Here is a 71700-nt window from a genome sequence, read left to right as displayed (position 1 = left end):
AAATAAATGGACTATTACTACTAGTTATTTTCTATTTACATCCTTTCACTGTGTTCCAGCTTAAAGATATGGCTGAGAGGCTGCCACCTGGTGTTTATGACCCTGAGAGCATGAGGCCTGCTTACCTGCCAAATGGTCTAGAGACAAATGGCATTCACGATCCAGACACACATGGAGAGCGCCATTCAAGATCTGATTCAAGCAGCAGCTCTTACTTTGCTTCTACCACAGGAATTGTTTCTGTTTCAATAAACGGAAGTCACGGCCAAATTCCTTCGCCAAGGGTGTCTGGAACCAATGAAACCGACATATACCAACAAAACCGGGGGCTTACGAGCTCCAATGGGATGGATGAAAATCCAGATATTAGGCTGCCAAATGGTGGAGGGGTTAGTGTGTCGGAGGCAGTTGATGGCAGGGAATCTGGGCCTTTCCAAGATGGTGAGAATGGTATGAAATCTAGGAATTCTGCACTGGCTGGTAACAACAATCAAGTTGAGGCAGAATGGATAGAGCAGTACGAGCCTGGTGTATATATAACCCTTGTGGCCCTGCGAGACGGAACAAGAGATCTCAAACGAGTTCGCTTCAGGTACTAACAACTTATTAGGATCAATGTGGTAAAAAGTGGGGAAAAATAAGTCTTGTATATGTTATCCACTTTTTATCAAGAAAACCTTTTTGCATTAAAATCTCCTGAATTTGGTGCTGGTCCTGCATTCATGCATTCATGCATCTCTATCCACCTTTTATCATTAAAACCTTTTTGTTATCCACATATAATGCTTGTACCTGGTTGTTTGGATCTGGTCCTGCATTCATGCATCTCTATCACGTGCTCTACCTTGACCTCTTATGTTTCAATAATTTATATTTTTGTTACCATTCATTCTGATGTGGTAAATGCATCTGCAGCCGGAGACGATTTGGAGAGCACCAAGCTGAAACTTGGTGGTCGGAGAATCGTGAAAAGGTGTACGTGAGGTACAATGTTCGTGGGTCAGACAAATCATCGATTTCTGGCCAGGCTGCACGCAGATCAGAGGGAGCTGTTTCACCAGTTTCCCAACGTTAGTGATACACATTTTGCACCGGTAGTGATGATGATTTTGAAGCGAAAACCACCCTTTTTTTTCTTTTCTTTTTTCTATTCTATTCTTTTTCTATTTTTAGGTTCTTTCTTTTTCCATTCCCCACCACCCGCCTCCTCGCCTAAAACCCATCTTTTATTCTTTTTTATATTTTTAAGAATTATTTTGTTCTGTCCAATTAAATTTCTGGGTATCTGCCTTCACATATCTGTTGTAATGTAGTGTATATAGCATCATCAATTGTGAGATAATCTTGGTTAAAGAAAGTTTTTGTCCTCTGCATTGCATCTTTTTTTTTCTCTCCCTTTATATTTTCACTCGTCTCATCTGTTTTATTTTGGTGGTGGTTATATTTGTAGATTTTTTTTTTTTTTTTTTTTTCCATTCCAGCCATTTTGATTCTTCACTTAAAATTGACGGGGGACAAACTTCGGATGGTTATGGAGGGATCATAATTTTAATGGTAGCAACAATCTGTTCCCCGTGTGCTAATGTTCATATTATTCTGCTACGAGCGTCCTGCATTTTACATAGATTAAAAAAAAAAAAAAAAAAAAAAAAAAATAGGGCTCTTCGTGGCTCGAGTTAACTACATCCCCTGAGCTCATTTCGTTTGGCAAATTTCCGGGTATACGCCAATACATCCTCAAAAAGCAAACACGTGACTCCAAAGCAAAACGAACTATTGACTTGGTAAAATTTAGACAATTTAATTTTAAAATAATGATTTTAAGATTGTCAATATTTCATTCAAACAAAACTCTTTAGAAACTCCAGAAGATCTTCGATCCAATGTTTTTAACTCTAGTGATAATTCCCAAAATCATGGCCTAGAGGGTAGAGGCTAGAAGCTTGGGAAAAAAATAATGTATTTGCCTCATGTTCCTTGGCATAGATTTGTTTGGTTTCTTTAAGCCATTTCAATACTTGCTTTTGTTGGTTGGTCCGCATCCCAAAAAAAGAATTTCGCACGCAACGAATGCTTATTGGTAATAATTTCCTGTCCCACATTTTCTAGTTGGAGGAAATTAATAAGGTGGGGGCACTTGAGTTCAAAGCTGATGTGGGTAGATAATTGCCGTGGTAAAAAAATAAAAATTTCATTACTATTAGGCTTTGTCACATTAGTTTTGTAAGACATTTGCTGGATGTTGGGTCATATACCCCCCAAGTCAAGGAGGATGGTTCCCAAAATAAGAATACCTTTATAAATTAACTTTTGCCCTCCAAAATTTATTTATTTTTTAAATTTTACCTTCAAAACTAAACATTCTAATTCTGTTATGGTCATATGTAACATTCATCATTTTGCAGACCAGACACAAAAACACCCGTAAAATACTTTCTCATAATTTCAAATATATAAGGTTGTATGCCGTATAAACCCGGAAGATGAAGGTATTACATATAGAAATGGTAATTACTTGCAATACTAAACCAGACAAATCAAGAATGAGAAGGATATTTTTTGTAGCCCTTTCTTCATTCAATTATTTTTTATTTTTTTTTAAGGACGAAAAGGCTATATAAACTCGGTCAACAACTGCCAGCAATAAATTTCAATGAAGGGGGCTAATCGAATTTCAAACATAAATGACGTAAGGATTATTTTTCACATAGTGCCCTCAGATATTCTAATATATATAGTATATTTTTAAACTATCATGTTCATTTATTTTATTCCTTATAGAAAGTAGGCAAAAGCTTCTCTCTACTGACAAACAAACAGTATTGTCACATGGAAGGTTCTCATATCTAATATTATTATACGAGACTTTTCACGACCGACTTTCTTTATCTTCAACAAGCTTGAATTTCCCCCTCCACGAAATCCAAACTTCTTATATTAACAACCATTGACCTTTTCCGAGAACGTCCCATTTTCGGTAGGTCTCACATGGCTCCCTTTCTCTAAGGAGGCCTTGAATTGGACGCATGATTTGAATTATAGCTTAACTACCCAAGAACGAAAATATACAGTGAATTAAACTAGTTAATCTTCACGCATACAAATTAAACGTGGTAAACAAAATTTATTAGCATTGTAATATACGTATTTGGAATTGGTCCTAAAGCTTGTTTAACAGAGAAAAATGGAGTTAAGCTAGACAGTAAGGTTAAAACAATAAAGGTGAAGGACTTGGAGGGTAAAAAATCTTGGTAGCTCTAGAGTCTATGATAGGGTACCATGGCCGTCGTACAGAACTACATCAATGGCAGAATCAAATCAAAAGACAGAAAATAAAGGTCACACACTCACACGTTACCTCCACAAAATTATGGGAATCAGAGAATGTATGAGCTTTGCACGCATTCAAAATACAGAGCAGTACCGATTTGCTTTTTTTTTTTTTTCATAAAAGTTATAGGAAGAGAAAAGAGTATTCGATGATAAGTAATTATCATATATATAATCAAAAGCTCATTTACAAGAAAGAAATGATTCACCCAAAAAAAAAACGTTAGGATTTTTACACCCAAACATTTTGCATGTTTGATATGATCTCGAGAGAGAGTTTTCCAGTCAAGCAATAAGCTATAGACATTGTTGATCACTCCACTACCTTCAAGAACTCTATGGATACGTAAAAGCCACACAATTTTCCTTAAGGACAAAAAAGAGAGAGCCCATATACTGATATACATTACCCTTCAATCAGTGATTGCTCTATGAAAATAGAAGAAAGAAGAGACGCATGATGATCACTTAATCAGTCGATAAGTTGTCTCATGGTGATCTCTGAGAGCGTTGTAGCCCGATGTTGTTGTGCTTCTTCGAAGGGCCAGAAGGTGGGATTGGCTTTCCTTTTGGCAAGAACCCCAAAAACTTTTGTGGGGAATTCTGAGACTTTGGCTTCACCTTGAAAACTTCACTGCCCCTTGCGTCATGATCAGCCTGGCTAGCCACCAATTGGAGTATCAAGAGCAAAAGAAACCATAGCAGTACTAGAACTAGGTTTCTTTTACCCATCTCGCCAAACTATATAAGACAACCTTAAAGAAGAAAGAAAGCAAGAGATAGATAAACAAAGGAAAATAAAAGTGGGGGGAAGGGAAGGAGGCAATAACTTCAAGGAGGAGATTTAATGCGTGGTACAAACTACGAAAAAGATTGTATGCTTATAAATTTCAGATAAAAAATTTGGTGCGTTAGCTTGTATAACAAGTGTTTATGAGTGCAAACAATGAGGAGATGTGGAGACATGGGGAAGTAAATGAGGGATCATGTGCTTTAAGATAGGGGTGTTTTTTTATAGGCTATTGATGGCTAGTAAAATTAAATGCGCAGCAGGTGGTGATAGTTGGTCGAATGAGAGAGTACTAGGGAAGCTGTTTGAGAGGGGGCCTTGAACGGGTCTTTAGGGGGTATGTTGTGAGAGGAAACAAAGGCTATGTTTGGCAACAGGCCGGGCCGGCACTGTAGCTGGAACGGCACTGTTCTAGCTACAGTGCCAACAGCCAAAATTGACTTTTTGCTTAATTTTTTTATTTTATTTTATTTTATTTTTATAATAAAGCAAAATATTAAAAAAAAAAAAAATGAAGAAAAAATGAGGAACCACCCCCAGATCGGCCAGGGGGTGGCTCCGGCCACCCCCTTGGCCAAAAATGGGGTGGTCCGGCCACCCCATTTTGGCCAAGGGGTGGCTGGAACACCACCCCTTTCTCCTCATTTTTTTATATTTTTTTTAATATTTTGCTTTATTAAAAAAAAAAAAAAAATTAAGCAAAAAGTCAATTTTGGCTGCTGGCACTGTAGCTGGAACAGTGCCGTTCCAGCTACAGTGCCGGCCTGGGCTGTTGCCAAACATAGCCAAAAGGGCTAAAAGGACCACCAAGAAAGGTGGTGTTTCAATCATTTTAAGGAAATTTTTAAGTGCTTAGGGTATATTTTAAGATGTGGGTTCAAATTTTTACATATGCCTGATTATTATTAGTTGCAGTGAAATTTTATTGATGTTCTAGTGAGGCTAGGTCAAGTTATGGCTTAGTCAAACTTTGAGGGAGCACCTGATTAGGTTCCTCTTGTGCCGCTTCCAACAGATAGGTGCTACTAGGGTCAGGTCCAAGTAAGATAGTTAAAATTGGTTTCCCCGACCTACCCTTTTGCATTAAAAAAAAGAGAAGAAAAGAAAAGAAGAGAGGCCAAAAGAGTTTGCAAACAGTTAGAAAATGGGAGAAAATAAAGTAAAAGGATATGGAGAGGAAAAGAGAAAAGTCGTGCGTTGGGGTTACCGGTTTGGTGGGTGTGTAGGGACATGTATGTCGAAATTAATGGCCGACTTGGGAATTGAAGGCGTCCAGTTAAGTCCAACAACTTCATAATTTGTCCCTTTGTTGGGCTTTTCAGTAGATGATGTCACAAACCTGTCATGTTAGAGCTGATTTTTCAACCGTCGGACCGGTGATGGGGGCTTCTGAAATATAAAAGAAAACGGTCATGGGAGTTCGTTGTTCTCAACTCTTAAGGAGTGGAAACAAACACTCCCACGTTAAAGTTAGTATAATACTTGAGAAAGAGAGAGCAATGGAATGGAGACAGTTTCTCATAGAAAGAGAGGCCGGGAATACCTTTGTTTGTTGTTTTTTTTTTAATTGATAGGGGGAAAAATTGATTATATGGGATCCTTCTCACTCTTAATTTAGACGGAAGAAAAAATTGATAATCCATTGAAAATATTTTCAAACACAAGATAAAAAACAACTCGTTTTAGTTTACCAGTGTGACCATTTTATAACAACGCTTGGATGCTTGCCACGTAACAAGTTCAGATTCTTTGATTATTGACATGTTGTGGGTTGTTTTCATGTTTTATTTTTATTTTTTTATGATGATGGAAAATTTCTATAAGGCAATGTCACTTCGTGTTCCCTTCCCTATCAAGTAAATCTCAAATCCATGTAGAACGCCAATTTCATACGAATTGAGTAATACGATCCGGCTTTCATTGACGGACATGGCTCCAAAGAATCGTTTTGGATCCAAAGGAATTTGAAGTTTGAACCATAGACTTGAATCACCAGATGGGGATGTTACTAAGACCAACGTCCTTACCCGTACTTAAACTTAGGCCTTGATTTATTATCCCAACATATCACTCTAGCAAACCCATTTGAAGTTGAGAAATTCTAGGGTTCCCTAATTTTTTTTTCTCAAAAAATTAATTTCAAAATGATATGTCATCATTCCATCGTCTTATACCTCTATATAGTAAAACAATAGATCACATGAAATTGTGACACAATTTTAGAACCAAATTTTTAGAAAAAAAATTGAAAAACCTAACATTTGTCTTCTAAATTTATTGGAATGCAGGAAACCCCCGAAAATGAAAAAAATATATATATAACTCCTTACCAATCCCCACAAACAATACTACTGAGCGTCTGAGCCCCAACCAAGTTGTGGCCTTTTGGGTTTCAAGGTGTGTTTGTCAAATGACTTAAAAAATGAAGTGGATTGAAACTGTAGCAGCAGATTTGATTGATGTGAGAAAAAAAAGTAGAATATTTTGTATGAAAAAGTGAAAATATATATATATTTTGTAGTGATTTTTTTATTTAAATAGTAATAAAAGTGATTGATGTGATATAAAAAATAAGAATATTAATGTTAATTTTGATATAAATAATTGAATCCTTTGACAGACCTGGCCTGAATCTCTTTCTTTTTCTCTTAGCATAATAAATGGAGAAAGAGAAAAGATCAGTTGGAGCTAGAGGTTAGATAATGGTTCATAAATGTGGTAGATATCCTCATATCCCTTAATAAATGTATCAGCAGACCATTCCATGGTAGTTAACTTTCTGGGAGTTGGACAACCGCAAGTGGAGCCTCATGCGATGTGCTCACCTTAAGAAAAACGGTGAGTCAAGGGGCCCCCTATGCTGCATAAGATGTTAGCACAAACCCATAAAAGCGGGACAGATTGATATGGAGACATGGATTTTGCGTAATCTGAGCTTTGCCATCTTTCGTTCAAAAGTAAGTTATATATATTTTATATGTTCGTAGTGTAGGGCCAATTCTAGCTTAACCCCAACCATTCCAGTGCTTAGGAAAATGCTTGCATCGACAACCTTGTGCTTTGTAGAGATTGATGATTAGATGCCAATTTATGTCTTTTGTATTTGTTTCTTGCTGGCTTTACTTGGATTCTAAAGTTTGCAACTTTTATGGCCTTTTGAATATCTGTCCTATTAATTTGCTTCCTAGAAGATTAAAGGAGTATCGAATATTATACGCTTTCGGTTTCTATCAAAATTTTTCAGTTCGATACTTCGATTCCTCTCCAACTTGTATGAATCTATGAAATTGGAAGTATAGAAATAGGGGTAAATGATGAATTGGTCATTGCGGTCTGAAGTTATACTTTATGGGATAAACAAAACAAATAGGGATGGCCGAAACCACCTAAGGCTGGCCCCAGAGCGAAAGAAGCTCTAGAAGATGAAGAAAAGAGAGAAAAATATGACGAAGCTGAGAACAAGATGGTGGACAAAGCATGACCCAGTTGAGAAAAGATACAGATTTTGAAGAATCCGGAAAGAAAAAGCGGGAAACCATTTTTGTTTTCTCTTCGTTTCTTTGAGGAGAAGAAAGAGAAATCTAAATCTATAAGTATCCGTACAAGGAACAACAGAGAAAGAGAGAGAGTGCCAAAGTGAGAAAGCGAGAATAAGAGCCAGTAGAGATTTTTCGGGTGGCTGTGGATGAGTTCAAAGTAGAGGAGAATGAGGGAAAAAAAAAACCCTCAATGATCCAGTTAATTATAGACTTCGATGGTCGAGAAGTGTATGCACCTTTCTAAATGGGCCAAAACTCATAAAACACTTTCTAACTAAATTGGGCTTAAGTACTGACAGCACCTTTTTTAAGCCCAAAAATTAAATCAAACGGATCTTAATGCATGCTTTTTTTTTTAATTTTTTTTTTTACAACAATTCCAGAATCTACACATTTCATCAAACCTCTTCAATTTTATGTGAAAATTATGGAATTTTAAAACTAGTTTATCAGTCAGGATTTCGTGTAGTTAACATAATATCAATTTTTTTTTTTTTTTTTTTTTTTTTTTTTTTTTTTTTTTTATCACCATCTAATGTGATTTTCATGGAAAATTAGGGCTTCTAAGCTTCTGTTCTAAACAAAATTTAGTGTTCCTAATATGTTTTCACACAAAAATATATTTCATATACCGTAAGTAAATATTACGCAATAAAACTTTTAAAACTGTTGTGATATGAACATGCTATGATTAGGCCAGGTGTTTCTCACTCCTTGGTCAATTCACAAGTTTTTCAAGGTAGCAATTGCGGAAGATGGGTTTTATTAGTAGATGGATAAGGTTAGTTATGGGTTGTGAATACATTTGCGGAAGATGTAATTTTGGTCTAAGGCCAACCAGTGGGAAGGATCATGTTGAGACCATTTCGGGTGTGAAGACAAACTCTATTGAAGGATACAGATTAACGTAATTATCAGTAAGGAAATTGTGAGAAGACTCTTGTGCTGCTCACCTACCTTAAACCTAAGTAGGCCACACAAAAGCTCTTTCACAATTGCTTGCTTAGGGTGTGAGAGAACGATGAAATATAGTTTGTATAGATAAAAAGCTAAACTATTTTGCGCTTCATGTAGATTATTTTCTTGGTCAATTACAAATATTTTTAATTTAACCAATATTTTACATAGCACCAAACACTTAAAAATATTGAAAACTTTTTCTAAAAAACATTTTAGGCAAAAATAAACGGGGCCCTAGTAATGCATGAAGTCCAAGTAAGACAGATATGAAGGAAATTGCTTTAGTGCTACACATTGAAGCCCCTTCAAATATGCATAAGCCCATAGTTTTCTTTATTAATTCCAAAAAAGAACAAAGTATATCAGAGCATATATATCAAAGGTAATTGCCAGGCAGTGTTCAAGCATTTTGGGTGGCTGGAACCTAAGTATATAGTATAGTGATTCACCTGTTCTAGCCGTCTCATTTATTCCAAAGATCAATTTTGATCTTGTTCTTCGACTTTCTCCAAAGAAAAATGCTATTTTTTTCTCTCGGTTATTCTCTCATTCTCTTACTTATTAAAATTATCATTAGATATGTGAGATTCATGTGAGTCTACACATGCATAGCTTCACAGATCCAATGATAATTTTGAAAAGTATAAGGATGAGAGGAAGATATGTAACAAGTCTCTTTTTCAAAACGAGTTAATTTTTATTTTTTTTTTTGGATTTTGGTATTATTCTAACTTTGAAAAATGTTGGAATTTGATGAACCAGGGATTAAGAAATTTGAAGTCGTATAAATAATAAAGACTGAAAAGATGTGGACATGAAATTCATTTAGAACAGCCTGGAAGAGTGAGCAGTATTAATGGTTGTAGCATAAAGAGGAGTGGTGCGGGTTAAGTCAAAAGTCAAGCTTCAAGAAAGGCTCTCCTAAATATTACACATTCATGACGCAGCTGCACCTACTTCTACCCACTATGGTAATACTAATAAAATTGGATAATTGGATTAATGGCGACTCCGCAAAACACACTGGGAACTTCAATGGTTTGTCTAGAAAATAAAAGTTAATGAAAGGCTGGCGAGGTCTTTGGCTGTCTTATTCACGCAGTAAACAATATTTCTTTTCTTTTCTTTCCTAAGAAGTTAAGAAAAGGGAGAAGGAGAATAGGAGCAAACACATCAATTAACACGACACAAAAGAAAGTCACCTCAAAACAATTGGTAAAGGGCAACCTAAACCTAAGGACCATCAGAAATGGGCAAAAAGTTTGACCAGACCCATTTGAGACTTGGCTTCACAGCTGAGGAGGATGGGTGACGCGTGGATGGAAAAATGTGAGGAAACGCTTCAGATATATCCTTCTTCTTTTTTTCCTAGTCTTCAGATATATCCTTTAAGTTGTAGAGAAAACAAGAAAAAGAGAAGAATAAAAAACGCTGAAAAAGGAAAAAAGCAGAGTGGGGGAGGAAGGAGGAGAGAAGCTGGAGCTCCTTCCTCTTTCCCAAACGGCAGTGACAAGGAGGGATCAAAACAAAGCCTGGTAGGGAAGAACACCAAAGGAACTAGAGAGACTAGAGCTCTCAAAAAATGGTTTGACCTCAGTTTATCGTCTATTAATGCAGGGATTAGGGACTCCTTTTATTTATTTATTTAAATTTAGTATAAATTATTGTTGGGTGGTCTTGGGGGTTGAGAAAGCTAGCTCAAGAGACACTTATAAATTCATTACCAACCTCTTCCACAACCAACCGATGGGGAATAACCCGTTTTTCCCGTGGATTGTTGGGCCGAGACTTGTTGGTAAACCTGGGCTCTGGTACTAGTGTTGGATGGTCTTAGCTTTTCCTCACACTTATAAAATGACTACCAACCCTTTTCACAACCGATGTAAAATAATCTCAACAATTATAAATTCTATCTCTATATATATTTGGAGGTAACTCCAAATTAATTTCATGTCTTTTGAAAACTCACTCTACTTTTTTGTGGTTTAGCGTAAAATGATCAGATTGTCATATATATATATATATATATATATATATATATATATCCTAAAATCTTATGAGCACAGGCATCCAAGTATTTAAGTCTTACGATAAATATTGATTCTCTTCCCTTATCGTATTCTTTGTTATTGATTTCATTATAAAAACCATACCGAGCACACATATTTTGACTAGCGATCATTAAAAATCAGTTTGATTATTCATTGTTCCAACAATAATGAATTGGTCAATTATAATTTTTTTATTTCATTTTCTAGTCAATTGGTTCGTTAATTTGATTGAAAGAAAAAAAGAAAAAAGAAAAAGAAAAGAGTTGTTGTGGGTTTGGAGAGTAATCTGACCTGATGAGCCGAGTCTTCACTATCCGCGTAGTCTTTGGTCGTACACGCGGCCCAAACAAGACGGCACAGCGTTATGTCCTCCACACATCCCCATCACGCGGATCAAAAGTCCTTGTCGTGTCCCTTATTTCACGTTTTTGGATCCTATGACTTGCTTACACTCACATACACGCTCTGACTTTTTGACTTTCTTATTACTGACACACATTTGACTAACGACCTGTGAGTCTGTGACCCCCATTCAAAACGACGTCAGTTCCCTTTGACCATTCCCCCACCTTCTCCTTTAAACGCTCGTTACTCCTTCCACTCCTTACGAGCTCTCTCTGTGGAGCGGAATTGTACAGAAAATGGGTAGGGAGGAATTGCACATAACCGTACCGAGCCTTTTCAGATGCCCAATCTCGATGGAGGTGATGAAATCCCCTGTAAGCCTGTCCACGGGCGTAACCTACGACCGCTCCAACATCCAGCACTGGCTCGAATCCGGGCATGACACGTGTCCCGCTACCATGCAGGTCCTTCCCTCCAAGCACCTCGTCCCCAACCTCACTCTCCACCGCCTCATTCACCTCTGGCTTCATCACCACCACTCCTCTCCGAGATCTCCGTCGTCTTCTTCGCCGCGGACCTCGTCTCAGCAAGTGCGGATTCTCATCGATAGGATCGAGGACGAGAACAACGAGGCCGATCCCCGTGATCGTCTGACGAAAATTGTGAATTTCGCGAGGGCTAGCGAGGAGAACCGGAGGTTTTTGGCTGATTTCGATCACTTTGTGGAGGGAATCATTGGTGTTCTTTCCAAAAGTGCGGAGATGGAGGTTCTGGAACTGGTTATTACGGTTTTGGATCAGATTATGTACCAAAATGGAGTTAAAGAACGAGTTTGCAGCTCGATTTTCAGGAGCAACTACCAAAATTGCTTCTCCAAGATCTGTTTGGTATTGCGAAATGGAAGTTTAATCTCGAAGATCGAGTCGGCCAGGATTTTGGAATCGCTTTCCCTCGACGCCGAATCCAAGCGCAGAATCGCAGAGAAAGAAGAACTACTGTCCCTGCTGCTCCATCTCTTAAGTTCCGAGAACGATCCCGACCTACACGACGCAGTATTGTCGTGTTTAATTGCCGTCGCAGTGACTCGCACAGTCAAAGCCCGACTCGTCCGGTTCGGACTCGTTCGAGTTCTCGCAGAAAGGCTATTAAACCCTAACACCAAGCCTTCCACCGCAGGAAAGTCTATGAATCTGTTAGCGATGGTTTCGACGTGCGCGGAGGGGCGTTGCGCTATAAGCGAGGAGAAGTGCGCAGCGGCTGTGGTAGAGAGGCTGATGAAGCCTGGGACGGAGGACGCGGTGGCGGTGCTGTGGGGCATGTGTTGCGTGCATGGGGATAGGAAGGTGATGGACGTGGTGGTGAAGAGCAACGGAATGACGAAGATTTTGCTGGTGATGCAGAGTGAGTGTGAGGGGCACGTGAGGAGGATGTGCGCGGAGTTGGTCAAGGCTTTGAGGGTTGGGTGCAAATCTGGTGAGGCTGCGTTCGGGTTGGGGAGGTATGAGACCAAGACTACTCATATCATGCCCTGTTAGATTCGATCTGCAAATGTATTGCAATTTTTTTTTTTTTTTTTTTTTTTTTTTTTTTAAAAAAAAGGTACAATTACGCTGGGATGATCATACTTGTATTTCACTTATACCTATTTGTAGTTCAGATGTCTCTTATTAATTTAGAATTAATATAATATAGATTAGAAAGTTTCATAAAAAAGATGAGTTTTGTGCAAATAAGAAAATTAATTCTATTTTTCATACTTATTTATCATACTCATCCACGTCGGCGGAAGTGATTTTTTATTTTTTTTAAATACTTTATGTCAAAAAAGAAAATTGTTACAATAGAACAAAAATCCAAACAAAAGAAACAATGCTAGTGCGCACCATAAACGATTTAAATAATTTAAAAGGAACCATAAACGACATGTTTCTCTATATTTTGGACAAAAAGTAAAGAAAATGGTTGCATAAAGCGATATAGGTACTAAAACAGAGGACACAGCAAGGGCAAGACCCTCGTGAGACCCTTATACTCAACCCAAATCTCCAATGATAGGCATGGACATTACCTTCAAAAGACCCTTCAACCTTACCTGAATAGGTAAGGGTCTAACCCTTAAACCCAACCCAAACCCCCAAATAAGGGAATGCAAGCATGAGCATTACCCTTGAAAGACTCTTCAACCCTACCTGAACAGGTAAGAGTTTGACCCTCGCGAGATCCTTAAACCCAACCCAAACCTCCAATGAAGAGAACGTAGGCATGAGCAGTACCCTTGAAAGACCCTTCAATCCTACCTAAACGGGTTAAGGGCCTGACCTTCTTGAGACCTTTTAACTCTACCTAAATTCCTAGTAAAGGGTACGCAGATAAAAGCATAACTCTCGAAAAAACCCTTTAATCCTATCCAAACTTCAATTAAATAACAACCACAAAGGGGGGGGGGGGGGGGGGGGGAATGAAATATGTCATAAGGATCCTTTATACAAATAATTTCGTTAAATAATATACTTTTCATTAAATAATTTAATGAAAAGCTATTTATATACTTTTCATTAAATAATTTCAAAGGCGCATAAGTGAGGAGTAGCATTAGGTCATGTCAAAGCTAAGGCACAAAAGTGAGAATAAAAGTTGTTTGGTTTGAGGAATAGATCCTTGGTAGACCCTTAAAATTGAATGACTTGTTTGATAAAAATTTATTTCTAGGAATAGATATTTCGTAAGAATCACTAATTTCTTACACACAAGTGATTCCCGTGTTTGCTTCACTACCCCAATCTCAATTTTAATGGTTTCTTATGGAGGCTGACTCATCATCAATAAGTAAAAAACCATATGCTACGAATGAATCGAAGTACATATACCAATGTTCTAGGGTAGATAGGAGAGTGATTAAGACTCTGTAGATGTTTATCCAAAAGCATTGTGACTCTTTACATTCAATATTTTCCACCAGATTTTAGAATGCATCTTTGCTCCGAAGTCGGAACACAACATTTTGTCAAATGTCACTGATGTTTTATCTGACCAAGCTGTTTTGATTCAATTAATTGTTTGGGATTGAACTCTTTGTCTTTCCGGGATGATTATCTGTGGGCTTGCAGAGTCCTCACTCCTCAGTTTGGTAATGAGGTAAAAATAAAACCCGCACATAACGCGGGTCAAACGCTGATATGTGCGCAAGACATCAACTTCAACAACGACTTGTAGAAGATGTGGTGATATGGATAAGACTTCACGTTCTGTCAAAATGGAAAACAAATACAGGCCAGTCTACTTCTTTTCGCTTTAATAAAGCGTGCACAGTTCAATTTTGGGTGACAAATGGAGCAATTTCTTCGTGAAGACATACGTAAGCTGGTTCTTGAAGAAATTGACGCAGAAAGCTTGGAGAAGATGGTAAGTGTCGGGCTTTGGTGCATTGAAGAAGAACCAGTAGCCCGTCCTTCAATGAAGAAGGTGATTCAGACGTTGGAAGGCACCGTAAACATACCCATTCTACCGTACGCTCGTTCTTCATTTCAGAAATATTAGTTCTTCCAACAATGCAATCTTCCTCAATAAATTTTATTCAAAAAATATATGCTTATCACATGTTATTTAAAAAATACGTATTTTTTACATGAAAAGTAACGCATGTTATTTTTATAAAATAAGTTAAAGGAATTTTTTACAACACAATCTAGAAGTAAACTCTATTTCTCATGTAAATCCAATATCTTTTTTTTTTTTTTTTTTTTTTTTCCGCTAAATCTAAAAGGCTAACCTGAAATAAAATAAAAAATAAAAAATAAACTTTTCGGTAGCTATTTACAGTGTTATCCTCTCTATTGTGACTTCCAAGTCTTTTTATAGTTATAGTAAGCATCGCTTTTGTCACTTTTTACATTTTTTTAGAAAGGGATCCTCTCCAGTTGAATTCAGCTGGAAAGGAACCGGTCCCTTCATTTAGAAGGGCAGAATTGTTATTTTACAATTTTTTTTTGACAATGCTGCCCTTCATTTATAAGGAATCGGCTCCTTTCCAGTTGAATTCAACTAAAAAGGATCCTTCTCCCACTTTTCTATCTAATTAAAAAGCTGACATTTTTTGCAATCCCTTAATATTGGGTCAAACTACTCATATGCCCCTTCTTAGTTTTTTAGTTTTATTTGTGCAATCCCTTAATATTGGGTCAAACTACTCATATGCCCCTTCTTAGTTTTTTAGTTTTATTTGTGCAATGTAATGTTTATGCTCTCGACCATAGTTAGAGTCTATTTGAGATTGTGTTAAAAAATAAAAAATTTGTTAGAAAAATGCTTCATTTCAAAGCTGTTTTTAAAAATGTATTTTGACCATTTTTAAAATAAAAATAAAAATTTTAAAATATTTTAACAGATAAAATAATTTTTTGTTTGACACATCTTTAATATTTTTAACAAGAGTTCTAATCCTCCGCACTCCGCAGTAGTCTGCACTAATTAATTATAATCGATTAACAGTTGGGTTGCTCTCTAAAGTCTAAACGAAATAATTCGTTGAATGAAGTTGCACATCCATTAAAATAGGATTTCCTTAGCTGTCTTGCTCAAATGCTCAATTACTGTGATTGAAATTTTTATTAATTGAAAATTAATTAAACCAATCATAGCAAAATTTCGTGACAAAGTTAATTGATTCGAATTAGCTCATCCCCCGAGAGGTATGAATATAAATTATATGAAAATAACTTATTGGTGTCAAGCGATCTCCACAACCTCCAGTTGAGTGATGTAGATGCATGCCATGCAGTTTAATTGATGATAATTGCAACACATAACTTACAGTTACAGGGCATGCTTTTATTCGATCGTTGTGGGCTTCGATTCTCTGCTCCTCCTCAAAGGGCACGTATGAATCGTATTTCCTTGATTAAATTTGAATTCAAAAGTTCAAAACGTTAAGACTAAATTAATGCTTACAGGTTTTTACTTGCAGCTCGGAAGTTCCAACAACTATGTCGATCATGGCTTGTACAATTCTTTTTCTTTCAGCGCTTTCAATGGCAACTGCTCAGCAAAAAAGCTTCAACTTGACTCAAGGCTCTTCTCTCTCTCTCTCCCGGTGGCAACTCATTCTTGCTCTCGCAATCCGGCCTTTTCGCCTTTGGGTTCTTTCCTTTTGGCGATGGTTATTCAATAAGCATATGGTTTGAAGGAACTCCACAAAAAACTGTCGTCTAGACGGCAAACCGGAATGACCCTCCACTCTCCCGCAATGCCAACATTGTTTTACTAGCGATAGTAGGCTCGTCTTGCAGGAGTTGGGAAACCAAGAAAAATCCATTGCCAACGCCACACAGCCTGCTGCGGTGGCTTCCCTGCTCGACTCTGGCAACTTTGTCCTCTATGATTCGAATTCAACAATTATATGGCAAAGTTTTGATTACCCAACGGACACCCTTTTGCCTGGCCAACAACTACGAACTTCATCGGCTAATTACAATGAGCTGGTTTCTAGCAGCTCTGAAACCAATCACTCGACGGGAAACTTCCTGATCTTGGTTCAATCTGATGGGAACATTGTGATGTATCCAGTGGGTTATCCTGCTACTTCAGACTATGCTTATTGGGCAACAGGTACATTTGTTGGAGGGAGTGAGACACTGGCGCTAGATGGAAACGGCCGCCTGTACGTGCTTAATAGTACTGGTGTCCAAAACAACATTACCAATGCGTCTGATGGGAAGACGTACCGTGCAACAATTGACGCAGATGGGATATCCCGGCTGTATTCTCATGACTTGAATAGGAATGGCAATTGGTCGATCCTATGGTTTGTGCCAGGAGATGCATGCCTTCCTAATGGCATATGTGGCATTAATGGGTATTGTGATCTCATCAATCAAAAGGCTGTTTGCACTTGTCCTCCTGGTTTTGTATTCATCAACCAGGCGCAAAGGAATTAATTTGGGTTGCAATAAGAATTTCAGTACAGAAAGTTGTGCTTTCAAAAATGAACATGCAGAGTACATTATTCAAGAATTGCAAAATGCTGTATGGCAAGAAAGCACATATGCCACTTTGTTCTCTGTAACGAAAGAAGAATGCAACCGGGCTTGTTTAGAGGCCTGCAGCTGTGAAGCTTCTTGGTATCAAGATCAAAATTGCAGAAAACAAAAGCTTCCTCCGACATTTGGGAGAATAAAGCAAGATGATGCCCACTCAATGGCAACATTTTTCAAAGTAGGCATCGACTCAGGTAGGAATGCGACCAAGAAAGTATGGCAAATGAATATCTTAATTGTTGGTGTTGCATGTCTAGCTTTCGCACTCGTTGTGCTAGCTTTTTCAGCTGGTCTTATTTTCAGATATCGTCTTTGGGCATACAAAGAGATTTCTAGTGAATCTAATGAAGGATTGATCGAGGATGTCTCTCTGCGATCGTTTACTTATAATGAACTCCAAGTTGCAACAAATGGCTTCATCGAGCAATTGGGTAGGGGCCCTTTTGGGACTTTTTTAAGGGCACATTGTCAAATGGGCAGAGGACCATCCCCGTCAAGAGACTGGAGAAAGTGGTGGCTGAAGGAGAAGTAGGATTCCGAAATGAGATGAGGTCCATTGGACGAACCCACCATAAAAATCTTGTCCGGTTGCTCGGTTATTGCCACAAATATTGTTCCAATCGGCTTTTGGTGTACGAGTACATGAGCAATGGAACACTCGCGGACTACCTCTTCAAATCCCGAGTAAAGCCAAATTGGGAGGAAAGAATTAAAATCGCTTTGAATATAGCTAGAGGAATCCGATACTTACACGAGGAATGTGAAACCCAAATTATCCATTGTGACATAAATCCCAACAATATACTAATAGACGAGAATGGGTGTGCCAAAATTGCGGACTTTGGATTGGCAAAGCTATTGATGCCAGACTATTCTAAGACGCTCACCGGAATAAGAGGAACAAGAGGGTATGTTGCACCAGAATGGCACAAGAATTTGCCCATCTCTGTAAAAGCAGATGTGCATAGCTTTGGTGTTGTACTCTTGGGAATCGTATGTTGCCGGAGGAGCACTGATATTGATGCCCCTGATGATGAAGTTGTTCTTGTAGACTGGGTGTACAACTGCTTCAAGTCCAATGAAGTACATAAGCTGGTTCCTGAAGAAGTTGATGCAGAAAGCTTGGAAAGGATGGTGAGGATCGGGCTTTGGTGCATTGAAGAGGAGCCAGCCAGCAGCCCGTCCATCAATGAAAAAGGTGATTCAGATGTTGGACGGCTTAGTAGAAATACCCATTCCACCATGCACTCGTTCTTCACTTCAGAATTAGTTCTTCACACTAAAAAAAATTAAAAAATGAATTGAGTTCAAAACCAAAAAATTGCATTCCCAAACAAGGCCCATCTCCTCATTATGTTAACTTTTGGTTAGTGGCCTATCAGCCCAAGTGTAACTAGGGTTAGTGTTTAAACCCTAGTCTGTTTAAACATAATTTTGCACTGTTGATTGGTAATTTTTCGGTAGCCATTTACAACATTAATATCCTATCTACTGTCACTTCCAAGTCTTGTTTTACTTATGGTAGATATCTCTTTTGCCACTTTATACATTGTTCTGTCTCAAAAACAGTCATTTTCTGTGGATCCCTTAATATTGGGTCAATTAACTACTCATATTCCATTCCTAGTTTTTAAGTTTTATTTGTGCAATGTAATGTTTATACTTTATACTAGGTCCGTGTCAAGATGTGGGTGCCACGCCACTTCCTTTTCTATTTCCTTTTTCTTTTCCTTTGTTAATGCAACCTTTAAAATAAATAAATAAAGTCATATTTTTTTCATTGGTCAACTTCACACGTTACTTACGAGTACAGCTTTGTTTTAATATTCATTCAAGGTGACAGGTATGGAAATAGGTGTTCAATGATAATTCATCACCACTTGCCTCGGGTCTCCAACTATTATATATTTGGGTTAGAAAGAGGAAAACTCTGTCCCAATAATAATTATTCTTTGATTGTTAAAAAAAAAAAGAAAAAGATTCCTATATTGTTAAAATTTTTATTTCCTTTTATCAAAATAAATAACATTAATAAGCAAATTAAATGCAAAATACTCTTAAAAATCAAAAAACCAGCTTTCACTAATGTGGCATCTCATATCTCCTGAGAATGGAGGTCTCGAGAATGGAGGTGTACTTATATGTATATTTGTAATTTTTTTGGCAATAACGTGTGAAAGCCATGATGATCATGAATCCATGAGAAGACGTTACAAATAGTATCAGAGTCATCTGCGAGAATAGTACCAGGATGAGTGACCTTCTGAAAAATCTGGTTCGGAGGAGTCAAAAGATGACAATATTGTGTGCCATTGGGGATGAAGCGTTACAAATTATATCAGAGGCATCGCACCATTATTGACAATAACAAGTTCTAAAGTCGTGATGGTCATAAACCCATCAAAACTCCGTAATTTAAGAGTGCTTTCGCGAGAATAATATCAGGATGGATAACTAGAGGTGGAGCGTTACAACTAATATGTCACATCAAAATATTTTTTCAAACTAAAAGCAAAAAAATCTCCCAAAATGTATACTATATATATAACAAATAAAAGTCTACTTCTTTTCGTATGGACATGTTAATAAAAAAAAAAAAAAAAAAAAAGGAAAAGTCTACTTCTTGGAATTTTTTTCTTCTTCTTGGTCGTCTAAGATTCTTTTTACCTCCGGTTTGGCTTTTATAGGATGAACAAGCATTACAAGCGACATCCACAATCTTCAGTTCAGACTTGAGTGATAATTGCAACACAATTTACAGAGCATGCTTTGGTTCGTTGTGGGAGCACCATCTCTTCCATTTTCTGCTCCTCTTCAAAGGGTATGAATCATTTATCCTTGACACAATCGTTACATCCACTTCACGAAATTTGATTTCAAAAGTTCAAAGTGTTAAAGACTAAATACTTGCAGGTTTTTACTTCCACCTCGGAAGTTGGAACAACTATGTCGATCATTGCTTCTACAATTCTTTTTCTTTCTGCGGTTTCAGTGGCAACTGCTCAACAAAAAAACTTCAACTTGACCCAAGGCTCTTCTCTATCTCCCGGTGGCAACTCATTCTTGCGCTCGCAATCCAGCCTTTTCGCCTTTGGGTTCTTTCCTTTTGGCGATGGTTATTCAATAAGCATATGGTTTGAAGGAATTCCACAGAAAACTGTCGTCTGGACAGGCAACCGGAATGACCCTCCACTCTCCCGCAATGCCAACATTGTTTTTACTAGCGATGGTAGGCTCGTCATGCAGGAGTTGGGAAACCCAGAAAAATCCCTTGCCAACGCTACACAGCCTGCTGCGGTGGCTTCTCTGCTCGACTCTGGCAACTTTGTCCTCTATGATTCGAATTCAACAATTATATGGCAAAGTTTTGATTACCCAACGGACACCCTTTTGCCTGGCCAACTCCTACGACCTGGGAGTGAGCTCGTTTCTAGCAATTCTGAGACCAATCACTCGAATGGAATCTTCCGGATCAAGACGCAGAATGATGGGAACATTGTAATGTTTCCAGTCGGTTTTCCTGACTAAACATTATGCTTATTGGGCAGCAGGTACATTTTCTATTGGGGATAATGCAGCGCTGACGCTGGATGGAAATGGGCACCTATACATGCTCAATAGTACTGGTGTCAACGTAAGCAACATTACCGACGAAAGGATTCCATTTGATGGGAAGAGCTACCGTGCCACAATTGATAACGATGGGATATTCCGCTTATATTCCCACGACTTGGGTGAGAGTGGGAATTGGTCGATCGAATGGTATGTGCCAGGAGATGTATGTGGTCCTAAAGGCATATGTGGAATTAATGGGTATTGTGGCATAAAAAACAAACAATCTTTTTGTGCTTGTCCTCCAGGGTTTATTTTCATCAACCAGGAGCAAATGAATTTGGGTTGCACTAGAAACTTCACTGCAGAAACTTGTTCATCCAAGAATGAACATACCAAGTACGTTATTCAAGAATTGGAAAATACTATTTTGGACGATAGCGCATACGCTTTTTTGTCCCCTGTCACGAAAGAAGAATGCAAACAGGCCTGTTTAGAGGACTGCAACTGCGAAGCTGCTTCCATTATGAGCCAACAATGCATAAAACAAAAGCTTCCATTGACATTTTGGAGAAGCCTGCAAGCGGGTGGCTATTCAACTGCAACATTTGTCAAATTTGGCATCGGCATCGACGGTATGGTTCCTAAACATTTAGAAAACAAGAAAATATTGGGAATGGATATCTTAATCATTGGTGTTGCATGTCTAGCTTTCGCCTTTTAATGATGTTCTAGCCTAATCCAAAAGGTTTTTTTTTTTTTTTTTTTTTTTTTTTTTTTTTAAGAGAAAATCATTCCAATCTCATTAATTGATGAAGGATCACGAGCATAAAATTTTTACATCACAGAGCAAAAGTTCTGAGAAAATCATAGCCGAAGCTATAAAGTTACAAGTCATAGATACATACATAATAATATGACATTTAAGACCTATCTATGACATCAAAATCTGTTAACCTATGACTAATCTGAAAGTTGAGCTTGAGTTAATGTGATAGAAACGAAGGGTTTGTATTTTTTAAATGTTCTATAATTTCTATTTTCTAAAAGCATGCGATCCAATAAAAACAAAAACAAAAAACAAAAAATGGAATTACAAATTTTTAAAAATTAGAGACAGAATATAAATTTACCTTAGCGGGTCGTTTGACTTGTTGTCTTCATATGTTGGTCGTTTTGCTTTTGTTGCATGCTTCACACAAAAAGGACAGGAAATTTCCCTTGTTTTACACGCTGACGAGATCCAATGACTTCGATGGTCAACTTTACTTAAATGTCCATTCAAGGACATGTGCGTTTTGCTAACCACTTTCATTTTTTTTTTTTGGAATAATAAAAATTGATTGACGTTTTTCGATTTCTATTACACCAAGTTTTTTTAAAAATAAAAAAAGAAATCAAAATTAATATGTATATTTATTTATTTATTTATTTTTGACATGTCCGCACAAGGGAGTGGAATAGAGATTTGAACTAGTGACCTCCACTTCTTTAGGCGGGGTCCCAACCGATTAATATGTATACATATCAAATTAATATGTATATTTATTTAATTTGTAGTTTGAAAATGTTTTGTATAGAAAGTATATATTAAAGAGCTTTGAATAAAGAAAACTTCACATGAAAAGTCGAGAAAGTCAAGTCAGCATTTATAAGGCTTAAGACGCATCAAGTTTTAAAGTAGGATTTGGCTTACATGCTGTTATTAAAATAACAGCATGTATGCTGTAGTTTAATCAACGGTCAAGATTGAATTTTTCAAAATCTCTTTTCATTTTCTCTTTCCTATTAAATGCTTATAAAAGTAAGTCAACTTTAAAATTCAATATTGACCATTGATTTAACTACAGCATACATGCTGTTATTAAAATAATAGCATGTAAACAGGATCCTGTAAAGTAATACTTGAGTGTATAATTTGCACCGTACCTACACTCATGTGAAGAGAAATGGACTGTAGGGTGCTAGTGGCGCCTCAAGGCGCACTTAACTACGTATGACTTTTAAACTTCATTTATATTATGAAAGAAATATTTGTTGTAACCATTGCATACCATTTTAATTAAAGTCTTAACAAAAAAGACTTCGTAACGCACTTAAAAGAGCAATTTCGTGTTTCCTGCCTTCAATTATTTTTCTACCAATTGCAAATAATAAAATAGCAATCAAAAGCAGCATATTGGTTCCACTCACGTTGATTGTTGATACCTCGTAATTTGGAACAACTATCTCAATCATTGCTTCTGCTATTTGAATAATCAACAATTTCTATTTGATTATTTCTTTAAAGACTTAAAATCAAAATACTAGAAGCAATAATATTTACTAGTTCTTTCGACTGGAATCTTCTTCTGTCACTACCTCGTTGGATTGAGATCTTTAAAAACTGCAACATGTCTCCTCTCTTATACCTGCTAGTTTCTGCTATAGAATTTGGAAGAATTTAGTTTATATGCTCTGCTCTGTCTGCAGCAAGCTGCTTGTTTTTAGCCTATTGCTTAAACAGCTTTGTATCTCTCTTTTCCTTGAACAAAATCTTCATTCATCAAGAAAAAGAAAAATAATGCAAATGTTTGCAATATATCTTTTTTCTCTTGCAATTTCTCAATTCCCTACTGGAATTGCGCAGCAAAGAGATTCCAAGTCCACCCTTGGCCTGGGCTCTTGCCTCTCTCCAAACAACAATTCGTATGGGTTATCCAGTTCTGGCCAGTTTGCTTTTGGCTTCTACAAGAAAGAAAATGGCTTCGCCATAGGCATCTGGTTTGAAAAGATTCAGCAGAAAACAGTCATATGGACGGCAAACAGAGACGACCCACCACTACCCAAAGATGTCACATTGCTTCTGACTAATAATGGCAGGCTTGTATTGCAGTCAAAGGATGGCCAACAGACTTCATTAGTCAATGCTCCGGTGCCCGCTTCCTCAGCTTCCATGCTCAATACTGGAAACTTTGTCCTCTACAGTTCTGATTCAAGGATCATATGGCAGAGTTTTGGTGTTCCAACAGACACCATTTTATCCGGTCAGCGTCTCTTTCCAGGGAACCAGCTTGTCTCAAGCACATCTGGGACAAATCATGCAAGTGGAAGTTTTCAACTGGCTATGCAGAAGGATGGGAACCTGGTGCAATACCCGGTAAACGGTCCAATAGCACCTGAATATAGTTACGGGAATTCAGGAACATTCACAGGCGGTGACAATGTGACTCTAAATCTTGATGGTAATGGCCAGCTTTACCTGCTCAATACTACTGGCTTCAGTATCAGAAAATTTACTACTGCCCAAAGTGACTCTTCTGATATTGCTTTCTATCGTTTGACTATTGATTTTGATGGAATATTGCGGTTATATTCTCATAGCTCGAATCAAAGTGATGATTGGTTAACAGAGTGGTCATCGTCTAGCAATAAGTGTGATCCTAAAGGCTTATGTGGCGTTAATTCTTATTGTACTCTCATGGATCAGAAACCCAATTGTGTATGTTCTCCTGGTTTTGATTTCCTTGACCAGAAGATGAAGAATTTGGGCTGCAAGAGAAATTTCATCACAGATGGTTGCATGAACAAGAACGGAGAATCATTTGATCTTCAGGAATTGGAAGCTATTTCATTGGAAGACAATCCATATTCTACTTTTCCATCGACCAAAGCTGATTGTAGAGATGACTGCTTGAGAGACTGCAACTGTGAAGTTGCAGTGTTTAGAGGCCAGCAGTGCAGCAAACAAAAGCTTCCACTAAGATTTGGGAGAAAAAGAATTGGCTCCACAACCGCAACATTTGTCAAAGCAGGCATCGACTCAGGTAGGAATGCGACTATGGTTCCTAAAGAAATCAAGAAAATATTGCGAAGGGATATCTTAATCATTGGTGTTGCATGTCTAGCTTTCGCATTAATTTTCCTCGCATTTTTCGCTATTCTTATATGCAGATATTGAATTTGGACATACAAAAGGCTCTCTCGAGAAGCAGCAAATGAAGGAATATTGATCGAGGATTTCTCTATGCGAGCATTTACTTATAGTGAACTCGAAGTTGCAACAAATGGCTTCGTTGAACAATTGGGTAGAGGCTCTTTTGGGACTGTCTTTAAGGGAACCTTATCAAACGGGCAGAGGACCATTGCCGTCAAGAGACTGGAGAAAGTGGTGGCCGAAGGAGAAGGAGAAGAAGAATTCAGAAATGAGATGAGGTCCATCGGACGAACCCACCATAAAAATCTCGTCCGGTTGCTCGGTTATTGCCACGACGGTTCCAATCGGCTTTTGGTGTATGAGTACATGAGCAACGGAACACTCGCCGACTACCTCTTCAAATCCCAAGTCAAGCCGAATTGGAAGGAAAGAATCAAAATCGCTTTGAATATAGCTAGAGGGATCCTATATTTACACTTGGAATGTGTGACCCAAATCATCCACCGTGACATAAATCCTAACAATATACTGATGGACGAACATGGGCGTGCCAAAATTGCAGACTTTGGATTGGCAAAGCTATGGATGCCAGACCATTCTAAGACGTACACTGGGGTAAGTGGAACAAGAGGGTATGTTGCCCCAGAATGGCTCAAGAATTTGCCCATCACTGTGAAAGCGGATGTGTATAGCTTCGCTATTGTATTCTTGGTAATTATATGTTGCCGGAGGAGCATTGATATTAATGCCCCGCAGGATGAAGTTGTTCTTGTAGACTGGGTGTACGACTGTTTCAAGTCAAATGAAGTACGCAAGTTGGTTCCTGAAGAAGCTGACGCAGAAAGCTTGGAAATGATGCTCACAATTGGGCTTTTGGTGCATTGAAGAGGAGACATCAGCCCGTCCATCAATGAAGAAGGTGATTCAGATGTTGGAAGGCACGGTAGAAATACCCATTCCACCTTGCGCTCGTTCTTCACTTCAGAATTAGTTCTTCCAGTAACACCAATTGGACCATGATCTTGGTCACGAATAAGTTGTTCCCAGGAAGCAGGGGACCATTGATATTTAATTTCCCAATCCAGTTTGTAATTGAACTTAAATAAGTAATCAAGCTAATTGCTTCTTCCATCATGTTATCTTACTGCCATTATGCCCTCAATCTCTTGCTTCTATGGTTAATTCTTTTTTGAATTTTTAGATACTAACGCACCTAACAGGGCATAGCATCATGACATACAGAATATCATTAGGCTCACTCATATTCTGGCCTAATCTGGAAGTTCGACTTGAGTTAATGTGATGGAAACAACCTAATCTTAGTTAATTACTTTTTTAGACTAAACAATAATAAAAAATTGTCATTTTTTACAATTCTTTAAAGATAGAGTTTTCCTCCGACTTAGGTTGAAAAAATTCTTTCAACCTAATCTATAAAAATGACGTATCATTTTTGGGTCAAACTACTCATTTGTTGATTCTCAATTTTTTAGTTTTATTTGTGCAATATATCCAATGTTTATACTTAGTCAGGGTTGTCACACCACCTCCATTTCTATTTCCTTTGTTAATGCAATCTTACTTTCTTTCTTTTTTCCTTTTTTTTTTTTTTTTTGAAGAAAAGGATATTGTATTCTCATTGAAATCAGCAGGTGAGAGCATGACGCTCCACCATAACAAGTGCATTGATACAATCAGGCGGCTCAGAAAGCCAAAACCTATCCACTACACTCGTTGTTGCTTCTTTTGAGAGAACATGAGCTATACGATTCCCTGTACGCCTGACAAATGACATCCTCCATGGCTGTAAATCTGCAAGCTCCCGTTCAATATCAACCGCGAGAAGGCCCACTCTGCTCCAGTCCTCCTCCAGTGAGTTGACCGCAGCAACCACCACTTGCGCATCGCCCTCAAAATGGGCAGGCTTAAACCCCTGTGCTTTGCACATACGAACAGCCAACAGAGCCCCCCATGCCTCAGCCACGGAGGGATCAAGGTTGCCAACAAGAGTCTTGCATGCAGCTGCAACCAAACGCCCCTCCTCATCCCTGACCACCACCCCAAACCCCATCAATCCCTGGGATGCTAGGACAGAAACATCCCAGTTTACCTTCAACCATCCCGGTGATGGTGCAGACCAGTACTCGGGATGAACTGGGTGTGTTGGTACAGGTTGGACATCCCCCGTATCAGTCGCCAACGAGAACTCTTCCACAGAGCGAAGAGCGCCTTGAATCAAGATGTTAGGAGGTGTAAAAGCCCGACCAAAGACCACATCATTTCTTCTTAGCCACAGACGCCGGGCTATGCCAACAAATTGTCGAGTCTCCTCCGGATCACATTTTGCAAAAACTTGATCAACCACCTGACTGAACTGGTCTCCATCTATCGACAATTTTTGTAATTTAACCCCTCTCATACACCACACGTCCATGGCCGAAGGACACTGCCAGAGGATGTGTATGGTTGTTTCTTCTACTAGGCCACATATCGGACAGAGAATCTCATCTGTAATCTTCCTCCTATGTAGGTTTGTCCGTGTAGGGAGGATGTCGTGGCATGCTCGCCACAGAAAATTCTTTTCCACCGGTGGTACTTTCAGCCCCCATATACCACGCCAAAACCCTTGGCTTTCCCTCCCTTTTGAGCTCTCTGCCACCCCCTTTGCTTCTAAATCCAGCTGCATATAATAGGCACTCCGGACAGAGAAAGAACCATTTTTGGTCCCTCTCCATATTTGCCTATCCTCTTGTTTTGTGCTACTGACCGGGATGGAATAAATCAATTGGATATCTTCCTTGGAAAAAAGATTTTCCAGCAAATCCGCTTTCCACCATGTCGTATCCTCATCGATAAGACTACATACTCTGGCATTTGGATCCGGGCCCTGCAGTGGAGATTGCACCATGAAGGTAGATGGTCGTGGAATCCATCGATCTTTCCAAATGCGCACTTTAGAACCATCACCGATCCTCCATATTAAGCCCTCCTTTAATAGTTCGCGCGAACTATGTATACTTCGCCAGGCAAATGACGGACGAGTACCCAACTTAGCTTCAAGAAAGTTACCACCCCGGTAATACTTTGCTTCCATGATTTGCGAGAGAAGACTATTCGGTGATTGCCATAGTCTCCATCCCTGTTTAGCTAGGAGGGCTTTATTAAAGCAACCCAAGTCTCGATATCCCAATCCGCCATTAGCCTTTGATGCACCCAAATGGGTCCAACTCATCCAGTGCACCCTCTTGGTCTCCTGGTAGCCCCACCAGAATTGTTGCATGAGGGAATTAATCTCCAAGCATAAGGATCGCGGAAGTCGAAAGACGCTCGTACTGTAGGTTGGAATAGCTTGGATAACAGCTTTAAGCAGGATCTCCTTTCCTGCCTGGGAAAGAAATTTCAGCTTCCAATCCTGTAACCTCCTCCATACCCGGTCTTTAATATTTTTAAACGCCACCACCCGCGATCTTCCCACCAAGGCGGGGAGACCTAAATAGGTATCAAACCGCTGTGTAACGGGAATACCTGCTGCCTCCACAATCTTCTCCTTTTCAGCCTGGGAAGAATTCTTGCTAAAAAATAAAGCAGTTTTATTGTTGTTCAACCGTTGCCCCGATGCTTCTTCATATTTATGGAGGAGACGGGTCAAAAAATTCCACTGAGATAGACTAGTCCTGCAAAAAAGCAAACTGTCATCGGCAAAAAATTACACGGGGTCCTAGTTTAGAAGTAGGGACACCCGTGAGAGACCCCTCATTGTTTGCTTGGATCAGCAATGTACTCAGGACCTCAGCACATATAAGAAACAAGTAGGGAGAAATTGGGTCCCCTTGTCGGAGACCCCTTGTTGGCACTATCTCCCCGCATGCCTCACCATTTACCAACACCGAATATTTCACAGAAGATACACACATCATTATCAAGTGAATCCACCTGTCTGCAAACCCCATTTTCCTCATTGTTTCTTCTAAAAAACCCCACTCCACCCGATCATATGCTTTACTCATATCCAATTTAACTGCCATAAAACCTCTCCTCCCCTTCATCCGAGAATTCATGGTATGAAGGGTTTCATAGGCAGCCAAAATGTTATCAGTTATAAGCCGACCAGGAATAAAAGCGCTTTGAGTCGGGGATATAATACGAGGCAAAATTTTCTTCAATCTGTTCGCAAGGACCTTAGAGATTATTTTATATAATACGTTACACAAACTGATGGGGCGAAAATCAGTAACATATTTGTTATAAAGTCACATTTGTTATACTAAAAAGGGAAAATTACAAAAAACAAAATGCTCTTAAGGTGTTACAACGTCATTTTCCTTAAAAAAATATTTGCCTCCACCAAAATTGGTATACAGCAATACAACAAATTTTTTATTGCTAATCCAAGTACTTAAATTTGACCGTTAGATTAAATAATCATCCTTATTATTTAATGCCCTATAGCTCACGCCGCGCGTGCTTGTGGGTCTGGTGCAACTATAACATGCATTAGGGTGTACCTTAGCATAACTCATTTAATAACTTAAATTTGTTTAATATTATAAATGCCAACAAAATCTTTACTCTTTCCGATGTGGGACAACATTCATTCAATGCTCTTTAAAACCTTCTATTTAAGAACACTCCCAAGACACAAAATAATATGAGAGGGTCTTCTGTGTGGTCGTTGCACAAAACCCTGTTTTGTGCAACCCACTCAAAGTTTGACACATAACATTGAAGAAAAATTGCAAAAAACTTATATGTGAGCAAAACACTGGATTGTTTTTCTCAAACCACCACTCGCATTTGCTACCGCTGCTTACGCTACCTCACACCGCCTCCGACGGAGAGAGTTCCAGCAGAGAGAGAGGGAGAGAGTTCCGGCGGAGAGAGAGAGAGGGGGAGAGAGATTCGGCTACTGGGGGTGGGGAGTGAGAGAGACAGGGAGAGAGATCTGGCAACTGGGGGTGGCGGCGAACCTCCCCACCTCCCTTTGCCTCCTCTCCATTTGAAAAAAAAAATAATAATAATAAAACTTGATATAATCAGGTGTGTGTTTATTTTTTCTTAGAATGTTTCAGCTAATGTGGCAACTACTAAATGTTTGCACAAAAGCTCCCTTTTATGCATGGACCACATTAAAGTTATTCTCAAATAAAATATATATATATATATATATATATATATATATATATATATATATATATATATTCAACATTTCAACAGTATTGATGTTCTATTTCCTTTTCCTTTTACTCTGTTAATGCAATCTTACCTTTTTTTTTTGTTTTAGTGTGGAATAAAGTCATATTGTTATTCACATCACTTCGATGGTCAACTCCACTCGTTACGTATGTGTACAGCTTTGTTTTAATATGATAATCCATGCATCACGAGTAGCTTGGTCTCCAACTATACATATTTGTGTTGCTATCATGATATCCTCAGTAATTAATTACACGAATAATTAATCTTTCTTTTATTGTTATTAAAAAAAAGAGTAAAAGAACAAGACTCCTATATATGGTTAAAAATTTTATTTTCTGTCTTTTTTTTTTTTTCTTTTATCAAAATAAATACATTAATAAACAATTCGAACACAAAAAACAATTTTTCCCAATATGTAATATCAAAATATTTGTTCAAACTATAAGCAAAAACATATCTCCGAAAACACAATAACAAACAAAGATGAAGAATTCAACACATTTAATTGCTAGTTTTACACCATAGTTCAAAATGAAAAACAAATACAGGCCAGTCTACTTCTTTAGCTTTAATAAATAATAAAGCGTGCACACTTCGATTTTGGGCTACAAATGGAGCAATTTCGTGTGCTATTCAAAAATTTATTTAAATTGGTTTGGCCAGAGGTGGGAATGGGATGGGTCTCCCCTTGACTTTTTTCTGTTAAACTTGATTAGGTATCCAAGCTGAATAGAAAAAGGGATCGGAAGGCATAAAAGGGTTAACTTTTTTTATTTTATTTTTTATGAATTGAATGAGTAACTTGTATCAGAGAAAAAGGACAAAGGAAATTTCCTTTAATTATATTGCATGTTGACGAGGTCCAATTATTGTTAGAACTCCAAAGAATGAGATTTGCAAGAGTAGTAGCGGACACTGTAGTCTCCAATCGACAAAGTTTGCATAATATTGTTGAACTTAAGTTGCAAATTCAATAGTGCGGTTACGGAGTTTTTATCAAGAGTACATTAATATACATAATTGAACACAATTCTAACTCAAAAGCTTAAGCTAATAGGCTAAGGTCCACTTAAGTATATTAAGTACTATTTTCTTTTATATTTTCTTAATGTGGGACACAACACTCACAAGTGCACTCACAACAATTTATTCCTCGCTTGTGAGTCTTTTTACATTTCCAAGAGTGTCCGACGCATCCAGACACCTGTCCCAGGAAGGTAACCATGACTCTGTTTTTGGGAGATAAAGCAGTTATGGAGTTTTTATCAAGAGTACATTAATATACATAATTAAACATAATTCTAGCCCAAAAGCCTAAGCTAATTGGCTAAGGTCCACTTAAGTATATTAACTACTATTTTCTTTTATATTTTCTCAATGTGGAACACAACACTCACAAGTGCACTCACCACAATTAAAGGTGCGTGGATACTATTCAAGCCTCCGGCTTTCCATCCAACATCCTAAGTTGTCAAAAGAATACATAAAAGACAGTTTTCCTTGAAACTAAATTGGAAAAAATTCATTTTCAAAATAGGTTGTAGAAATTTCTTTCAACTTAGTTTTGAAAGAAAATTCTATCTATATGCAAATAGAATAAAGAATCATGCATCGATCTTGGCTGCTTTTTATATTTTATATTTTTTAATTTTTTATTGAAAATCAGCAACACAAACAAACAAAAAGAAAAACAAACTAAGAGGAACGAGATGGAGTTTTGCCACTACAAATGGGAAAAGAGGGAGAGTGGAGAAGATGAGTGAGAATGCAACTAGAATGATCTCTAACTGCTGCCTAATAAACCACATGATGGGTGCAAAAATTTGCACTTCTCTAAACTTTTCTTGCCTTTCAAACGGAAGAGGAAGGGATAGCGGAGTTTAGGAGATAAATTACTTATTAGAGCATTTACAATAACTTATAACTCATTATTTTCCCTATTTAATGGGTAGGGAACTAAAAGAGATTCCTTATTTTTTTTTTTTTTAAAAAAAAAAAAAAAGAAAAAAAAAAAGCTTCCTTATGCATTATTTTAATATAAATCATTTATCTCTTCTCTCTCATCTATTTACTTTTCATTAGGGATTGTGTTAAAATTTTGTAAAAAAGTTGAGGTAGGTTAAAACTTATATTTTATAAAAAAATAATATTTAACTAATATAGAAAAATATAAAAGAAATTATTGTGAAATGTATTTAGATAGAGAAAAGTTGTTTTATTCCCTAAATTTAGAGAAAATAAAAAGAAAAGTTGTTGGAAATGCTCTTAGTATTTATAAAAAGAAAACCTGAAAAAACACATGTAAAGGAAAAATATTAATTTATGGGAATAAAATTTGAAATTTAAAAATCTTAATTAAAGAAAGTATAAAAATGGGGAAAAAAAATGAAAACCTTAAAATAGACAAAGTCCTAATTAATTATAAAATTATATTAATAAATAGCCAAAAATACCAAAATCGAATGGACCGATTGACTGGTATCCAAGTTGGAATGCTACTGCCGCCAGCTGGAGTGGAATTTAGCGCATAGTTGTACCTTTGGAAGTTCGTGACACACCAGTAAAACCATGTGAATTTGGTAAAGTTGCAGAAAAGTCATCTAAAAGCCATACCACTGCCCCGTCAACCACGCGTTGACGCCATTGATTCCTTCTACTTTTTCTCCCCTCTCTGCTCTTACCTTTTCTTTTACACCGACGGTTTGCTTTGCAAATCATAAAATATCAATCAAAAGCAGCAGATTTTAACCTCGGAAGTTCGAGCAACTATGTCGATCATTGCTTCTACTATTCTTTTTCTTTCTGCGCTCTCAGCGGCAACTGCTCAACAGAAAAGCTTCAACATAACCCAAGGCTCTTCTCTCTCTCCCAGTGGCAACTCATCCTTGCTCTCGCAATCCGCATTTTCGCCTTTGGGTTCTTTCCTTTTGGCGATGGTTATTCAATAAGCATATGGTTTGAAGGAACTCCACAGAAAACTGTCGTCTGGACAGCCAACCGGAATGACCCTCCACTCTCCCGCAATGCCAACATTGTTTTCACTAGCGATGGAAGGCTCGTCTTGCAGGAGTTGGGAAACCAAGAAAAATCCCTTGCCAACGCCACACAGCCTGCTGCGGTGGCTTCTCTGCTCGACTCTGGCAACTTTGTCCTCTATGATTCGAATTCAACAATTATATGGCAAAGTTTTGATTACCCAACGGACACCCTTTTGCCTAACCAACTCCTACGAGTTAGGAGACAGCTGGTTTCTAGCAGCTCTGAAAACAATCACTCGACGGGAATCTTCCGGATCAAGATGCAGAATGATGGGAACATTGTGCTGTATCAGTATGCAGTAGGTATTCCTGATACTCCAGATTATGCTTATTGGTCGGCAGTTACAAATTTTGTTGGGAATAATGCAACGCTGACGCTGGATAAAAATGGGCGCCTATACATGCTCAATAGTACTGGTGTCGTTGTAAAGAACATTACCAACGAAGTGATTCCCTCTGATGGGAAGATGTACCGTGCCACAATTGATAACGATGGGATATTCCGCTTATATTCCCACGACTTGGGTGAGAGTGGGAATTGGTCGATCGAATGGTATGTGCCAGGAGATGTATGTGGTCCTAGAGGCATATGTGGAATTAATGGGTTTTGTGACATCCAAAATCAACAAGCTTTTTGCACTTGTCCTCCAGGGTTTGTTTTCATCAACCAGGAGCAAATGAATTTGGGTTGCAGTAGAAACTTCACTGTGGAAACTTGTTCATCCAAGAATGAACATACCAAGTACGCTATTCAAGAATTCCAAAATGCTATATTGGAAGATACCGCATACGCCCTTTTGTTCTCTGTCACTAAAGAAGAATGCAATCAGGCATGTTTAGAAGACTGCAACTGCGAAGCTGCTTTCTATCAAAACAGAGAATGCAGAAAACAAAAGTTTCCGTTGACATTTTGGAGAAGAACTGTACAAGGAGATGGCTATTCAAACGCAACATTTGTCAAATTTGGCATCGGTATCGACGGTATGGTTCCTAAAGATATAGAAAGCAAGAAAGTATTGCGAATGGATATCTTAATCATTGGCGTTGCATGTCTAGCTTTCGCATCGATCCTCCTTGCAGTTTTCGCTATTCTTATATTCAGATATAGAATTTGGACGTACAAAAGGCTCTCTCGTGAAGCAGCAACTGATCAAGGAATACTGATGGAGGATGTCTCTTTGCGAGCATTTACTTATAGTGAACTCGAAGTTGCAACAAATGGCTTCGCTGAACAATTGGGTAGAGGCTCTTTTGGGACTGTCTTTAAGGGAACCTTATCAAACGGGCAGAGGACCATTGCCGTCAAGAGACTGGAGAAAGTGGTGGTCGAAGGAGAAGGAGAAGAAGAATTCAGAAATGAGATGAGGTCCATTGGACGAACCCACCATAAAAATCTCGTCCGGTTGCTCGGTTATTGCCACGACAGTTCCAATCGGCTTTTGGTGTACGAGTACATGAGCAACGGAACACTCGCCAACTACCTCTTCAAATCCCAAGTAAAGCCGAATTGGGAGGTAAGAATCAAAATCGCTTTGAATATAGCTAGAGGGATCCTATATTTACACGAAGAATGTGAGACCCAAATCATCCACTGTGACATAAATCCCAACAATATACTAATGGATGCAAATGGGTGTGCCAAAATTTCGGATTTTGGATTGGCAAAGCTATTGATGCCAGACCATTCTAAGACGCTTACTGGGATAAGAGGAACAAGAGGGTATGTTGCCCCGGAATGGCTCAAGAATTTGCCCATCACTGTGAAAGCAGATGTTTATAGCTTCGGCATTGTATTCTTCGTAAATATATGTTGTCGGAGGAACATTGATATTAATGCCCCTCAGGATGAAGTTATTCTTGTAGATTGGGTGTATGACTGTTTCAAGTCCAATCAAGTACATAGGCTGGTTCCTGAAGAAGTTGATGCAGAAAGCTTGGAAAGGATGGTGAAGATCGGGCTTTGGTGCATTGAAGATGACCCAGCAGCCCGTCCGTCAATGAAGAAGGTGATTCAGATGTTGGAAGGCACTGTAGAAATACCCATTCCACCGTGCGCTCGTTCTGCAGTTGAGAATTAGTTCTTCCAGCAACGCCATCTTGGTCATGTAACACTTTCACTTTTTACCCAATCCCCAGTTTGTAATTGAATTTAAATAAGTAATTAATGAAGCTAATTCCTTCTTCCTCCTATTGTTAATTCCATTTTTCTTTCCTGTTAAATTCTCTGTTACCACTTGTAGTACTTTTCTTGGAAACAAATTCCAATCCCTTTGCATGGTATATCGATCATTCCAGAACTTCTTCTATATAGGTGTTAAGAGTTTTTATCTCTACTAAAGTGTCCTGCGCACCCAACACGCGTATTGGTGTCCATTTGAAGATGGCTCGATTTTCGTTAAGTAAAGATTTTGTCATGTTTTGCTTATAAAAAAAAAAGATTTTGTCATGTTTTACCCAATTTTAGTTTATAACTTTCAAAAAAAAATAATGATTTTTCTGTCGGCTAAGATTAGACATCATCATTTACTCCACGGTATTCTTTTACAGTAAATTAACATAATTTTTTATATTATCAAAAGTTTACCAGGTATGTAACCCTCCTTCATTTTCATCTTCTTCATCCACTTCACAAAATGCAACCGTCAAATTCTCGCAAAATGCTCCCAAATTACAGCGATAAAGATGAAAATGAGGATGGGTTGCACGGAGTAAAATTTTGGGAATATAAGAGATTAGGTTAATTTACTATAGTAATATGATGTGACAAAGTAACCGATTATATTAAGTTACTTAACAAAAAATGATTTTAGAAAGTAAACTGTTATTTTGGCCTATCATGAGAACCTATAAATTATTTTTTATATCACAGGAAGTAATTTGTAATTTAGGCCAACGACAAAAATCTATAAATTATTTGTTATACCATAGTGAATGATTTGTAATTTACGCTAACCACAAATTTTACATTTAACCTTATTTTTTAATGTAATAAGTATTTAATAATACTTTATAGCAATTCTAACTTACTTTTAAGATTAATTATTATTTAAAAAAAAATCAATGATTGATTGAAATTTTATATTAAAAACGAAAGTCATTAGTTCGAGTACCCACTCTCGTATCGATTGACGTCATCTAGATATGCAGATCATGAACGGTTGAATAATCAATCTGAATGTTAATTAATTTGCTGCCTAAATTGTCAAAATTTATTCCACACGGTCTTCAATTCAATCACTCAATCCAAATGACACGCCCAATACTCGATGTCGTGCAGTAGGGGGTCAACATTTTCTTTTTGAAAATGGATAATTTCTTTCTTTAAAGACTTTTAGTCTTTTTGACTGGAATTAATAGAAGCAAGAATATTGACTTTCACTTCTTCCTTGGATTGAGGTCTTCAAAAACTGCAACATCTCTCATCTCTTATTTGAGTTTAGTTTAATTTGTAGCTCTCTTTTGCTTGAACAAAATCTTCATTCATCAAGAAGAAGAAAAATTAATGAAAATGGTTGCAATATTTCTTTTTCTCTTTGCAATTTCTCAATTCCCTACTGGAATTGCGCAACAAAGAGAGTCCAATTCGACCATTAGCCTGGGCTCTTCCCTCTCTCCAATCAACAATTCGTATTGGTTATCCAGTTCTGGCCAGTTTGCTTTTGGCTTCTACAAGAAAGAAAATGGCTTCTTCATAGGCATCTGGTTTGAAAAGATTCAGCAGAAAACAGTCATATGGACGGCAAACAGAGACGACCCACCACTCCTCAAAGATGTCAAATTGATTCTGACCATTAATGGCTCGCTTGTCTTGCAGTCAGAGGATGGCCAACAGACTTCATTGCTCAACGCTCCGCTGCCCGCTTTCTCAGCTTCCATGCTCAATACTGGAAACTTTGTCCTCTACAGTTCTGATTCAAGGATCATATGGGAGAGTTTTGGTGTTCCAACGGACACCCTTTTACCAGGTCAGCGTCTCTTGCCATTGGGCCAGCTTGTCTCCAACATCTCTGGGACAAATCATGGAAGAGGAAATTTTCAACTGATTATGCAGCCTGACGGGAACTTGGTGCAATACCCGGCAAACGCTCCAATAGCAGCAGCTTTGGCTTACTGGTATTCGAAAACAGACACCGCCGGTGACAATGTGACTCTAAATCTTGACGTTAATGGCCAGCTTTACCTGCTCAAAAATACTACTGGCATCATTATAAAAAATTTTACTGCCCAAAGGAACTCTTCTGGTATTGCTTTCTATCGTTTGACTATTGATTTTGACGGAATATTGCGGTTATATTCTCATAGCTGGAATCAAAGTGATGATTGGGTAACCGAGTGGGCATCGACTACTAATAGATGTGATCCTATAGGCTTATGTGGCGTTAATTCTTATTGTACTCTCATGGATCAGGAACCCATTTGTGTATGTTCTCGTGGTTTTGATTTCAATGACCAGAAGATGAATAATTTGGGGTGTAAGAGAAATTCCATCACAAATGGTTGTATGAGCAAGAACGGAGAATCATTTGACCTTCAGGAATTGGAAGCTGTTGCATGGGAAGACAATCCATATTCTACTTTTCCGTCGACCAAAGCTGGTTGTAGAGATGACTGCTTGAGAGACTGCAACTGTGAAGCTGCAGTGTTTAAAGACCAGCAGTGCAGTAAACAAAAGCTTCCACTAAGATTTGGGAGAAGACAAGAAGTGGGCTCAGGGACTACTATAATCAAGGTGGGCTTTGGGAGTTCTGATACAAGAAATGCAAGCAGGGGAAAGGATTTCTTAATTGGGAGTTTTGCAGTCTTAGCTTTTGCTCTTATTGTCCTTGCAGTTGGTGCTATTCTTATTTTCAGATCTTATCGTGTTTGGAAATATAAAAAGATTACAAATCATGGGAATGATGGGTTAATTGAAGATGTCGGTCTACGATCATATACATATGATGAGCTTGAAAAGGCAACAAACGGTTTCACAGATGAAGTGGGTAAAGGAGCTTTTGGGACAGTTTTTAAAGGAGTCCTGTCAAATTGTGGGGGAGTTGTGGCTATCAAGAGACTAGAGAAAGTGGTGGCTGAAGGCGAAAGAGAATTTCGAAATGAGATGAAATCAATTGGGAGAACTCATCACAAAAATCTGGTTAAGTTGTTTGGATACTGCCATGATGGAACTCATCGGCTCTTGGTCTATGAGTACATGAGCAATGGTTCACTAGCAGATTTCCTCTTCAAATCTGAAAGAAAGCCAAGCTGGGAGGAAAAATCTGGCATAGCTTTGAATATAGCTCGGGGCATCCTATATTTGCATGAAGAGTGTGAGACCCAGATCATCCACTGCGACATCAAACCTGAAAATATACTAATGGATGAGCATAAATGTACAAAAATTGCTGATTTTGGTCTGGCCAAGCTGCTGATGCCTAACCAAACCAGAACATACACAGGGATTAGAGGAACAAGAGGGTATGTTGCACCAGAGTGGCACAGAAACTTGCCCATAACAGTGAAAGCAGATGTCTACAGCTTTGGTGTCATGTTGATGGAGATCATATGTGGTAGAAGGAACGTGGATATGGATTCTCCAGAGGATGAAGTAATTCTTGCAGATTGGGTCTACGATTGCTTTGCGGCTGGTGAGCTTGATAAGCTGGTGAAGGATGAAGAGGTGGACAAGAATAAGCTGCAGAGGATGGTTAGAATTGGAATTTGGTGCATTCAGGATGAGCCATCATTTCGCCCTTCTATGAAGAAGGTGGTATTGATGTTGGAAGGGACAGTGGAGATACCAGCTCCTCCTAGTCCTACCTCCATTATAACTTCCATAAGAATTAATTGAGAATTAGATTTTTGTATAACTGCTATATAACTAGATGAAGTGACAATAAAAATCAGTCTTTAAATTCTTAAGTTTTTAGTGTTGGAAAATTTAGCGTCCAAACATGCTTGGTTGTAAAGTTTACGTTTAGGGTTAAGTCGATGCAAAATTTGATCTAAGATATTAGTATTCAAGTTTATGTATGTTGTCCAACATTGACTTGGTCAAATTAAAATGGTCATAACTTTTGATTCCAAAATTATATGAAGACAAGTTTAGTGGTGTTAGAAAGCTGACTCAAAATTCTATAACTTTATATTTCATTAAAATGTTATAAATCCAATGTTTATTAGGTCAAAGCGAGCTGTAAATAGAATACTAGAACTTTGGACAAAATTGCTTATTAGCAGTTGCGTTCAAACGAGTTTTTGATAGTGCTGCTCGTTCCAAATCAGGTCCGAACGAAATGCAGACGAGGTTTTGGCATAATAGCTCATTCCAAACTCATTTGCAACCATGTCTGAATGTGGTGACTAAAAAAGCTATGAAACACATTGAAAAGTTGAGAAACCCTAATCAAGTTTGAACTAGCACATAAAATTTGCATAATTTGAGAAACCGACTTTCATATTTGATGAATATTTTCCAAATCTATTTAAGGGCTTTTGGAGCACAATTCTTCAAGACACTTGAAGCATTATTTCCAGAGAACAAAGAGTTAATCTCTTCTTGTTTCCTTGTGCTTTTACTCATATCTCTCTTAGAGTTTAGTTTAAGCCACACCAAGTTACAAATTGTGAACCTTCAGCTAGATAGAGGAGATGAAGTAGAAAAATTTTCCAGAAATTTTGAAAGAACTACTACATAAAGGGCAAGTGGATCACTTGTCTAGTATACAGGGCCGGCTCAGGCCCTAGGCGAGTTAGGCCCTCGCCTAGGGCCCCAAATTTAATAAGGCCTAAAAAATTATTTTTGAGTTAAAAAAAATAAAAAATTATTTTTGACCAAAAAAAAAATTGAAGGCCCAAATGTTATTTAATAGGGCCTAAAATTTTTTTTTATCCAAATTTAATGCCTCAATTTAATAAGACCCCAATTAATAAGCTCACTATAAATTTTAAAATAATTCAAAAAATAAGTTAAAAAAGGACAAAGCATTAAAGCCTTATACATCATTACGCCAATTTCCTAAAGCTCCTGACGCTACAGTACACGCCTACATCATTCATTCATCCTCTTGCCCTCTTTATTGAAATTTTTTGTTTTTGATGAGAAAATATAAACGTTAGAAATAAAATATTACCATTTATTTTCTATTTATTATTTAGCCATCTAGGAAAAGTCAAGAGCCAAAAATATAAACTGCTGTCAACCATGGGCATTTTAAATATTAGTCTCTATATTTTCCACTTTACCTCTCCTCTTTGCTTGCTATTTTCTGAGTTTTTCTTCTCTGCCTATCTCATCATTTTCTCTTCCTCTCCGACTCCGAGTGACTAAGTCTCTTGTCCTATGTCCAATAACTGCTTCATAATTCCTTTGTCAAATCAGGTTTTATTGTTCTATTTTTATCATTTATTTTATTATAGTCATAATTATTTTTTGATAAATCGTGTTTGTTTAATTTGTTAGTATTTTTAATTAAACATGTCTACTAGAAAATATGCATCTGGATATGAAAAACTTTAAAAAAAAAAAAAAAGAAAAAAAAAAAAGAAGACAAATTGATTGAATCTCAAAAAGGAGCTCTAAATAAATTTGTTATTAGCAATAAACAAAATATTGAGGATAATTTAGGTGAAAAACTCATAAATGAACAAGAAACTCATCAAAAAGAATTAGAAGATAATGAAAATGTTATTGATGTATCTAAATCTATTGCTATATATATATATATATATATATATATATGTTACTTTAAAAAAGAAAAAATTGAATTAAAAAAAAAAATTTGTTACTTAAAAAAAAAAAAAAAATTTAGGCCCAATTTCAAAGTTTTGCCTAAGGCCCCAAAATATATTGAGCCAGCCCTGCTAGTATAGCAGTATATCAACTACATTCTTTCCTTACTAAATCTTCCTCTTGACGGTTAGGTATTATTCCCGCTACTATTTTTTCCTTACTTGAATCTTCCTCTCGACGGTTGAAAGGATCAGCCAGTGTAATATGTACGGCTCTATAACCTTGTTTCCACTCTAATCTCATCTATAAATAAATAAATAAATAAAAACTACCGAAATTACTAAATCAAAGGTAAACACGTTCGCGCTTGGCCACAAAATGAGATCTCGTCTTTCGCACGTGATGACTACCCCTAACGTGGCGGGACACATATGGCTTCACCATCTAAGCGAGAGTGAGGCCTACCACACTGAATCCATAACCATAAGCACACTGAAACTCGCCCCCGAAACAGCGAAAAACAAGAGTGGAGAGAACAGAACAGAGCAGAGAAACTGTGTCTTTGTGCTTTTGCATTTGCAGCTAGGGTTTCCACCAATCCTCGTGTTCCACGCCAAAGGTCCTCTCATAATTTAAGGTTTTGTTTTGGTTGATTATTTCCTTTGCCACTTTCTCTCTAAAAATTTCTCTCGCTGAAATTGCAGAAATAATAGATGGCGGATGGGTACTGGAATCGGCAACAACCGCCTATGCTCCCCTCAGCCGGGTTGGTTAAACGACCTCGTTCTGATTACGGTTCGCCCTGTCCATCATTTGTGCTCTATTTCTTCTTTTCTTAGGTTTAACTACTTTATTTTTATTTTTTGTTTGTTGTTTAATACCACCTTTAAGCTTTGGTTGCCACTGCTTATGCGAGAGCTACTCGGTTTGTCTCAGTGCGGATTTTGTTCGCTAGAGTGTTATTATCTAAAAATTAGCTTCTAATTTATTGGATTGGTCGTGGAACCCTTAAGATATATGAATAAAGGTGATATAATGATTAATCGCTTTATCATTTTATTTGCAAATTTTATCCTTAATGCGTTTGGGGTTGAAGTAAAACTTCTGTGCATTTGTTTACATTCGAGTCCTTTCCTTTTGATGCAAAAGCTTCGGTTGATTTTTTCAATCCTCATTGGTGAACGTCTATTCGTTCCTGTGATTTTTATGCGGTTGGATCACCAATTTGCATGATTAGATAGGTTTAAGCTGAATAGGAAGTGATTGTACAGCTTTGCAGCATTGTGATCTTGTAATAATCTAACCTTTTGCATCTGTACATCCTTTGATGTCGTTCAGTCATTCCTAATGTTGGCATTTGTAAGTTTTAGCATCAGAGACTAAACTTCCATTTGCGTGGTCCTTGTTCCTATGCTCCATGTTGTCTAAATAGGCACCAAATGGATAGAGTTCACACCAGATTCGCTCTTCTCATACACTGAAGATTTGAATACCTATTTCTAGAGATCATGAAGTTTATTGACTGGTGAATTGTTGATTTAGTTTTTTTTGCAACATTTATGCTTGTAAGTTTGAGGTGTCATATGATATCTGGATGTCCACATTCATGATGCAGTAGATAGATAATTCCATATATTCGCTGTTAATAATTCCTTTGAATTTTAAGTTTTTAGATGGTAACTAAAGTAATCTATATGTTCTGTTGAATAACTTATCAAAAAAAATCTATATGTTCTGTTGAATGAGAGCTACCTTCAAGTTCATCATGAGTATTTTTTTAAAGTACTTAGCTTGTTGATGTTGCCTACTTTCACTGGTAAATCCCACCTCCACAGTTAGTTTTCAGTCAGGAATTGTCAATCAGTCAATTACAACTCTTGAAGAGTAGATTTTATTATGTTTTGGATCATGAATTTTGCTTCCAAGTAAATCGTCTGATTTTTTAAGAAGATAACCAAAATCTATTTTCCTGGCTGTCGTGTGTTATCTTTTATTTGTTTTAACCTATCCTTATTCCTTTTGGTTTTATCTTAGCACATAATGCTGTATCTCACAAATGTATCTATCTTCCGTCATATCATGCTTATGCAATATGTCTTTCATCCCATTTTTCTTTAAGCTGCTTCTCTGCTTACTCTTGTTATCTTTTTGTTGAGATATATTTTGTCTCTCATTTGCCCTGTTGTTTAGAAAAATAAAATCCCCCTTCGTATTTTATTCGATAAAACATCATAAATTTTCAAAATTCAAACTTTTTGTTTTTTGATAGTTACAGTATGGGAGCAAAATTTGGATGTTAACTTTTGACTAGGGAAAGTGTTAACTTAAAACTCACTAGATACTATTAAAGTTTGGTCGGGGCAGGGAGAAGTTTTCCATTGGTTGATAGTTGACTTGTTGAATTTTTTGCACATCTTGTCTTTGAAGGTGGTAAGAAAATCGGTGAAGAGACAAATGCGTTTGACATGATATGCGAGCCTAGATGGCATGCTTGAGAGAACAGTTCGATCAAATTCTTGAGCATATTGATGTGAGCTTGGGTCTCACTGGATTAGGGTTAATTTAACAAATAGGGGAAGGTGTGGCAGGGCCGAAGCCTAGCCCAGCTTTGAAGGCCTCGTCTAGCGCTTTTAAACCCAAACCTTTGTTGTTGGGTCAAACAAAAGGCGCGGGTGGACCCCAAGGGGTAGTTTGATTGGTTGGGGACCACCTTCATGAAACAAAGGTTAGTAGTTCGAATCTTCCCTTCCCCCTTCCCTTGTGGCCAAAAAACTTATAAAACAAGGCGCAGGTGATAAGGTAAGGGCCCGTTAGTATCCCGTGTTAAAAGCACGATGTGGCCTAGGGTCAAACCCACCCTTAAGTGGAGCTTAAAATCACAGGCCAAGGTGTGTGCTAACTTGGGGCTGGGCTCGGATACTGGTGTGGGTTGTGCGGCCACAAGCCTGACCTCCATCCAGGCTGATCGACAATGTTCTTTGTAAGGTCTCGCCAGAGGACATTCAGTTGCATTCTCTTGTTCAATCCCTAACATTAGATTTTGCCAGCAGTTAGGTAGTGAAGATCGTTTTCAATTTTGAGCCCCAATCATGGCTTGTATGAGGAATCTTCCAGTTTGGGAAGTTTATCGGATTTGGGCAAGACTTAATATTTTTTAGTAGATACTATCCCCAACAAAAAACTCTTGGATTGGTAATACTATATTTGAGGTGGGTGATGGCTCCAAAAAATTAGATTTTGGCATGATTTGTGGTGTGTGGATTTGGCCTTCAAGTTAGCTTTTCCGGTCTTATTCAGTATTGCCCAAGGATCCTTTTGTGGTAGATCATTTGGAGTTTTCTAATGACTCTCATTAGTGGAATGCTGATTTTATCAAAGCGGCTCATGGCTGGGAGGTGGATTTCTTTACATCGTTCTTCAGTTTGTTGAACTCCTTTAGATTGAGATGGAGAGGTAAAGACAAGCTTTGTTTGGTACATTTGGGAAAGGCAGATCCTTGACCCGATTCTTATTGCTAATGAATGCCTTGATAGTAGAATAAAATCCGGGGAGTTGGGTGTGATTAACAAATTGGACTTAGAAAAAGCGATCACCTTCGCCATTTGTGATGCTTGTTCTTATGTTTTGAAACTATCTCGGGCTTGAAGATCAATTTGGCTAAGTCAGAGTTGGTTCCTGTAGGTTTGATCCAATAACATAGAAGGTTTGGCTAGAATCTTGGGTTGTAGGGTCTCGTCTTTGCCTATGAAGTACCTTGGTCTTCCTTTGGCTACCTCTTTTAAAGCCAAACCTTTTGGAATGGCATAGTTGAAAAGGTGGAACGTTGTTTGGCTAGTTGAAAGTGGTTGTACTTGTCTAAAGTGGGTAGGATTACCTTAATCAATAGCACTTTATCTAATTTCCCTACCTACTTCTTGTCTTTGCTTTCCCTTTCGGCTAGCCTTGCCAATCGAATTGAGATGTTGCAACGGGATTTTTTGCGGAGATATATGGGTGAAGAGACCAAATTCCATTTGGTGAGATGGCCCAGGGTATGTTCTCCGATCTCTGAGGGTGGTTTGAGGGTTCAAAATTTGCATATGTTCAATTGAGCCCTTATAGGGAAGTGGTTATGGCATTACGCCTATGAGAGAGAGGCTCCCTAGAGAAGTGTAGTGGCAGTGAAATATCATAGTCAATGGGGTGGGCGGTGCTCTAACAAAGTCTTTGGGGCTTATGGGGTGGGTCTCTAGAAGTTCATTAGGAGGGGATGGGAGAAGTTCTCTAGATTTTCTAGATTCAAGGTGGGTGATGGCTCCAACTTTCGTTTTTTGCACGGTATATTGTGTGAGGAACGGCCCCTTAAGGCAGCGTTTATGGAGTTGTATTGCATTGCTTGCCTTAGGGATTCTTCTGTGACTAATCATCTTCAGTTCTCTAACAACTCCTGTCAGTGGAACACTAGTTTTGTAAGAGCGGTGCATGATTGGGAGTTGGAATTCTTTTCTTGTTTTCAACCAGTTGTATTCCATTAAGCTAGTTCAAGAGGGTGTTGACAAGATTCATTGGAGGTGTAATCCATTCCCTTGGAGGTGTAACCCATACCCCGGTGGGTGAGATCTACTCGCTTGTTGGAGAAGAAAGATTGGTAACTCTCAAAGTGAAGCTTTTTGGAAGATGATCCTGCTCTGTTTGATGTGATGCATTTGGAGAGAAAGAAATGACCGGAGCTTTGAAGACTGAGAGGATGGTGGTGGAGCTATAGGCTCTCTTTTTCTTTTTCTTTTTAAATACCCTATTTCAGTGGATAGCTACTTATGATTGTTTTCATATTTCTAGTTTTCATGACTTTTATGATCTCTTTTCTTTTTATGTTTAAGTATTTCTCTAGTATACTTTTTGTGTATTTGGGTGCGCTTGTTGGTTTAATGAAATCCATTTACTTACTTATATATATATATAAAACCTCTTCACTTTAATTAAAATTCCAATAACGAATTTAAAAGCGGATTGATGTTTTGTTCAAAAAATTCACGAATCCAGATTGATGTCTCATAAGGGGAAAAAAAATCTTTCTTTTTATTTTTTTTTATTTTTTTATTTTTTATTGTTGTATTATTGTTCATTTTTTTCCAACTTTATCATTATTGACATAGGCTTCGATAGTCAGTATATTTTTAATAAATCCCTTTACTGTCAGAATGCTAATGATGGTGTAGAAATATATCATAGGTAGCCATTCCTGTTGGATTTTTTATGTAGGACAAAGGGATTCGATGTCAAAGTGAAGGGCAGCAGCAACAGACCGAGTCCTGGATTGGTAGCAAAGTATATAAGAAAGATTGTGGCTTTGAAGGTCTAAAGTATTGGAAAGGTGATATAGGGTCTACAGATCAACTTTTGATGGTTTTAAAGTGGCGGGAAAATAGGATTTTTTTGTCAGCGGGTGTTTTAGGACATTGAAGGACTAAGGTTAAGGTTTCAATGTTGGAGAAGGGTTGGCAAAAAATTTAGGGTATTTTATGCTTTGAGGATAAAGGAGATGATAAAGTTTGAAGGAGAAACAAAGAAGAAAAGTCAAGTTTTGGGCTGCTGTTCTGGGGTGGTGAACAGTCACTGGAGAACAGTAAATTCAATTCTTGGGTAGAATAGAATCTACTTGATTGATGGTGATACGTTTGTTAGTTTAGGATTCTTGGGTTTGAAGGGAAATAAAGTTACTGGATATCAAAGAGAAGAAGATAATCTAAGTATCACATCTAACTTTCTCAAGCATCACGGATAGGGTTTTTGTGATATCACACCTTGGAGAAGTATAGCATTACACAAGTCTCGAGCATAATTGCTGTGAAATTTTCATTATTCTCCATTTAGTTGAGGGCATTATGTTAATATTTATAGAAAACTAAACTTAATCCTAGTAGGACCTGATCTCTATTGGTTTTGACTATTAAGTGCAAACTAAATAACTAATAGAATCCATCAATTAAAATCCAGTAACATAATAAAACCTAAGATAAGACTTTTGATGGACCAAAACTACAACTCCTGTTCAAAGATATAAAACTATAAAAATACCCTTGACTCTTCAAATTAAATAAAGCTAAATTTCAAGAAAATGGCTTTTCACTGAATGCGTCATTTTGATTTAGTTTAAGAATGGGGTTGGATATCAATAACCATATCATTAGCAGTACTCAGACATGTCGAGCGGATACAAACCATTTAACCATTAGTGATTGTGCTGAAAATCCACAATATGTGTTCAACTGAATATTGGATTATTCACCCGTCTCAATTGCTTCAAGGTGTACTGCAATAGAAAGTACATCTCAAACAATGCTTCTACCTTTTGTTTCTGGATTGGCTGTGATTAGCTGTCTGTTGTTAATAGTCTAAGATGTGTTCAATATGAGAAAAAACTTCAAAGTAGTTCGGTGCCTGCTACTATTTGTATGCATCTTTTACCCAATATTAGATTCTAATATTTTTTTCCCCAGAGTTACTTATCAAAAAAAAAAACATTTTTTTCCCCAGAGTTTTTTGTTGTACCACATTGATTTTTATTCTTAATTTATATTCCGTGCATCATTTTTTAGTTTTAATTTACCTGATCTTGGCTGAGAGGCACAGCACACATCAGCTGGCAAGATTGTCAATTTTGGGTGTATTTTTGCTACTTTCGGCCAAAGCTCTCTTGAAATATGAGATTGGCTCACATGAAACCCACCCGATTGTTCACGACTATTTCAACTGTGTATTAGAAATATATAGATTATCTAAAGGAGATAATATCTAAATCCAAATCGAAGCATTAACCTTCCTGATGTTTCTAAATCAACAAAGGGCTTCTATTTTCTTTGAATTGGTCTCTACCATTTTCTTTTATGGATGATGTGTCTACAAAATTAGTTTTAAGACTTTGGCTTGCTGCATGTCTGCATTTTGCGTCAGACAGGCCATTGAATTTAAGAACTTTCTTATCCGAAATGTGCAGATCTTGGGCCTTCTGGGCTGCCTTCAGGTTATGAGGTACATACCTATCTAGCACGAGATGATGATCGAGGTGGGCCTCGGGCTGTAAAGGATACAAAAACAATTGGGTCCGCTTATGACCGCTATCTCCAGAACGCGGTAACTTCATAACCCCATAACCTGTGCTTATTTTTCTTTTCATGCATCAACCTATGTGTCCGCTGAAGTGCATCATAATTGCTTTTGAAGCAACTTTCTTCTTTTACGTCTGGAGAAGCCAGTACACTTCGTGGAGTTGGTTTGGGAAGGGCCTCTGCTAGTGGAATGCCTGCTCTTCCAATAGCTGATCCTGCTGTGTTGGGTCGTCCTCGGGCTGTTGCTCCTGATCTAGCACCAAATGGTAGAAATGTTGGCCTTGGTGGTCAGCATCCACTGGATGCACCTAGGCCGGGACGTGAAACACAACCTCTGCCTCCAGATGCCTCCAACACTTTATACGTTGAAGGACTTCCTCCTGACAGCACTAAGAGGGAGGTAGCTCGTATCCTTTGTTATATGGTGATCTGCTAAGATATTACACTATTTGGTTCCTCCACCTGGGTCATTTAATCGTCAACCTCACTTATTTCTGATTTAGTTGTTCACGTTCCCTTTACCTCACCTTAGATATTTTCCGCCCTTTTGTGGGATACAAAGAAGTGAGACTTGTGAGCAAAGAATCCAAGCACGTAAGTGAACCTTGAATTGTAATCCATTTGTGCTGCTTAGTTATACTCGATTTGTCACACTACAATGTTTTGTAGGAAGTGTGACTTCTTCATACTAAACTGATGCATTCATAATGCAGCGTGGTGGTGATCCTCTTATCCTTTGTTTTGTGGATTTTGTAAACGCAGCCTGTGCAGCAACTGCTATGAGTGCCTTACAAGGTGATCACTTTACTTTTCTTCTTCAATCTTGACATACCAGTGTTGGGAATTAAAGTTTATCTTATTATTACTGTATTTTCTTGTCAGATTTATCTGGCAATTATGACATTAGAGTGATAGTGTCTGCTTGTGATTCTTTGTATATTTGCAAGTTCTCATAATTTTAGTGCTTTATCTGTTCATGCAACTTAAAATTATTATTTTAGATATACGAAGCATGAGATGTGAAAATAGAGATTAATGTCATGTTTGCAAAGAAGTTTATTTTTTCATGTAGTTTTGAGTTGCGCACCAATGACTGCTTTAAATGAATAGTTGTCATCAAAATTGCAATTCTGGATCATGATTGCTTTTTGGAGGGTGCCTGGTTACAAAAATGTATTCTGTGAGCTTCTTCATCGAGTTCTCATGATTTTAGTATTTTATTCAGTCATGTATGCTATCCCCAATGGGTTAAGTGGTAAGGGTCTTAGTTTTAGTGTCATTACCATCAGGTTTAAGGTTCGAATCCTTTTGGGTGCAAACAATTTCTTAGGGCCAGCCTACTTGAGCCGTGCACATTTCAAATACTGCATGGGTCAAAGGTTTACCCGACTGGAGTGGGTACACGAAATGGCCCTGCCTTAGAGGGGTTCCTCGTCATCAAAAAAATGCATGATACTAAGCATGCAAGATGTAAATAAGGAATTTGGGTTTGAGGGCAAAGAAGTTTAGTTTACATGTTTCCAGATTTTACTAAAGATAGATGGGGAGTTGTGATCAAAATTACAAATATGACTAAGGATCGCTATTAGGCAGGACTAATCAAAATGTAGGATTAAATTCCCAGCTTCATATATCTTAGCCACATACCTGGTTATCTAAACTGTGTGGAGGTACTGACCTTTATATTTGGATTGTGCAGGTTATAAAATGGATGAAACGGACCCCGATTCTAATTACTTGCGGCTGCAGTTTTCACGGTTCCCAGGTCCAAGGTCTGGCTCTGGATCTCGCGGTAAGAGGTGAACAGGCTTCAGTTAGGTATACCTAGGTAATGCAGATGACATTGGTAGTACACCTCCTTTAGGAAGTGTGCTTGTCCATGATAGCAAATGGAATTTAAATTGCTCAATCCTGACCACACTAATTACAATGACATGAGGTGTTGATAGTCTTGAGGGGATAAGTTGAAGTGGAAATCCGTTTATGCAATTGAACAAACGGAATTTTGGATGTTCACGCCCATGGTTATCTTCAGGAAGAATTGCTGTATGATTATTGTTGGCTTCTACACTCAAAAGAGCTCTTTGAATTTCTGTGCTTGACATTATATTAGCATCTGTGCATACATAAGTTGGGATGGTTGAATGGGTGTAGTAGTTTCATTCAAATATCACGCTGAACATATTTTATGGTTCATACACATTCACACACAGCTGTGCTTGAGACTGGTTGAGCATTGTGTCTGTCCTTGGTGTCTAGAATCTTTTTACCGGAAGAAGAAGCCGGGTCTTTTTGGCTGTGTTTGGCAAAGGGCCGGACCGGACCCAAAAACTCAAAAAATTCTTCTTAAAATTAATTCTAACATTCTTATTTTTTACATCACATAAATCACTTTTTATTACTATTCAAATAAAAAAATTACTACAAAACAGATTTTTTTACTTTTTTTATGCAAAATATTCTTTTTTTTTTTTTTTCCATATCAATTAAATTTGCTACAGGATCGTTTCACTTTCTTTTTTCATTCTATTGTCAAACATAGCCTTTTTTTTTTTTAGTCTTGGTGCCATAAAGATAAATAAATATAAAAATAATAAATAATAAAAAATTCAAAAATTCAAAATAAAAAGAGGTGATGACGCTTGACTTGCATTTGCCTACTGTGTTTGGTAATAGCAATAGGTTTATTCAACTTGCCATAAAAAGATATGACGACGCTTCACTTTATTTGCTCGTTGTGTTTTGGTATTGGAAAAATGAGCTGGTTGAATAAAGTGTAAACGTTGGAGTATTGTTTATTTATTATGCAATAAAATAAATAAATAAAAGAGCAAGAAATAAAGAAAAGAAAGGGGAGCAGGTGCGATGTCCTTGACGGCAAGTGGAGGCTACAGTCTGACTCTTCTATAACTTTTGGGGTCCATCTTACCAAACCTCCTGCCTCATGTTATCAAACCTTCTGGCTTGTTCAGTGTGTCCGTTTAGTTGAGGTCAGGTTTTAGCTTTAGGGTTATCACGGTCCATAGCCTTTACAATAGGTCCTATACTAGACTGATTGCTAGGTTTTTTTTTTTTTATATTAGATTTTTCATCTTTTGGCGGGAGGGGAGGTGTGTAGGGCTTTGAGCAATTATGGAGAAATCATGGTCCTCCACAGAAATTGGGGCAAGTCTACAGACCACATGTGACTGGGTGTCATACCAATAGTACCGCTAAAATTATCCTTGTTTATTGAACAATCAATGGACTTTAAGGGGGTGTAATGTAATGCATAGAAAGGGTAATAAAAATACAACCACATTTTTTAGAAAAATAAAAATCAAGCTTAACGTGGATTGGATGATAGATATTATCCGCCATATGCTACGAATATTTTGCTATCTGTCCTGTTTATAGGCAACGAATGGCAAAATGGTATTCGCCTGCTTAGAGACGGGGGGAAAATTTGCCCGTAACCTATGTAGCGGGTGGATGATAGAAGCGGACCAGTTTTTTAACTAGGTTGCCCTACTTACAAATGCACGATTGCATGTTAATTCATGCCTTAGTTGAGCTAATCTTAGTCTATAATACTTTCTGTAACTTATGTCGGCGAGTGGATAATAAATGCAGACCAATTGTTAATTGAGCTGTAGTACCATCCTAGTTACGAATACACAGTTGCAAGTTAGTTCATGTCTTAGTTGTGCTAATCATAGTCTATAGTACTTTCCGCAGTTTTTCAGTGAGCAGCTAGGTTTCAATTTGTGAGCTAAGTGAGCAGCCCTAATTGAATGACATCATTTCCTACAAAGGCCACGTTTGATGGAGCTTTTTTATGAGTGTTTCAGGTTTTTAAAGTAGCAGAAGTTATACATTTCATCCGATAAATCAAAGGTGTTATCTCTTTGCCAATTTTGCAGCAATTTTTTTGGAACAATTTATGTTTTATTGACGAATTTTGAGGATAACTTGTCAAAGCAACTGAACTTTTTTTTAAAAAAAAAAAAAATTAACATCGAATTGATTCTAATTGATTTTCCACAACTCTATTATGATTCAAGAACCCCCACCACACCATAAAAATAAATCAAATAAATGAATAATAATAATAATAAAAAGAACAATTGAAAATAAGTACAATGGTGGATGGGCCATGTAATTGAGCAGAACGTATTATATCGTCACAGACTCACAAGTCACAAAGTAGCACATGGTTGAGGAGCCTCCTGTCGGTCAATAAACTGACCACTTCATGCCTGCCCGATCCAATGCGTCTTACTCTTAATTCTTAAACGTGCCCATAAAATTATGTGTTTTTTACACGTTGCACCATATTATATATTCTCATGCAATTTTTTTTTTCTTTTTTTTTCTTTTTCTTGTGTCGGTAACTTTAGGGGCTCAAAAAAAAAAAAAAAAAACTAGATAACGTTAGGACGAGAATAGTGAAAACGACTGATGAGAAGGCACGTGATGTCGTTTAATTGACTGTACCTAAACACACAGAAAAAGTTAATCTTGTGAAAAAAAGTATCTCTGGGTCTATTCCATCTTTTCTCATAGTCGCCTCTGGCCCAATGATATGGTGCCGCGTATGCGGGTACAATAATTATTTGCCACCGCACACACAGGTTAATTTATATGTTAAGACAAAAAGGAAAAGAATAGTCGTATAGTTTTGAAGTGAAAGGAGAGAGAGGGCAGAGGCTCCTTAAGATTGCCGTGGAATGGGGACCGAGAGCCGAGGCCCCATATACAGATGTATATATGTTGTATATTTATAGACTTTAGAGCTTATTATTATTATTAGTATTATTATTATGGCCCCATTGTTTAGCGGTCTCGGCGACAAGATTTAATGCATTTCTTATTGGCGAGGTGACCACAAATATTTGCGGTATTGACGGGGTAATTTGATGACATGGTTTATGTGATCAAGGTGTTTTTGCTTTTCTTTGTCTTTGGTCTTCGATATTAAAGTCTTTGGTGGCTTTTCGATATTGTGTATCTTATACGCATATAATAAATACTGAAAATGAGACTTTGAAAGGGATAACGCTCATTTTCACCATATATATATGATTTTGGAGTTATAAATATTTTCGTTAAATCACTACTTATTTTAAAAGTTTGAGTTGATAGGAGAGAGTAAATTTAATTATTGAATTTATATTGTAACACTCTCTCACGTGTGGGCTCAAACTTCCTTAATAAGTGAAGCTCAACACATGAATACTTAATTGAAAGAATATGTGAATGACGAAAATAAAGTTCGAACTCAAAACTTTGATTTTGATACCATATTAGAAATTAGAGATTAAAACAAAGAATGTATACAATTAAAGAAAACTTTATTCAAAATTGTTTATATTTCTTGATGTCTGATTGATTTAATAACAATATGCATGTAAGCCGGATCCTTATACAATAAACTTTGGAGATAAAATTTGTGCGAATTAAGTGTGTGATTATTCTATACATCGAAGGCATTTATGTAAAGGGAAGGTGTTATCTTTTTTCTGGAAGGTTGGTAGGTGAGTGATGTAATTCCGCACTAGAGGTTCATTTCTCAATTGATTTGCAGTAGGTGAGTGAGTGTTGGTGATCATGCCTTCATTCTTTGCTCATATATCCTTCCTTTAACATTCTCCTTTTTTTTAAGTTGGAACATACATTCATGACATCCAACTTGCCAAGCAAGTGATAGAATTGTGTCGAACTTATTGCCTTAGTAAATAGATCGGCTGGTTGTTGTGGTTTATCCATGAATTGCGTTTATCAAATCTGATCTAGTAATGGTCAAGTATATAAATTTCCCAACTAATCTACTATAGGAGAGAGGATCTGCTATAAAAGTTATCCTTGTTCACTAAGTGCTAATTTTTGTTCCATCGAAAAACTAGATGGCTTGGCACCAAAGAAGTATGTTTCTTCAAGTATTTCTAATGCAATTTTTTAAGAGGGAAAAATAGATACATCACTATTGAGAAAAGCATTGTTGAGATCAAGTTGGCGAGGTGCCAACCACAAGATGCAACAATGGCAACGAGGGTATGAATAGTGACCATTTTAATTTTTAGCCACATTAGCAAAAGTTTTGGTATGATCAAAAACCTTTTTCTTGATTAACTAAAGAAAAGAGAGAGATTGTTACTCCTTCGAAGTGGAGTAATTGAACAGTTGATCAATGACAAGTTACCGATCTCACCCAAATGGATTACGATTACGACTTGTCTTCATTTTAAATAACATAAACTAACCTTAGCTACCACGTGAAAGAAAAAAAATGCACCAACGAGTCCATGATGCCTCCTCATTCAACCTCACTGACTCAAGAGGAAAATAACTATTTGTCAAAGTTTAGGAAACATCTCTTCAATTGAAAGTACGTTAGGGGCAGGCATTAATAATCAAGATAACGAGAAAAATGCTAAAACAATCTCTTCATTTTATGTTTTTATTTACAAAAACAATAAATGACGTAACATTTGATAGGATATATGAAAAATATATAATATTTTTTTGTATATTTTATAATTAGGTTGATATTGAAATATTTTTTATTTATGGGTTGATTGTAATCAAATATTAGAATTATAATCAAATCAAGGAAATTTGATTATTATAATTGTATTTAGACATTATCCTTTAAATAGAGATCTTTGTTGTTGTAGACAAAACAAATTAATGAGCATAATGTAACCCTTAAGGGTAGTCCGAGTGGTGGATATAAATGTCTAACATCGAACCACCGTACATCTTTGTGTTTATTTTCTATTTTACTTCTGCTCATATTTCTGCATCATCATTATTTTAACATAGTATCAAAGCTATTGGCTTACGCCAATCAATCTAACGGTCTGTGAAATATATATTTTTCATATATTTTAACAACATTTAAAAGCCAAATTTTTTAGGAAATTTTTTTTTTTGTTTGAAAACTTATATTTCTCTGGATGACGTCAAATCTCTACCATTCCACGTCCACTGGATTACTAATGGCGACATAGAAAAAGAGAGTTACGCCTGTCTACCGTTGTACGTACTTGTGCTCAAGAAATCATTCAAGGTTTGACAACTACCTTCTTAACCACCATTTTTTTTTTTTTTTATTATTATTATTTGGCATTTAAAGTATGAAAACCACATCTAAGGTGTGAGAGAGAGGGAGACGTTTTGGATAGTTCCACTTACGAGTAAAAAAAAAAGTACATTGTATATGTCATCACTCTTCCGGACTCTCTGACTTTTTTCAGAAATCAATTATGTAAACCTAATTCATATAATTAATTAAAGTTTTATTATTATTATTACTATTATTATTATTATTTACCCTGAACAAATCCTCTACCAACTTTTGGCAATCAATAATAAAAGGTTGCTCTTAATTTGTTCTTTAATTGTTCTCTCTTTTTTCGGCTGTAAATAATGTTTGCCCTTTAATTCTTTTGCATGCTAATTGTTGAATCAAAATGCTAACGTACGATCGATCTCCAATGATATGTTACTTGCCTCTCTATATTATTTCTATCTTTCTTTTGTTTCTACTTCTTCGATCTTCTTCTCTTACTCTTATTATAATTGCTACCGCATTCTTTGACTGTGCTGCTAGTTTAAGCATCTAATTTAATAAAGATTTATCTCATATTTAATAATAGTTTTAAAATCATCTATATATATATATATATATATATATATAAGAACAAATATAACATTATTCTTATAATAAACTGGTTGATGAAGTTATGTCTCTTCCTGGAGTAATGATAGAGACCATCCTTTTATCATTTTTTTATCCTCTTAAAGTTGATGTGCTTTTTAAAATCAACATTAAATTTTAAATGAATCATACTTGAATTTTGATCTAATGGTGATTTTGAAAGCCACATCAACTTTAAGAAAATAAAAAATGAATAAAAAGATAGTTCGTAGCATTACTCATCTTCCTAAAGGTCGGAATATTGGGAGTTTCGGTTGGAGAAAGGCAAATTAACTAAAGAAAATTCTAGGCCTTTTTTTTTTTTTTTTTTTTTTTTTTGTAAGAAAGAAATTCTAGGCTTTGATCGGTGGCAATTCAGTAAAAAATATGGGGCTAAAGTGTTCTTTCGTAATTAGCAAGTGTGTCCCTTTGGGGAAAGACATAATCATTAATTCCTCATATATATATTTGACTTTTAACTAAATTAATGGTGGTACGTATCTTCAGAATTTACAGTGCACGGTATTGATTTCACTTTCACACACTCAACTTTCGTCACATTTGGAAGATCTTTGATATAAACTGTCCACCATAACTAATGGAACAAAAATGCTATTTATTAGTGTTATATTCCACCAAATCATTAGTATGCCTGCGTATAATAAAAGCTTCACAGTTATGAGAGACCAAATTAAAGTAATTGATAGGAATAACTTTTTTTTTTTTTTTGTTTGGTTGATAACGATAGGAAGAACTTTTTGTTTACACTATACACTAATAATGTTACATACTTAATTTTTATCACGCTCTCAGATAAATGGGCTGATGTGAATCATGTGACAGTGTTCATCAAAAAGCTTATAAACATTACTACATTAACCCAATTATATATATTGTATGTATGTGCATGTGTATGTGTATTACGTTCGTAGGGTGTCTTCTTTGATGTCTATCTCAATCCCGTGTTATTGGGCACCAAATGACCAATTGGTAAGATTGTATCAGTGGGAATTTTGTGCGTCTTTGTGAGGAGTTTGGAATTCTTACCCAATATTCAAAATTAAGAACATTTACATCCGGCTCAAAAAAATTTAAAACTAAAGAACATTCACATTATGCTAAGGAAATATATAGCTAAAGAATTTTTTTTTTTTTTTTTTTTCTATTTTAGTTACCCACTTTTTCAAAGCACCTACATCATTTTAACTGTTCACTTTCATTATCCCAATTTCATTAAAGTTTTTATTATTATTATTATTCGTTAGAGGAGAGAAAATAGATTGATTGATTTTATTAATTTAACTTATGAATTGTTAAAGTACAGTATTCAGCAAATTTGCTAGTTAAGCACCGTAGCTGCTAGCTAATTCATTATTACCCAAAGTGACTAACCTAATAAAGAGTTTTTTTTTTTTACTGTTTTTTCTTACGAGGATAACCAAAATAACCTTTTATAACTATTTAGGGGGGTGGCCATGGCCATGTCTGCTCGTCGATCATAATTATATCATGGGGTAAAACTGGTGGGGCATCTTATCTTTTCTTATCTTTTCTTTTCTTTTTCAGTACGTACTACTCTTTTTCTTTTCTGTTTTAATTTCTGTTTTCGTTTATATTGTTGCTTCTTTTGACTTTTTTTTTTTTTATTAGCTTGAGTGTTTTGGTGTGGCGTCGTGCAAAAAGGTTCGCATGTCTCTACAATGACCACATTTGATTATCAATACCTGGATTTTCCACACAACAATAATTGAGGATCGATGACAATTTGACAACGCAACCCTTTGCAGGCGCAAACATGTAATGTTCTAAACCATGGAAACAAGATGTTTCACTTTTTTTCTTTTCGAAATGGTAGGCCGAAAAGATCAATTGTGAGTATTTTATTGAAGTGTAATCATAAGAACATTTATCTGCTGAGAGCAACATATGAGGAGTTTAGACGATGGTAATCGCAAGCGCTCTTTCAAATCTGATTAACTCATAATCTGACCTAACTCCTGACCACTTGAAAACTTCATTTCAGCCATTGAACCAAAAAAAAAAAATTCACTTTAGTAGTGGTCAAATAATCCAAAAGATTACCGCACATAAAAAGAAAAAGAAAAATACAACCGATAATTGATTTTCTATCACATTCTTCTGTTGACTTGGGATCCCCCCATGTTCATGCACAAGCTGCTTGGTGTTGAGAAAAGAAAGAAAGGAGGCCAACATCTTGATTAAATCCGATGGTCCCCATCCGCAGTAGTATTCATCGACCTTTCAATCTTTGCATGGCATCTTCAAAGGCATATGCCTAACGCCATTATTCTATGTTAAAATTTCTGTACCAAACAGAAAACAAGAGAAAGTTTAAGGGAGCAATTAGTGTTAAGAAATTTTTATTTGCATATAAGTTAGAGAGAGAGAGGGCCTCGCCACCTACTGGTAGACTCATCCACCATTTTTGAAAAGTAAGATAAAGTCGTATATTTGCTGTCTCTGTCGACAATAATGTCATCAGATAATGTTTGGCAGCTCTTTAGACCCAAAGTTTTCAGGGAAAAACGACACACAGATTTTTGAAAAAAGAAAAAGAAAAAAAAAAAAAGGAAACTAGCTGTACTGATGATCATGTACTTTTTTATTTTTTCTGGGCTTGATGATTACGTAATTGACTGTATGGAGTCACTCGTGGTGCCGACGCTTTCACATTTTATCCTATGGTTATTTGATTCTTTTTCACCTCAAAGTGCCAAAACGCACTTAAAAAAAAGGTAAAAATAAAGTTTTTTTTTCTAAAAAGCTATTTTCACTTTAAAAGGTGGGAAAACTTTACTTTTAACTGCAGTCAATTTAAACTCTTTCACTAGTTTTTAAATGTAAAAATAATACAATAACCATTATATCCTTGACTTTTTTACAAAATTCTAAATTTACCTTTAATTTTAAATTAAAAATTAAAAAAATTATTATAACAAAAAAAAAAAAAAAAAACAAGGTGACCCACGGTTGAGCCACCTTGTGACCTTTTTTTCAAATTTTTTTTTAAATGAAAAAGAAAATTTAAGAGTAATTTTGTCTTTTTAGGGGTTTTAACAGTAAAAATTGATGAAAGAGAGTAAATTACATCAAATTAAAAGTTCGAAGAATGAAATTAAGAGCTTATGAAGTTTAGGGAGGTCCTCTCAAAATATGCAGTAGTTCATAAGTCATTTGTGAAGTTTTTCCTTAAAAGTTGTATTTCACAATGCAAACCTAAGCATACTAAAGTGGTTGATATAAGAAGTGACCGAATATTAAGAATAACATTACTCTTAAATTAAATAATTAAAATATAAAATGTGATATATATATTTTGAAAAGTGAATAGTTAAAATTATATATATATATATATATATATATATATATTATAATTAAAAATTAGGAAAAATTTTAATTGTGGTGCATACGCTTCCTACTGTATACGTTGTATACAAGGAGAGTGACACCTGTTCGACGAAAACTAAACGCCATCCGTCATCGTCACGCTATCATTTTATTGACAATGAATGTGTGATATTTTTCTGACAAAAAAAAAAAACAGAAGGAAAAAACTTGGTGACACTTGCATAGTTTGACTCTTCCAGATTGATAATATACAAAAAGACCAATTAATGAATTTATGGATCTGTCGGTGAATTTCATCGTGTTTTAATATTAATTGGCATTGGGATCAGTGCGATGAGGTTCCATCCATGTGCTCTCTTTTTCTAAGATGGCTGCATTCACTTTTTGGTATTTTGTATTATTGTGAGGGAGCTTAAATCTTCTAAACTAGCATTAATTGTACACCGTCCCCTGTAACAGATGTCCTTTTACGCCACCGTATTTGTCTCCAGTCAAGGCTGAATTTTACCATTCGGCCGCCCCTCAACAGGAGGCAGATCAGTCGGCCTGTTTTTGCACATGGCCGGACGGATAATTTGATCGGAAAATCAAAATCGAAACCAAACAAAGATTAACAGGGATTTGGCCATCTCAGATCTTACTCTTCCTTTAGTTTTCAGTTGTTCTTAAGAAAAAAAAAATTAAGAGAATTATTTAATTAATACTTTAATAATTTTTTCTTTTACTATTTATAATTCATGACATGACCCGGATAAAGAAGAGAAGCTGTTAAAAATCATGTGGATGTTGGTAAAAAGGGCAAAAACTGATGCATGATTTATCCAGATCTATGTAATGTATATGTAAAGCAAATTGAAACACAAAAGCAGTCATGATGCAATAGGGCAAGCAATAAAACAAGGATATGAATTACATTGTACGAAAACTGTGACATGAATTGACAACTTATGTGTCCCGCTTTAAAGCAAACCCACATCTTTATTTGTGTGATTCTATACCGAATCCCGTCCCAATGCACATCCCAACTACACTGCCGAATTTCGATCTCCAAATTTCAAAACAATTGCGTTATATATTTTCTTGTCTTACACTAATCTTTTTGGTCGTTCCTCATCCTTTTTGTTTTTCGATAATTAGAAGTAAAAAATATCTGGATACGACACTTCTTGACATGATAGCAATGGACTACCGAAAATTGCCGAACCCTGATTAATTAATTTTGTTCATAAACAACATATATATTTTGTTTCGTGTATCATCACATGCTTCTTCTGATTATCTGCAGCCTCGGAGAGAACAGTCAAACAATCATATTATTTATTATTCTTTTACTGCAATCTCCCTCTCTCTCTCTCTCTCTCTCTCTTTCCTCTTGGTTGGGAAGAAAGAAATCATGATTTTTTTTTTTTCTCTCTCTATATCTAAGAAAATGGATTTGTGAGTTGAAAATGATTTTCGTGGGTGAATCCAGTGGACCAGTAGTACTCTTCACCTACCCAAGTGAGAGCAACAAACTGATGGATGTCACACCCAGACCACATGCAACATCTCGGGCTACAAGGCTATGAAAGTGATTTGTGAAGGATAAAGGATTGGCATCATTGGCGCCGGCCCTGGCGGGGTATTAATCTAATTTGATTTTAAGGTTTGGCATTTGCGTAACTGCGTTATACCACAATTTGTAGTTCGTGCATATTCACACAAAACATGATTGCATGGAGACGTGAAACTATAAAAACGTGCATTACTTTATGGCACCCAAGATAACGTTGATTGGAGGCGTCAGCTACTCTTACAGCTGTCTATATAATATAACAATACATTTTGATTCGAATGTCACCGTCAGGCAATTAACGAAACAAGTCAGCATCCAACAGCTACGTACTCTCAGAGTCTCACTAGCTAGTTAGAATCTGGGGAAGTTCTTTTCTCATCAGGGTTTGAATTTTGTATATTTTTTAACGGTTTTTGTTTTTTATTTGAGAAAATATTCTTATCTGATGTAGAATTATTGGTTAACGACACATGACATATCTCTAAAGTACGTAATTGGGTTTACCAAGGATTTTTTTTTTTTTTTTTTTCTAAGTAAATTATTACAAGATTGAAAAAATTCAATCCTAAGAAGATCTCACATCGTCAGGTTTATCTCCATTAAAATGAAAGGAAATGGAAAAAGCAAAGGGACACTTTATTTTTATCTTAATTAAGTAATAGGACCACATAAATGAGTAAATCCATGCACGGAAGATGTAAAATAACAGAGCAAAGATTAAAGAGAGAAAGAGACAGAGACAGAGATTAAAAGTCGCGCCGCCTGGTCCTCGTGCCCAAAAAAATCATGGAAAGTTAAGCAGCCACACGATTGTAGCTCTCTTCGAAGAAATTACACAGACGACGAGAAATTTCTGCTTTGAATTATTGCATTTTAATTTAAGAAGCCAATTCTTTTAAAAGCTTCACACCATTACTTTATTCCTTGCTTAGCTTGCAGCCTCTATCGAGCAACTTGCTCAAATTAGTCCAAACATGGGCTGGTATATTTTATTTCATTTTAATTGTTTTAATCATATATGAGATATTATATTAAAATCAATTTATTATATTTATTTCTTTTTTCTTTTTTTCACAGCTCACTTTTATATAAATAATACAAAAGTAAGTTGAGGGAATCGATGATTGATTTTTCTTAATGTGAATAGACTAACTTTTTAGATAAATCGTTTAATTTTTTTTTTTTTTTAAAAAACTCTTTTACACTTGCTTTCCATTAAGAGATTCACTTATAAAGTACTCGTCCATAATTAGTTGATTAAAATGTACGTGTGGATCCATCTTGAATCTCATATATTATTATTTATTAATTTATTATAAACAGACTGAGTTGGCATCTAAATTTTATGATAATATTTTTTATTTTCTTTTTACACCTCAATTATTTTAACATTTATTATTCCATTATGCCTAACATTTCTAACAATATTTAATATGACACATTATTAGACTGAGTTGGCATCTGAATTTTATGATAATATTTTATATTTTCTTTTTATACCTCATTTTTTCTAACATCTATTATTTTATTATGTGAAGTTTGATTCTGTCATGTGGGAGGGATGATGACTAGAACATTTCTTTTCATTTTGAACTTTTATCTCACATTTGTAATTTATTTTCTAGAGGAAAAATGTATTAGTGTTATGAAATTAGTGGCCATAAAAATAAATTTGCATGTGATCGAGTACAATTACTGTAAGTTGTCACTTGTCAGAGGTCGATCTATCATTGTTTGCTGGATCAATATATATTTAATATATAATAATATTGTTTATCGGGCATCTGAAATCTCATGATATAAACAATTGTGTGTATTTTTGTAAATATGAGGCTCTGATATGGGCTTATTTACATAGAAATACTATTATAACGTACGAAGGCCTAATGGCGGGCTGGAGTGTGATAATAAATTTAAAGTTTTTGGCCAGAAAGAATAAAAAATGAAGTAGTGATTTACCAAGATGAGTTTAGCGAGGAATGGTAAAAGACAAAAGCTATATAAAGGGAGGGAGTGGGTTGGTCAGGAGCAGAACTACAACCCTCTTTGTGGTGAAGATGGGAATTAAAATGGGGTCTTCAATGACCTCTCTCCTCCTGGCTGTTTTAGTAGCAGTCTTCTCTCTCAGCTTGCCATCAGAAACCTCTGCGAACTATCCGTATGCATCCCCTCCACCACCACCAAAGAAGCCTTACAAGTACTACTCTCCTCCTCCCCCTCCGGTGAAGCCATACTATCCACCACACCACCCACCACACCACCCGGTGATTCCACCACACCACCCTGTGCTTCCACCACACCCCCCGGTGCATCCACCACACCATCCGGTGCTTCCACCACACCCCCCGGTGCATCCACCACACCATCCGGGGCTTCCACCACACCATCCGGGGCTTCCACCACACCCCCCGGGGCTTCCACCACACCATCCGGGGCTTCCACCACACCATCCGGGGCTTCCACCACACCCCCCGGGGCTTCCACCACACCATCCGGGGCATCCACCACACCATCCGGGGCTTCCACCACATTATCCACCACACCTTCCACCACACCATCCGGGGCATCCACCACACCACCCACCACACCTTCCACCACACCATCCACCCTACAAGTACAAGTCTCCTCCTCCTCCTCCAGTAGTTCCAGTCCATCCTCCCTACAAGTATAAGTCTCCTCCTCCCCCTCCTCCTCATCCGGTTTACAAGTACAAGTCTCCTCCTCCCCCTCCTCCTCATCCGGTTTACAAGTACAAGTCTCCTCCCCCTCCTCCTCCAGTTGTTCCAGTCCATCCTCCCTACAAGTATAAGTCTCCTCCTCCCCCTCCTCCTCATCCAGTTTACAAGTACAAGTCTCCTCCCCCTCCTCCTCCAGTAGTTCCAGTCCATCCTCCCTACAAGTACAAGTCTCCTCCTCCCCCTCCTCCTCATCCGGTTTACAAGTACAAGTCTCCTCCTCCCCCTCCTCCTCATCCGGTTTACAAGTACAAGTCTCCTCCTCCCCCTCCTCCTCATCCGGTATACAAGTACAAGTCTCCTCCCCCTCCTCCTCCAGTAGTTCCAGTCCATCCTCCCTACAAGTACAAGTCTCCTCCTCCCCCTCCTCCTCATCCAGTTTACAAGTACAAGTCTCCTCCTCCCCCTCCTCCTCATCCAGTTTACAAGTACAAGTCTCCTCCTCCCCCTCCTCCTCATCCAGTTTACAAGTACAAGTCTCCTCCCCCTCCTCCTCCAGTAGTTCCAGTCCATCCTCCCTACAAGTACAAGTCTCCTCCTCCCCCTCCTCCTCATCCAGTTTACAAGTACAAGTCTCCCCCTCCTCCTCCTCCTGTTCCAGTGTATCCACCACACCACCCAGTTCATCCACCACACCATCCAGTGTATCCACCACACCATCCAGTGCATCCACCACACCACCCAGTGCATCCACCACACTATCCACCACACCACCCAGTGCACCCACCACACTATCCACCACACCACCCAGTGCATCCACCACACCATCCAGTGTATCCACCACACCATCCAGTGCACCCACCACCACACATTCCACCACACCATCCACCCTACAAGTACAAGTCTCCTCCTCCTCCTCCTCCAGTTGTTCCAGTCCATCCTCCCTACAAGTACAGCTCTCCTCCCCCTCCTCCTCCGGTTCCAGTCAAGCCTCCAGTTTACAAATACAAGTCTCCTCCCCCTCCTCCTCCGGTTCCAGTCAAGCCTCCGGTTTACAAGTATAAGTCTCCTCCTCCTCCTCCTCCAATTTACCATCCTCCCTACAAGTACCAGTCTCCTCCCCCTCCTCCTCCGGTTCCAGTCAAGCCTCCAGTTTACAAGTACAAGTCTCCTCCCCCTCCTCCTCCGGTTCCAGTCAAGCCTCCGGTTTACAAGTATAAGTCTCCTCCTCCTCCTCCTCCAATTTACCATCCTCCCTACAAGTACCAATCTCCTCCCCCTCCTCCTCCGATTTACCATCCACCCTATGTGTACAAGTCCCCACCACCACCACCACCACACCCGTACGTCTATGGATCTCCCCCTCCTCCACACCATTACTAGATAATGGTGTTACTGCATCATGGTAAGCTTCTCTTATGTTACATTACATTTTGCTAATTTCTCCTTAACATTTCATTACACCATCCATTTTTAGATAACTAAGCCAGTTGGAGATTGTGTTAAAAAATAAGCATTTTTCTATACTTCACTAAACCAATATTTTCCCACCAAGGAAATTAAGGTTTTATCGGGCCACATTAGATTTTAATTTGTCTAAGTATACTTTCCTATACTTTTGAAGTCTTCTGATGCACAACGTACATTTTCTTGCAGGAAAGCAACAGAACTCGTGAAAATAAAGAACGGGTTGTTTGAAAAAAGCTAGTAGACAAAGAACAGCGAGTTCCGGATTTGAAGTAACGTTGAGTTTGTGGTAGCTGTTGGGGTTCCTCTTGCTCATGATGTCGATTGTAGTATTGTAGTGGTACATGTATTTATGCTCATTATTATGTTTACGAATGTAGTGGTTTCGACCTTATGCAAACGCAGAGGTTGATCACTAATAATAAAATAAACACGTTTCTCCACATATGGGTCCTTTGTCAATTATTTATTTGTTTTTCTTTTTTTGTTGTCTTCCTCTTGTGAATGTCTGGCACGTTAATAATGGACCCCTTTTCTGTTCATGATTGCGTGGCTTTAATTTCCCATGCAACAGAACCAGAAACCGCGTCACATTTATATAAAGAACTGGGCATCAAATCTCGCAACTATTCATGCAGATCATCCGTTACATTCTTTTTATGAGCATGCAGATAAATACCATTTATGCCTGTTGAATGGAGCACTAGAAGTACCAGCAACTATATATCGACAATAGACCCCAATTATTTTTGACAAAAAAAATAAAATAAAATAAATTGCATTTGTCCGGATTGAGTACTTTGATTACTTAGTTTATTGGGGTATCTTTCACTTCACTAATTACAACTCCTGCACCTCGTGCATGCCTGTTGGGAACAGTTAAGAGATGTTTAAGACAATCGTAAATAACTCGAATTAATTAAGGTGATTTGATTTTACTTTTTTTGAAAGACTACAAACAGCATGGAATAACAACAGTGTCATATAAAGCAAGTGAGACTCGAGATCTGGAAAAGGATTTGTCGCCTTCCCTTTCTTTTCCTCTTTTTTGGGGCATATCATGTCCTGTGTGAGAGACTCATTGCTGTGGAATATTTTTATAAGAGAAATGTCATTTTATGTGTAAACTCCTTATTTAAATTAAAGTTTGTAATTAATGATTTGGATTAAAGGTATACATAAAAAGCATATCCAAAGAAAATATCTGAATATTCATTGCTAAAATCCTCCCGCAACTATATATTTAGCAATTCACTATCATGAGTTAATTATGGAGAAGTGTTATATGCTCTCTTGGTGTATTTTTAGTGTCCTGATCTTAAATGAATATTATTCAAAAAAAAAAAGGGCTCTTATTTCTCTCACATAATTTTTAAAAAATAATATCCACATAAAATTAGAAAAACACTAAAAAAAAGAACACCAAAAAAATACCTAGAAAATAATTTCCCTTAACCATTCAGTGGGTGCTTTTGAATACCAATTGAGTTAAAACTAGTGAGATGTTGAATAATCTCACAGGTAATTATGTGACATAAAGATGGAACTAAGTTATAAATATTTTATATTAAAGTCATTTGTTAATATTTTAAAAAAAATAAAATAAAAGAATTGTCTTGAAAAATGTTGCGACCAAACGAGCCGACAATATTTTGTAAAGTGGGCACTTTACCTAACACGTACTTTTACCTTTATTGTTAAAAAAAAAAAAAAAGGTACTTGATTTATTATTTCAACATTAACTGTTGTCTGACAAACATTAACTATAGTCTGATAATAGCAGAGCCTCAACGTCTAATTAGGCAGGAAACGGATCCTCTCCTCCCCTTACAAAATTTTTTGCACCCTCTTTTTATAACTAACGAATTTCTGTGTGTTTCATTTGAAATAGAAAGGATTGTCTCCAATTACGCAATAGCGGAATATCTCCATACCCTATCATTTGTAATATGCTTTTAATATATATACATGCGTAACAGAAGATGTTTGACAAATGTTAATTCTGTCAAACGCCAGTTTTCATGTTTGTTTGATGTTCAAACATTATGCAGGCCTTGAGAATTTGACAACATAAAATAAAATTAAAAGTGATAAATAATCGTAGTTCACAATAACACTTTTGTTTCCGTGGAAAAATAATGTTACATATATTTTTTTACTTTTTCATGTTTATTTTTACACTTTTTTATATGATTTTTAAAATTAAAATTTAATAAAAATTCATTAAAAAAGTGTGAAAATAGGTTTGAGAACCCCCTTCTACCTTTTTTTGCTTTAAAAGAAAAAAAGATATAGTAGCTTAAGCGTATGAGTAGTACTTAGATGTGAAGAAATTAATAAATTGAACTCATCTCATAAAATCAGTTTAGTAAGAGAGGATTAAACATTCTTTATAAACATGTTTAAGATCTTATTCACATGAGACTATTTCTCAACACCCTCTCTCACGTACTGACCAGTATTTTTTTTGATCTTTGTCATTGAGTAAGTAATATGGACCCTTATTTGTTCTGTAGTAAGCTCTAATACCATAAAAAAATTTGTAGGCTAACTCATTTCATAAAATCGGTTCGATAAAAAAGAGTTGGCCATTATTTATAAACATACTCAACGTCTTATCCATAAATAATCTGAGACTATTTCTCAACAAGACGGTGGATTGATATACACAACCCAAAAAACAATAATCCCTTAAAAAAAAAAAAAAAAGGGGGAAAAAAGAAAAATCAGACCTAAAAAAAAGGCTGGTTCTCACACACAGTGCTTTCCCCTTTATTTATTTATTTATTTTTCTGGGTACGATGCCACTAGAAAAAGTGGAAAAAACTACTTTTTTTAGAAAAAGAAATTGTTTTTAATCATCATAAATAAAAAGGAAGAAAAGAGAGATAAGAAAGAAAGAGAGAAACAATTTTGCTGTGATTGACATTTACACATGGAGGGAAATGCTTGAGCCTGATGAGGGAACAATTCTCAATGCTTTTTAACCTTATATACCGCTGATAGAGATCAAGTATCGGGATGGGTGCATTTTTGTCCTTTGCTATCTTTCAAATGATGAAATACAGGTGTTTTCGAATTATGACTTTTCTTAAACATACAAGATTTGAGAATAAAGTATCTACAATTGTTTGTTTTTATAACAAGAGTCGAGTCAAATAAATAAATTTTAAATATTTTTTAAATTAATATTGTAAAAATTTTTAAATTAAAAAAATATAATTTTTTCTTATTTGTTTTCTATTTATAATTTGTCACATTAATTTAATTTTTAAAAAAAAAAAATTATTTATTTAACTCCTTAACACTATACTTTTATAATAATAAATAATCACGAATATTATAGTCGGGTCTAAGAGTATTTAAATCCAACTTAAAAAATAGTTAGTTAATATATTTTTTTATTAGTTGCTTATTTTTTCAAAGCATTTATATTTGACTTAACATTTTAATTAATAATTTTTTTCATTTAAAATATTTTTATTTTCTTTGTTTTAAGCTTTTTTTTTTTTAGCTGAGTATACATCATCTCTCAGTCTTTTTTAATCTACTCAATTTTTAAAATTACCATCAGATGTGTAAAGTTTATATAGTGATTTTAAAAATTAAAAAAATAAAAGAAAGACCGAGAGAAAAAATGAATATTTTTCTTGTTGGGTAAAGGCTATTTTTTTACCCCAGTGAGTGTTCGAACACTCCAGTTTTAATCAAATAGTGGGGCCTGCGCACGTAATATAATTAGCAGTGAATATTTTAAAAAATTATTATAATGGTTTGATAATCGCAAAGCACAGATCAGGAAAAAAAAAGAGAACAGATATAGCACACTAGCTAGATAGTATGGTGTCAGGGTCAGAAGATACAGTAGAGTTTACAAAATATATATATAGCACACTAGCTAGCTAGTTGGTGTCAAGGTCAGAAGATACAGTAGAGTTTACAAAATATATATTCTAATCAAGAGGTGGGGCAGGTGAGTGTATTATTATTATTATTTTATTTTCACACGTACAATTAAGGAGTAGACGAAAAATTTAAACTAATAATTCTTGCTTCATAAAACGTAATTCCTAATTGATTAAGTTATTCTTTGAGGACATATTACTATTGTTATTGTTATTATTGTACTATATTATTAAGTCAAAACATAATTTTATTTCTTTTATGAACTATATATTGCTTGTTTGAATCTAATTATGCAAACCTTAAGAATGTTTCGTTATTACCTATATTTTATCCATTTTATTTTTTAAAAAAAAATATTTATTTCACTTTTTTTTCTTCTTCTTCTATATTTTGAGTTTATGAAACTAACGGTAGACATAACATACCATGTTAATATCATGAAAACATTTGCATAAAAACCATTTACCAAATCAACAATTGTATCAATTTATAATGGTAAGACATGCATGATAAAGATAATTAATATTGATATATTTCTAACACGTTTAAGTGCTAAAAATGGCACATAGGTAAATGACAAAATGTATTTTAACCTACCTTATTGCTATTACCCCACATTCAAAAATTAAAATAGTTTGGCCTTCTCTCACCTAGTCATACATGAGTATTATATATCGGACATTAAGAACAAAAAAAAAAAACAAAACAAAAACCAAAGAAATTGACTGGAATGAGGACAAATAACAATGGAATTGTTCTGCTTGTTCAGATTCATAATCAAGATTCATGTACGTGCTGGAAATTTGAGCTGTTTAGGTAAGGATCATTAGGTTTTCTTTGTCATTTCAAAGCTATGTGCTTGTTTCAACAAACCTGTCGAAGAAAAAAGGGAAAATATTAGCTGACTGGATTAGAATAATCCTGAGAAGCTCTTTCTCGTCAAGGACTAAGGAGATTACATGGAATATTTATTGATAAAAGCAAATTTCAGTCAATCTTTTCTGCTTTCCTATCCAGTTTCCTAGACAATGAACAATTCTACTTTAAATCCTCAATCATTTGATCATTTGTCAAATTTACCACTTCAACTTCTTCATCATTTGATCCTTAATCAGTTGAATCCAGATTATTTTAACATAAAATCAAATCGTTGAATAGGACTCTAAAGCTGATAAATGATCTGTCCTTCTCCACACTGTAGGGGGGATGTGACTGCGCACTAAAATGTTCGCTAGCCAGCTTTTACCAGAGTAGCCAAAGTATGATTAAAATTTCACCAACTTGGTACGATCAATTTTTGTACCCTAATGAAAAACCCATCTCTATGACTTTCTGGGTTCAAAAGTTTTTATACTATCATCGGATTCTATATTATCACACTAGTGTCACATCCAATGGCTGCAGTTGCTTCTTGCGGTCCATACACTCATTTTCTTCTTCACCGACATGTAGCAGTGGAATGAAAACCACATGGAAAAAAAAAAAGAAGGGAAAATGGGGCCTGCAAGTTGGCTGCAACTACGGGCAGCGTATTTTAAAAGGATAAGAGGCTGCTCTTCGATCACCTAAACAGAGGGGAATAATAGAGAAAAGAAAGGACAAGGCACAAAAATTTCAATTTCGAATCCATATAAATCTCACTAACCCTCCAAACCAATTGTCATATTTAATGAAAATTCTCTCACGTCCACCAATTTGTTTCTTTTTCTGATTTTTAATTAATTGCATCCTTTTTTATTTGAGTAAGACATATATATGAAGACAAAATATTACAATAAACCCACGCATTATATATATATATATATATATATATATATATATATATATGAATATGTGAAATATATGGTTGTCATATAATGAAGTTTCTTTCCGGACGTTAACCAAAACTGTTGACTTTTCTAAGTTTCTCACTTTCTTGCATCAGTATCCATTATCTTGTGGGGGACACCATATCGAAGGAAATTGCCCTACAACCTCGAAATCTGGTGTAGGACCATCTTGTTGCATGGATAACTTAACCAAGAAAGACAATTGCATGCTTTTATGATATCTTTTCCTCTTCCCCCCACTCCATAGCATAATCTACAGAAATAGCCATTGCACAATCCTTCAAGGAGCTTTTTGGGTATTTTTGCTACTGGGTTATGAGAAAACGTATAACATTTTTTTTTTTTTTTTAAATGTTTTGAATTATTTGTAAATATTTATTCATAAAAGATTTTACTTACACTTGCACACTCTTGGCATATTTTTTATGAGCTTTTTGTTTGCGTCCCTGTCACACTCATCCAACATTGGTCATGTGCAAAGAATCAATGTATTATTATTATTATTACTTCCTCGTAAAAATTTTCTTTTTTAATTTCTTTTTCTTATTTCTAAAAATAAATTTATATTATTATTATTATTTTTTATTCAAAGTCAGAGAAGGAGAAAAGGGAAATTTGTATTAATCAAATATGATAAGCAATGCCCCACATTTCGGTGATAATGGGACAGATGAAGCCAATTTCTGCAGAATTATCAGACACGTGTACTGCATTCTCAATTATTACCGGTCCAAACCTGTCCGGTTGGACCGCTGAGCGACCTGTCTTCTCGTGTCTTTGATGGTGGGAAATGGGAAATATTATTTATTATAAAATAAAAACCTCCTCATCAAAACATCACATTCAACAGTCCTTAGTCCTAGTTTTTTTTTTTTTTTGTTTCTGTTTTATTTAATAGTATGTAATTTTAAATTATATCCTAACGTGGGTTAGGTGGCGATTGATGTAGGCCACGATCCTTTCCAGTGTCGGTTGCATGGAAAAACTACTGGTCCATTATGGCACGTGCACTCATGTGATCAGTTCTTCTGTTCTAAGGGATGTGTAGGGTTCTTGACATATTGTTAATATTTAATACCCCACAAAAAATAAGGAAGATCTTTAATTTCCTTTTATGGATCAGAAAACTGAATCTGGACGTCTTTTTGGCAGGAATACATTGATTTAAGTTGTCGATCCATAAAAATTCATGTTTTTCAATTATCTTCTTCCAATAATTTAAGAAATGATTTGGGTGTATTTAGGGCAGGCTTCATGCATGGTTAGGCCAATTAGGCCACCGTCTTAAGGTCTTTTGAAACTGAAGTACGACTTACTTTATTTTTATATTTCTTTCGATACTTTATAATCTTTTGTTTATTGGTTGTATTATTCTTTATTTCTTTGATATTTGATATGTTATACTTATTATCAGATGCCATTGATTTTAGATGGTCGTTGTTATTACCAGTCGTAAAACAACGACAATCTAAAATAAAAGTTAGTAGTTGATATTTTATAAATTATTAAATTTAAAATAAAGAGTCGCTATTAAAGAATCTTCAATTTCTCTTAGATGGAAGAGAATCTCAATCGGATAAAAAAAAAAAAAAAAAAAGTAAGAAAATTACGTATGATACTTTGATTGATTCTTGGGGAAATAATTGTGCACAACCTTTCATGGTTGTATG

The 71700-nt window shown here is 36.5% G+C and overlaps 6 protein-coding genes and 4 pseudogenes across 6 annotated transcripts in view; all 10 read left to right on the top strand.

The window, feature by feature from the left end:
• The window catches only part of LOC132184557 (PH, RCC1 and FYVE domains-containing protein 1), an 8916-nt gene extending 7543 nt beyond the window's left edge, over positions 1 to 1373 (top strand). The window contains exons 8-9 of the mRNA XM_059598236.2: positions 60 to 592; positions 916 to 1373. Coding sequence (XP_059454219.2) covers positions 60 to 592; positions 916 to 1075 — 693 coding nt within the window. The 3' untranslated portion in view covers positions 1076 to 1373. The remainder of the gene's footprint in view (positions 1 to 59; positions 593 to 915) is intronic.
• Positions 1374 to 11293: 9920 nt separating this feature from the next.
• On the top strand, positions 11294 to 12591 carry LOC132184847 (U-box domain-containing protein 28). The gene has a single exon (XM_059598625.2). It carries the CDS (start codon positions 11312 to 11314, stop codon positions 12548 to 12550), a length of 1239 nt encoding a protein of 412 aa, XP_059454608.2. The 5' UTR covers positions 11294 to 11311; the 3' UTR covers positions 12551 to 12591.
• A 3406-nt stretch (positions 12592 to 15997) lies between these two features.
• Positions 15998 to 18317, top strand: LOC132183970 (G-type lectin S-receptor-like serine/threonine-protein kinase LECRK1; annotated as a pseudogene).
• A 1676-nt stretch (positions 18318 to 19993) lies between these two features.
• On the top strand, positions 19994 to 21323 carry LOC148584718 (G-type lectin S-receptor-like serine/threonine-protein kinase LECRK2; annotated as a pseudogene).
• Positions 21324 to 23168: 1845 nt separating this feature from the next.
• Positions 23169 to 25506, top strand: LOC132183974 (G-type lectin S-receptor-like serine/threonine-protein kinase LECRK3; annotated as a pseudogene).
• Positions 25507 to 32464: 6958 nt separating this feature from the next.
• LOC148584717 (G-type lectin S-receptor-like serine/threonine-protein kinase LECRK4) lies at positions 32465 to 34109 on the top strand (annotated as a pseudogene).
• A 79-nt stretch (positions 34110 to 34188) lies between these two features.
• Positions 34189 to 34835, top strand: LOC132183975 (G-type lectin S-receptor-like serine/threonine-protein kinase LECRK4). The gene has a single exon (XM_088518464.1). The coding sequence runs from the start codon at positions 34204 to 34206 to the stop codon at positions 34825 to 34827; it is 624 nt and encodes a 207-aa protein (XP_088374590.1). The 5' UTR covers positions 34189 to 34203; the 3' UTR covers positions 34828 to 34835.
• A 1422-nt stretch (positions 34836 to 36257) lies between these two features.
• LOC132183976 (G-type lectin S-receptor-like serine/threonine-protein kinase LECRK2) lies at positions 36258 to 38625 on the top strand. The gene has a single exon (XM_059597452.2). The coding sequence runs from the start codon at positions 36258 to 36260 to the stop codon at positions 38577 to 38579; it is 2322 nt and encodes a 773-aa protein (XP_059453435.2). The 3' UTR covers positions 38580 to 38625.
• Positions 38626 to 40940: 2315 nt separating this feature from the next.
• Positions 40941 to 49693, top strand: LOC132184260 (RNA-binding protein 2). The gene is made up of 7 exons (XM_059597821.2): positions 40941 to 41079; positions 41165 to 41255; positions 47437 to 47573; positions 47664 to 47955; positions 48081 to 48142; positions 48262 to 48343; positions 49248 to 49693. The coding sequence occupies exons 2-7, from the start codon at positions 41174 to 41176 to the stop codon at positions 49349 to 49351; spliced, it is 759 nt and encodes a 252-aa protein (XP_059453804.1). The 5' UTR covers positions 40941 to 41079; positions 41165 to 41173; the 3' UTR covers positions 49352 to 49693.
• Positions 49694 to 62161: 12468 nt separating this feature from the next.
• LOC132183977 (uncharacterized) lies at positions 62162 to 64738 on the top strand. Its single transcript, XM_088518187.1, has 2 exons — positions 62162 to 64233; positions 64485 to 64738. The coding sequence occupies exon 1, from the start codon at positions 62211 to 62213 to the stop codon at positions 64209 to 64211; it is 2001 nt and encodes a 666-aa protein (XP_088374313.1). The 5' UTR covers positions 62162 to 62210; the 3' UTR covers positions 64212 to 64233; positions 64485 to 64738.
• The last annotated feature ends 6962 nt before the right edge of the window (positions 64739 to 71700 follow it).

This window comes from Corylus avellana, chromosome 7 (assembly GCF_965113065.1).
Source record: "Corylus avellana chromosome 7, dhCorAvel1.hap1.2, whole genome shotgun sequence".
NCBI lineage: Eukaryota > Viridiplantae > Streptophyta > Magnoliopsida > Fagales > Betulaceae > Corylus > Corylus avellana.
This window is presented reverse-complemented; position numbering and strand designations above follow the sequence as displayed.

What these genes read in the sequence shown, in the direction of transcription:
- LOC132183977 (XM_088518187.1), top strand. Translation starts at nt 62,211, where the DNA reads ATGGGAATTAAAATGGGGTCTTCAATGACCTCTCTCCTCCTGGCTGTT.
- LOC132184847 (XM_059598625.2), top strand. Translation starts at nt 11,312, where the DNA reads ATGGGTAGGGAGGAATTGCACATAACCGTACCGAGCCTTTTCAGATGC.
- LOC132183976 (XM_059597452.2), top strand. Translation starts at nt 36,258, where the DNA reads ATGGTTGCAATATTTCTTTTTCTCTTTGCAATTTCTCAATTCCCTACT.
- LOC132184260 (XM_059597821.2), top strand. Translation starts at nt 41,174, where the DNA reads ATGGCGGATGGGTACTGGAATCGGCAACAACCGCCTATGCTCCCCTCA. An exon ending in ACGACCTCGTTCTGATTACG is followed by an intron (nt 41,256 to 47,436) that starts GTTCGCCCTGTC and finishes CGAAATGTGCAG; the next exon opens with ATCTTGGGCCTTCTGGGCTG. An exon ending in ACCGCTATCTCCAGAACGCG is followed by an intron (nt 47,574 to 47,663) that starts GTAACTTCATAA and finishes TTGCTTTTGAAG; the next exon opens with CAACTTTCTTCTTTTACGTC.
- LOC132183975 (XM_088518464.1), top strand. Translation starts at nt 34,204, where the DNA reads ATGAGCAACGGAACACTCGCCAACTACCTCTTCAAATCCCAAGTAAAG.